At 41.7% G+C, this 62,457-nt stretch overlaps 4 protein-coding genes across 11 annotated transcripts in view; 2 read left to right on the forward strand and 2 right to left on the reverse strand.

Moving 5' to 3' along the window:
- The window catches only part of cant1b (calcium activated nucleotidase 1b), a 9,173-nt gene extending 318 nt beyond the window's left edge, over positions 1-8,855 (forward strand). The window contains exons 2-6 of one of the 4 annotated variants that reach the window (XM_005925053.3): positions 188-225; positions 4,001-4,588; positions 4,673-4,813; positions 5,617-5,820; positions 6,907-8,855. In XM_005925053.3, coding sequence (XP_005925115.1) covers positions 188-225; positions 4,001-4,588; positions 4,673-4,813; positions 5,617-5,820; positions 6,907-7,277 — 1,342 coding nt within the window. In that variant the 3' untranslated portion in view covers positions 7,278-8,855. Of the gene's footprint in view, positions 1-187; positions 226-248; positions 2,039-4,000; positions 4,589-4,672; positions 4,814-5,616; positions 5,821-6,906 lie in introns of those variants that run through there. The other 3 variants (XM_005925052.3, XM_005925054.3, XM_005925055.3) reach the window with 3 other exon arrangements.
- Positions 8,856-9,636: 781 nt separating this feature from the next.
- ogal (O-GlcNAcase like) lies at positions 9,637-17,024 on the reverse strand. Of its 2 annotated transcripts, XM_042221590.1 has the most exons (18): positions 16,882-17,024; positions 16,553-16,748; positions 16,331-16,382; positions 15,896-15,993; positions 14,983-15,113; positions 14,540-14,711; positions 14,326-14,424; positions 14,072-14,211; positions 13,830-13,974; positions 13,194-13,292; positions 12,849-13,105; positions 12,596-12,770; positions 12,034-12,119; positions 11,398-11,490; positions 11,224-11,312; positions 10,750-10,870; positions 10,531-10,660; positions 9,637-9,779 (listed from the first exon to the last, which is right to left on the reverse strand). In XM_042221590.1, exons 2-18 carry the CDS (start codon positions 16,623-16,625, stop codon positions 9,643-9,645), a joined length of 2,097 nt encoding a protein of 698 aa, XP_042077524.1. In that variant the 5' UTR covers positions 16,626-16,748; positions 16,882-17,024; the 3' UTR covers positions 9,637-9,642. The 2 variants fall into 2 exon arrangements, with proteins under 2 accessions (XP_042077524.1, XP_005925113.1); XM_005925051.3 differs by having other exon boundaries at positions 16,553-17,024.
- Positions 17,025-18,897: 1,873 nt separating this feature from the next.
- Positions 18,898-28,384, reverse strand: si:dkey-93h22.8 (uncharacterized protein LOC449943 homolog). Its single transcript, XM_005925050.3, has 11 exons — positions 28,193-28,384; positions 26,055-26,159; positions 25,814-25,969; positions 23,820-25,503; positions 23,176-23,229; positions 22,307-23,087; positions 22,031-22,234; positions 21,767-21,833; positions 21,557-21,678; positions 21,314-21,465; positions 18,898-19,850 (listed from the first exon to the last, which is right to left on the reverse strand). The coding sequence occupies exons 1-11, from the start codon at positions 28,286-28,288 to the stop codon at positions 19,750-19,752; spliced, it is 3,522 nt and encodes a 1,173-aa protein (XP_005925112.1). The 5' UTR covers positions 28,289-28,384; the 3' UTR covers positions 18,898-19,749.
- A 4,610-nt stretch (positions 28,385-32,994) lies between these two features.
- Positions 32,995-60,608, forward strand: ldb1b (LIM-domain binding 1b). Of its 4 annotated transcripts, XM_005925048.3 has the most exons (12): positions 32,995-33,123; positions 38,778-38,943; positions 52,246-52,348; positions 53,774-53,818; positions 54,058-54,133; positions 54,222-54,324; positions 54,404-54,576; positions 55,869-55,991; positions 56,074-56,157; positions 57,276-57,399; positions 57,492-57,640; positions 58,403-60,608. In XM_005925048.3, exons 2-12 carry the CDS (start codon positions 38,916-38,918, stop codon positions 58,631-58,633), a joined length of 1,239 nt encoding a protein of 412 aa, XP_005925110.1. In that variant the 5' UTR covers positions 32,995-33,123; positions 38,778-38,915; the 3' UTR covers positions 58,634-60,608. The 4 variants fall into 4 exon arrangements, with proteins under 4 accessions (XP_005925110.1, XP_042077525.1, XP_005925109.1 ...); XM_042221591.1 differs by lacking the exon at positions 32,995-33,123 and having other exon boundaries at positions 38,684-38,943; XM_005925047.2 differs by lacking the exons at positions 32,995-33,123; positions 38,778-38,943 and adding an exon at positions 44,524-46,617.
- Positions 60,609-62,457: the final 1,849 nt, after the last annotated feature.

Raw genomic sequence — 62,457 nt, forward strand, 5'->3', positions numbered from 1 at the left:
GGCTAACAGGAGCCGGTGCGTTTCTAACTCTCATAAAGTGTTTAGCCAACTCTTATGTGGCTACTTTAAATACGTTAAATCCTTTAGGTTTTCACAGTTTGAGGCTCCAGTCTACGGCTGTGCTTGTGTGAGAAAGTCGGGGAAAGTTTACAAACTGCCAGGAGGTGATTTGTTTGGTTTTTTACAGGTCGCCTTACCTCTGCTTTCGTGGCCGTGTGGACGCAGGTAGGCACAAAGCGAAGGGGGGTGGGGGTTGGTTATTCAACAGGCAACTAGTGAGAGATGCCTCACTTTATCTGGGACTTCGGCGTTTTTATTTTGTACTTATTTACACGTTTAAACAGTGTCCCACGTATTTACTAGCTTAGAGAGATGTGCTGATCTGTCCCAGTTGTTAAGATGATGAGCAGAAAGGAGAGCAGCTAAACTAGTCTTTACAGTAGAGAAGTGAACGCAGAGGTTTACAAAACTGTAATATAAGACCATAAAACAAACAGGATATATTGTATTTATCCCAAAAGTTGTGAAACTCTCAGATTTGTTATAGATGTTAAATAATGAACACAACTTAAACAGAATAGATTGAATAGCTCTAATAAGTAGATTGCGATAAAGGTCATTACAAATAAAAAGGCTATATTATCTATATCTTATACAAATCATTTAAAGTTAAAATATATAATAATATAATATTAAATGGTTATTAAACACGTAGTTCGGTGTAACAGTTTAAGAAGTGGAAATCACAATTAAATACAATGCAATATATTATTGATGCCAAACCTTTAATCTGCCCAGTTTGTGATATATCAAACTTAGAAATTAAACAAAATATAGGTATTAATAATTGTGCAGCTCATTTTGCTTGTTAAGTGATATCACAACAGAGATGTGTGTCCTCAGACTGTTGTAACTTTATGGTCCTTCCTATGGTAAATGGAACTGCATTGTTTCTAATGAGCACCAGGAAGCAACTCAGGTGAAAACGGCCCTCTGCCCCTATGCTCTGACCTCAGCCAACCCTTTTCCTTTCAGGTCATACTGAGTAAAACTCAAAGTCTGTTTTATATAATTATGGTCATTTTGAGAAACAGAAAGGAGGATTACCCAGGATATCGTCACTGGTTAAGGATTTGTCAATCAGAAGACATTGTATAACAGGAATTCACAATATGACCACAAACCAGTGGGTGATGACACTTTGACTCCACCCATCTTTCGTACCATTCATGGTTCCAAGCTCAGCTTTGTTTATTCAGCCTTAAATAAAATAAGGAAGAAGTTGATGATTGGTAACTAGAGAAAAAATTATATTTTCCTTCATTTGCTCAGAAAGGTTTTATCTTGACCTTGAAAACAGGGTGTACTTCTTAGGTGATAGCTTTGTTAACACAGCTGAGAAATGACCAGGGTTTATTGGATGTTGAAAAGCAGTAAAAGTCAAGAAAATAAACTTTGTCATTCAGCCACTTTATAAAACATTGTTACAACGTCCTTTACAGAACACAATAAAAAACAGATCAAAGTAGAAATGGAGTTTGCCAACCTTTGTGCCTACCTTTATTTGTCTTTCTTGGTTCCCTGTTGTTCATTAGTTTTGTTAAAAATGTAACCAATATATTGTTGGAAAGCAAAGCTTGGTCCTGATTCAAAGTGCTTCAGGATGACCTAAAGGTTCATTGAGCTTACTCATCTGTAATTGCTGACCAGGGCTCCTTTGTTCTCCTCAATTCATTATTGAAACTTTCTTGGCTCTGCAGGAAGGGGGAGAAATTTGAGATAGCCGACAAGGAGAGAAAAGGAGGAGACTCTGCGAGATCAGATATTCATGTTGAACGAGGGCTGGCGGAAGGGGGGCAGGGAGTTTATTATGGGAAGCGTGCAAAGGAGAACAAACATGACAGTCGTGGCGTGTTCAGGAGTGAAGAGGCGAGGCAAGGGTGAATAATTGAACTCTTCATACAGCGTACAGTGAGGCTGTGTCTGGCTCTCCAGGGATGTGAATTACGGGCCGTATATTCAGTAGCAACAATGAAGGGTTTGTTTCATAGCCAAGTGTTTGCTAATTTGACATGTGTGTATTTGTGTATGTGGTTTGGAGAGCATGTTAATCGGGAAGTCTGAACTTGTCTAGAGAACTGTTCAAGAGGCAGTTCTCTGGAAAAACTGTGGTGGGAGATTATGTGAAGTATTGCAATAACACGAAACAGGATGTTGCCAAGTCTTTTCTGGTTTGCTTTTTTACACAAATTTTCAGATGCGAGTCTTTCGAAGCATAGGCTTGTTTCCTGTTTAATGTCGTTGCTCTTTAACAGAGAGAGACAGAGTTTTATTGATGCTGCTGTAATGATGCTGATATAATTTGACTATAATTTTGTTTTATTTAGTTCTGCTATTAGTGTTTAATTTATAGCTGTAGTAATGTTCACTGTTTAGGATTAAGTTCTGCGGGATTGCAAGTTGTTGTATAGCAAATAAAGTGAGGTAATCTTTTAAGATGTATGCTAAATATATTTTTTATAGTTATGATAATGGCACATTATAATACTTTATTAAGAGCTCAATCTGTTTTAGTGGTGCAGCTTTTTTTACTGTGCCGGTTTATCGAGGGTCACCTTGGCACCCTTTGCTTTTACAAAACAAACACACTTCTTGTGTTTCAGGCAACTTACTCACTATTTGTGAAACGCGCAAGTACCCATTTTTAACTGAGTAGACTGTGGTTTGTTAAAACAGTCACTACTATTGAACTCAACGTTTATTGAGCATGCTGTTTAACTTTTGTCTTGGTGTCAAGCTTTAATACATTCATTCACTTAATGTACTACCAGCAGAAGATGACAAACTGATACAACCACACCTCTACGCATCATAAAAACATGTTTACCAGGATAATTTTGTGTCACAGAGTAACTAAAAAATTGTGTTATCAGGAACTGAGCATCCCAGCCTTGCTTGTAACTGGATGACATTGCATTTTTCTTGTAATCTGATGAGCTTTTCTCTGAAACCACAGAGGGACATTGCTTAATTGCTTAGTGTAGTACATCCTGTACCGCCACCCAGATCCTAGCACATCTCCTGATGTGATATATGTTGCTGAATCGTATTTGCATACAAAACGTTAACTTATAGCCTGCAAGTCCCTTTATTCTGCACCCTCCTGTTCTGTCCTGTTCCTGTTCTGGTTGAGAGTAACAAAAGAAACATGAGGTTCACATTTTGGGGGGGGGGTTTAAATTGCACAAAGGCTTCCTGTATATAGTCTGATAAATCTGCCCTGTTGTTTTATGTTGCCTCTGTTTTATGTTACTATTAAACTGATTGTTTAAAGTCTTAAATGTCTAACCAGGGATGGCAGCTCCACATGGTTAAACATTGTTGTCACATAGCTCATATGCACCAATAATATTTACCAGTGCTTTCATTTTTAAATAAACTGATGAAATAAACGGAGCAAAGATCTGGTAACTGGCACCCCCTCCATTCAGAGGAAGTAGGATGGGTCAGCTACCTCCTCGTTTTTCTGCCTGAACAGCACAACAAAGACCTGCTGTGAATACAGAACAATAGGAACAAGAGCCCAGTTTTCCTTCTGGTCATCCTCTGCCCTTTGTTCATTCTTTCTATATATTTCAAGTTTTAGTCATTTTTCTACTCAAAATTCAAAGTTGAAAATTTGATTATCAGCTTTCATTTTTTTACAGTATCTCCTAATGCACATGAAATGTTTGACGTGATATGTGTCTATATCATTTGTTTATTGTTTCCATTATTAGAAAGGGAGAGCTCATCATCATCATCATCAGTTTCTGTTTTGAACATCAAAACGCAGTTACACAAATATTCAGTAAAGCTTGGTTTGAGCAGTTTCATGTAGGAACCGTTTTCTTTTCCAAGCACTTTGTTCTTTGTCAGATTTTGACTTTTTATATTTCATTTTTTAATGTATCCTCCATCATGCCCCTCTGCTGATAATCCTCTTTGTGTTCATTTCCAGGCCATAATCACCCCCAGACCACAGACAGTAAGGATGAAAAGGATACTTCAATGACCTCCTTTGGCATGGCTGCGCGAGGCCTCCCTTTGGCCTTAGCATCCATGACTCAAACTGCTACCTCCGACACGCGCTTCCACCCAAAATGGCGAGCGATTGCCGTGGCGACCCTGTTCGCTTTAGTGCTCATGTTATATTTGCACCGGACTGTAGAGGACTGGGAGCGTCCAACCAAAGGTTACTACCGGAACAGGGTTCACAGCTTTCAAATGCTCGATGAGGGTGAAGATGACTTATTCAGGGACACCAATAGACAAATTGCACGAAAACCCGGCCGCCAGCAGAGGAGGGAAAAACCGTACAATCACACATATCCTTTGAGTCCACCTGAGAAGACGCTGCACGGCACCCGTTACCGCATAGGAGTGATTGCAGACTTGGACAAAGCGTCACAGAGCTCAAAGGATCAGACGTGGTTCAGCTACATGAAAAGAGGTCACCTGACTGTTTCAGCCTCCGGCGACAGACTGGAAGTGGAATGGGATGCGGAGACGGTCACCCTGGAGAGTCATCTGGCTGAGAAAGGACGAGGTACGTGAACTCAGTGAAGGAACTCAGATATATAGTTGCATCTAAATATTGTTTTTGTGCTTACATGCGTTAACTCCTCTGCAGGTATGGAGCTATCTGAGCTGGTAGCATTCAATGGTCACCTGTATACTGTGGACGACCGTACAGGTGTGGTGTACAGGATTGAGGGCAACCAGGCAGTTCCTTGGGTTATATTACCTGATGGTGATGGCTCAGTCTCCAAAGGTGAGTCCTTTTCAAAACTCCTGAAGTCTCAACTCACAAACTCCACAGTGCTCTTCACACAGCTTCACACTGGGAGCATTTCAGAAGCAAATAGTTTATTCTCTGTTTTTTTTTTTGTTTGTTTGTTTGTTTGTTTGTTTGTTTTATCTTTCTGCCATGTTCTGCACCTGCTCTGTGAAACTTGATCTGGCTTCTCTGAAAGATAAACCTGGTGTTGAAAAAAATACACCAGGAAGTGTCCCTGTAGGGAGACTTCTGAAACGTGCCAGAATGCAGCGCTTTCAAATATAATGTATTACTGGGTTTATAGGGATCTTTGTGTCCAGAGGAGGAAAACAATCTGAACAATATGCTGGTCTTAAACAACACAATATGGTTCTTAATGAAATAAAGACAGATAACAGCAGCTGTGGATATGCTAAGGTGGACTAAAGATGGCCAATTAAGTTGGTAAATTAAAAACACAACACGGACTCCAAAACTTCAGGGATCATTTCAGGGAACAGTCACCCTGTTGAGACTATTCAAACCAGTTTATAATGCAATAGAGAGACTGCTGTAATGAGACTTGTGATGCACTCTCCATTGGATGTTAATGGTCCATTTATTTAGCAATAATTCAGCGTACCACTGCTCATGTAAATCCACTATTAGGCAATAAATTAAATATGATAAAACTAAACCACTGCATGGTAGTCCACTTGGTTAGTCAAACACCGGCGCTGTCAAAACCGTTTTTATTTGTTCATTTGAAAATAAACAACCAAAAATGTCTCACTCGTGTCTTTTGTTTGCTTGTGCAGGTTTCAAGGCAGAGTGGCTTGCAGTAAAGGATGAGCACCTGTTTGTTGGAGGCCTGGGGAAGGAATGGACGACGACTTCTGGGGACGTCATCAACAACAATCCCGAGTGGGTAAAAGTTGTTGGCGTCAGTGGGGAGGTGGAGCATCAAAACTGGGTGCCGCACTACAACGCCCTACGGAGTGCAGCGGGGATCAAACCACCAGGTACTGTTGGGTGTGTTTTTGGGGTTTTTTTTGTTTTGTTTTGTTTTTCAGTACAGTCTGAATTAGTAATCAGGCTTTATTTCTATTTATTATTAAACTTCTTGAAGACCAACTTATAACCTATAAATTTTGCTAAATGCTTGTGTTATATTTGCCTATTTAATTAAAACAAAGATCGCTGATTTACTGCTTTGAGGTTTTTTGTTTGTTTGTTTTCGTTAAATACAGATTTCATATCTTTTTTTAGGACTAGTATTTGCAGTTTTCTTCTGAAACTACAGTCAGACCAAAATCAAGCTAGCCCAGTTTTCCCTGTTAGTGTAGCGAAATGCAGACGGAGACAGGAAATGTTTTGTAATCCTCTCATGAGCCAGCATGGCTGCTATGATGACAACAGCAGTCCACAAAGTTGTACGTTACCAAAAAACCCAGCTTAATCCAACTTTTGGCTCTTTTTACCTTATGTGCATCCAAAAACATTTGGTTTATGGGCTATTTAACAGAACAATAACACACGGGTAACAGTCAGCACTTGTTAAGTAAGAGGTCAACTACTTCTCTCTCACGAACTGGCTAAACATCAGAGAAAGTTGCACTTTTGTCCTCCCAACACTTTGTTTGTCTTCTGATGTAGTCAACTAGATATGCGAGCTAAGACTTCCTGTTCTGTGGGAATGTCATTGTTAACTGGAGGGAAAAAAAATTATACAAAGCTAAGTTGTCTTCAGACAATTGTGAGTGGGTTTCATTCCCCTTTTGCATTCCACATGGCTCTCACATGTGATTTAAAATAGAAACAAAAAACTGAATCCTTGTCGTGCCAGTAATCCTGCCTCTTGCCCACAGCTACTGCTATACATTGGTTTATAGAGACTAAAGACTTTAAGCATAAATTGGGTTTGAATTCTGGTATAACTGGGCTTAATGGGAAGCTTGATAATGTATAAAAGCCAAATTCAGGCACAAAACAAAGAACTTAAAAAATTATTGAAACCAAAATATTTGGGAAAGGACAAAACATTGTGAAACGTGGAAATTACCTCCAACTCCTTGCATTAATTTCCGTTACCTTTCCTTGCTCTCTAGGCTACCTTATCCACGAATCAGCAGCTTGGAGTGAGCGTCTCCAGCGGTGGTTCTTCCTCCCTCGCCGTGCCAGTCACGAGCGTTATGAAGAGACGGCAGATGAGCGGCGTGCCACCAACCTCCTCTTGTCCTGCCCTGCAGACTTCCGCTCCGTCAGCGTGCAGCGCGTCGGACCGCTCAACCTCACACGTGGCTTTTCCTCTTTTAAATTTGTCCCAGACACAGATGATCAAATCATCCTAGCCCTAAAATCAGAGGAGGATGCAGGCAAGATTGCCACCTACATCATAGCGTTTACACTAGACGGCCAGGTGCTGCTGCCTGAGACAAAGATAGGAGATGTAAAATATGAAGGGCTAGAGTTTATTTGAAAGAGGCAGTGCTGAATATGCAGCGTTCCTGTGCAATATGATGTGACCAGATTCAGAGATTATATAACTACGATTATTGAGAGACACAAGAAAAGTTAAAAGGGAAACCCTGAAGCATAGCTGTGTGTCGCCAACCACAGACTGGCTGACTGATGCAGCCAAAAAACAAATGTTTTTTAAAGGCATTACTACTAAATTTAAGCACTGCTACATTGCCGTCTAAACTTCCTGGTTTGACACTACTGAGTCTGTTAAACACCAGATAAGATGTAGATCTCTTTTCCTGCAGCCGAACTCTGCTGGTCAGACACTCAGGGAAATGAGACGAAGGAGCATTTAAAAAAAATAAAAGTTAATGTTCTTACATTACTTGAAATATTTAAGGTCACTTGTTGCTTTGGATTTTATTTATCCTTTTGGATACACTGAAGTTTTGTCATAATAGAAACGGAACAGGCCCAAACATGTTCACTTGTTTTATTTCGGCTGTTCTGTAAATGATAAGTTATGCTACGTAAGTCTAGAGGGGTGTACTATGCAGCAAAATTAAGCAGGTAGTGAGATATGTTGAGTTTGGAGTCAAAGTTTTCAGTGCCACAAAGGTGACTTCTCTTTTACTTTCGTTTGAGATCATTATGCTGAATGTAATCTGGGTTTTACAGACCAGCATGCTTTACTCACTTGTTCTCTCATGACATGAGTGACACGTTCCCGTCTGAGGGGATACATTTTTATATAGAACCTGTTCAGGTACTACTGAACAACAGTGCAGTAAAGTTACTGTGGCACAAACTGTGTCAACTTAGTGATGCAGAAAATGCATAAATAGGTGTTTTTCTTTGGTCTTACTTTGTTACTAAGTCTAGTTTACACTGTCAGTATGACATCCTGATAGAAGACCAGAGAATTGATTAGTCTGTAATTATTAAAAAGAATATTCACTTAAGAAAATCAAATATTCACTTTAATTCGGTCCAAAGACTGAGTGACCCATATCGTCTTTATTATGAGGAATTCTCAGACTCAAATGCAGTTTGAATGTTTAAATGGATCCAGTTTAAAAGCTGTAATACGCAGCTGTCATATTAGAAATAAACCCCAGCATGAAGTTTGCACTGCATGGAAAAATGGCCTAATATTTTTTTTATGTTCTTCATATCACTTCATGACCCATTTCTGCTGATTGGCACTCCATCTGTTTATGTTGTGCAGAACAGAGTCAAAGGACATCAAATGCCCCCCTTTCATGTGAGTGAGCACAGAGCCTGAAGCAAAAGGCCTAGGGCTGCTTTCACAGTTTTCAGATCTTCCAGCAGGATGTCACTCTGATTTCTTTGCTTCATATCATTGTTACCGCTTTAGCTTTAGTAAACCTGTAGACTTATTGATTGTTTGGATTGAAATGTATAAGGCCTTTAATTATGTGGTCTAGTTACAAACAGGTGTACAGTTCTGTACACACACACTATAACCTCTTCTTTGATTTTCTGTTAGCCAATCAGAACACAACCAATGGATTCTTGGTTTCTTTTGGCTGGTTGATGGTCAGGCTCTACGTCTTTTTTTTTTTTTTTTTTTAAACTTTGACCATGGTGCCAGCAAGAGATCTTGCACTCCACATGTGCTTTGCTTACTGCTGCCCAAACCATTGAAAATAAAGGTTTTCAGATCACAGGGGTACTGTCCACATGTTCTGTGTGTAAGCTTGTCTGAGCACGCGCGCGCGCGCGCACACACACACACACACACACACACACACACACACACGTTAATTGTCACAGAAGGTTTTGTCAAACCAGTTTATGCAAAGAAAGCCTGGCTAAACCAAACTTGCTTCCTATTACACCCCTCAACTTAAATGTTGCCTCACATGTGTTGAGTAATTATGATAAGCTTCTCAAGCCAGAGAACATGAGAATCACCAGCTGTTTAATGTAACCATAATTAATCATTAATATATTCCCTGTATCTCCTGAAAAGATATTAAAATTTCTTCTTTAAATGTTCGCGTGTGAATCGTGATTTAAACAAGAAACCAAAATCTTAATGTTGCATTTGCTGTGGTATTTCGTGGCATTTATTTAAATTGATGAAATCAACAAATTCATCTAAAAAATACCTATACAGTTTCATGTCTACAAAATCAATAGTAATGCATTACACTTTTCACTATACATTAGTTAGTATTCAGGTTTAATCAGGCCTTTCAAAGACTTGGCAATGGGTGCAGGATCACACCGACTAACTGCCTAACGTGAAAACATTTTGAATCAGTTTAACGTGCTCCAAAGTTAGCGATTAGTCACATAGCAGATGTTTATCTCCTCACTTCAAACCTGAGGAAAGTACTCATGAGCAGTCTTTTTCACAGGCTTGTTGCCATTACAAGGATGTCTTGCGGTAGCCCGTCCATCTGTACGAGTTTGAAGGAGCCCAGTTTGGAATAAAAGTCGAGCATCCTCCGATTGCTCTGCCTCAACTCACAAAAGGCTCCTCTGGACCCTAAAAGGAAAACAACAATGGTAACTTTGGAGTTTTGTAATAAAAGAAGCAGTAAAGGCTTTATGTGAAGTATTTCACAGATGCAAATATTCTGAGACTAACTTTATAATTAGGTATATATGGGGGTGTTAAAAGGAGACCATTATGCTTTTCCTTACTTTCTTTCATACATATACTGTTAGAATGGTGGATACACACAATCTTAGAAAGCATTTCAAATCATAAGGTCAGCATGTGTAAAAGTAACCCCTGTGAGCTAACAGCGTGGGCTTCAACCTGCTCAAAACACTCAGTTTCCTACAGTTTCTCTTTATGTTGGTGACTGCATGCATCCCTAGTATGGTCATCAAAGCCCCACCTATCTCCTGCTTAAACTTTCTTTCTGAGTGGGGCAGCCAATCAGAAGAAAGCTGCCTTAAATTGAGGGTAGCTTTAAAGACAAGAGGAGCTAAATGTCTTATTTCATACAGGATGAACCTATACACAGCATAAGATTATTATGAACTGTGATTCATGCAAAGCCACTCTACTGGAACCCAAGAACAAACACGTGGAGTTGGAAAAGACCATAACTGGGCCCTTAAACAGCAAAGCAGCTTATATTATAAACATCTATAGATATAGAATGATATTGCTCTAAATGGAACAGCTCCCCCATGTGGTTAATTTTCTGCCTCATAAACCTCAACATGTGTAGTTAGATGAGCTTCATCCAGAATGATCAAGTTCACAGTGTGAAATCTCGACCTACCACTGCTCCTGATGGAGGACAACAGCTGACCAATCATGCGCTTGGCTGGAGAAGGATCAGTGACCCGAGGGAGCATTTCCAGAGCAATCACTGAGGGGAACTCTTCAAACACTGAACCACTTACTGCCCTCTGGAGTTTGGAAATAGAATACAGTCAAGTGACAGCATTTATGGTTATACTGCATTCTAGAAAAATTTTCACATCTTGCTTTGAATCACCTGGATCTTGGCTGCAGCTGGTTTGGCATCAGTGAGGGCCAGTGCATAACCACACAGCCCGAGGTCATCCTCCAGGATAAGACCACAGAGAGGGGAAGGAGAGATTTCACCTGCTGACAGGCTGCAATGCCCCAGGGGAAAAAAAATAAGATGAAGAAGAAGATCACATTCACAGAAGAAAAAAAAGGTTTATCATCCCAAGTAATTTAAAGTGCGTTTTAACAATATACCCGCTGTATATAAAAGATTGCTGTAGCCATCGTGACATCACTTGTTACTATCTTGGCGTTTTGAAAATAGACGTTCAAAGTGAGGGGCGGTTTTTCCTGAGAACTCCAGGAGTGATGCATGCTTCCTGCTTGTGCAACTTGTGAATCACGTGGACTTTTAATAACGAGGACCACAGTTTCCAAAAATCAACATGAGGAAAGTGGTTAGTGAGGTCACATCACTAACAGAGTAGCTAACTCTTACCCGTCACTGATAAGTGGAGACTGAGCCATCAGAGCAGAGTTGCCTTCTCCTGCTTTCTGCATCTCCCTGAAAATCCTCTCTACCTCTGGCTAGAAAGAAAAAGAAATACTTCATAACATCACTCCTAAATTTTAATCGAGAGAAAACTAAACCACTGATGATCAGCATCTTCACCTTGTCCTCAGGGCAGTAGGGTCGTATGCAGTAAACTGCTGTCATGGGAGGATGTCTGAACAGGTCTCTGTTTCCATGTCCTGGCAGCATCCTCTGTTGGTGCGGAAGAAAACAGACACCAGAAACCCAAAGTTTAAAAATCAGGTGGATCTAGCATCACAAGGTGGTGCTTATATAGTATGCACTACAGATGGATGGTAACGTTAAAGATGAAAACAATAAAATAAACGTTTGTGCACATAATCACTGTAGCCAGAAGCTCAGACATGAGATTGCTTTTGTTTTCACGGACATTTTTTATTTTTTTTTAAACTCTTGGACCTTGATGATGTCAAAGCACACAGCACTGGAGGCCCCGCCCACCTTTATGAAGGGCAGCCAATCAAATGAAAGCTGGCTTGAACGGAGAGGATATAAAGCAGCTTGTTTGAGACAGTATAAGAACCAAGGAGCTGCACCAAGGCTCAGTATAAGATAAAGATGCATTATTTTGAAAAGTGAATAATGCAAAGCTACTCTAGTAGAGTGCAAAAATAAAATATGGAGCACAAAATATCAGCTGGAGACCTTGCCTTGTTACTGACTATTATCACTGCTGTGATTTTATATAACAACTCACTGCACTGCTTAGTTTACCTGGAATTCTCCAGACAGGCCTCCTCTGAAGCCCCAAGGTTCAGGATCATCGTTCAATAACTGGGCTGAGGGTTGGCTGTGGCCTCCTGTGGAAGGCAACACACAACAAAATATTAAAAGCTACAGTAAGCAGCTTCAGTTCACACTTTCACGCCTCATTTAACCAAAGCATAATCACTTCTTTTAAAAAGATGGAAGGATTAATCATCGAGCTGATAATCTAAATGCAGTTCCCTGCTGATTTTCATGGCTGCTGCAGTTTTTGTTTGGAAAAAAAAAATGCTTACAAGCTCATCTCTTATTACAGGTAACAGTGGGAGCAGAAAATCACACAAACTGAATGAGATGCTCCAGCATTTCTTAGTTTCAGAATTCTTCAAAGTATTCAAGAAATATTTGTTTATATAGATGTAAATTTGAGTTTATTGTTGTTTATCAAGTGTTATTTTGTCCGTATTGTGATATGGATATTTTGCTACTAAGGGGTCCGCAACGTCTTCATCTATAGAGCAGTCTTTCAGTGTTGGTTTGCAATATGAGTGGAATATATTCGTTTTCTCACCTAGTGTTTTCACGTAGGCTCGAGCCAGGCCGACCCCACTCTTGATGTCACAGATGTAGTTGTACAGATCGTACAGGATGCTGCGGTTCGGGGCATTTGACAGGCGGTTGAACATCTGCACCACTGCCTCACACATGTTATCGAACTGCTGGGCTCTTGAGCACCACTCTGCTGTCTGAAAAAACATAAAACTGCTGTAGGAGGACAACATGTAGAAAAATGATCTGCGTTTGTATATAAATATAAATACTACCTTGTCTGTCTCTGCAGCTGCTGCCTGACTTTGGTTTTTGAGCCAGTCCAGCTCCTGCAGCATGGTCCTGGCTGTGGTACCGTGTTCGTAGGGCAGGTAGAAGAGGTCTGACAGCAGCTTCAGGTCATCCAGGGTCAGAGGCTCAGCTGTGTACAATGGGTTCTCCCCGGGACCAGGAATGTAGGGGCTCTCACCCATGTCAGTCTGCATGGGCTCCTCTTCTGATGACTCTTTCTTCAGGCGAGGATGACAAGGGCCTGGAAGCACAGACATACCGTGTATTAAAGTGACAACCACCCATTCATGTCTTTTAATATCATTAAACCATATTTAATAAGACTCTACCTCCTAGTTGATCTGTGCTCATGAACTCCTCCAGCCAGTCAGTGAGGGCCAGATTCAGGGCTTTCTGTGGGCTGTAGCAAGGATCCTGCTCTTCATCACCTGGAGGTGAAGGTCAGACAAAGTGAGACAATGTTTAAGCTCCGTGACCTCACAGACAGCATGGAGTGGATTTCAGCAAACACAACGACAACACTGACAGCATTTCCTGTCAAAACTGGAAAAATAAATCTGCACCATAAATAGATGTTGATGTTGCTTCCACAGACAACAGTGATTCAGGCATTGTGGGCCTTATGAAGCAAAAAATACTATTCAAAATATTCCAAAAAGTGCATGTTTTTATTTTTAAATATGACATCTGACTGTCATGGCGTGGTTGTTGGTGTCAGGCAGGCTGAAGTACTCTTTGTGGAAAAAAGGAAAAGAAAAAACCTTGTTGATGCCAGAGGAGAAAGGCCAGACTGTTGGCTTTGAGCACTCCTGAAAGCATCAGGAGCAGGTTGGGTTCACTATATTATGATTGCAAATTACTTTCTACACAGTCGCCGAATGCACTTGAGGGTAGTCCTGTAATGTTTTACCTTTTACAAAAGAAAAAAAAATGCATTTGTTAAATCATGACTAACAGAAACTCACCCATCTCCACATCCCTCGGTGCTCCTTCGGCAGGTGCTTTACACCATGTCGCCAGAGTGTGAACGGCCACGAAGTTTGGGTAAAACTCACAATTGGGATTTGTGAGCACTCCTTTCAGTTTTGGGATCAGATCAGTGGGTCTATCCTTTTTGAAAAAAAAACAATAATATATAGACACCGAAGTCATACTGGTACATACACACAATCTAACACTGTTAAAATAAAGAAGAGAAAAAAATAACCTTATAGGGTCCAAGGAAAAGCCTTTGGGGATCATAATCATTGGCATGAATGTTGTCCCAGATGACTGGTGCCCTCTTCAGGACTGAGGATACCTCCTCTATGGATTCAACTGAGATTTTGTGGGATACTACTTTCGGACCTAAATAAATGAAAAGAGAAAAAAAAAAAAAAAGTAAAAACAAATGAATAATTAACCTTGGGGAAATTCAAGATCATGGAAACAGGTTCAGGCTCCGGCTGAGTGTAATCTTACCAGTCCACAGTACGTCAATGCCAGGCAGGAGCTTCTCTCCCACAGTGTTCAGGTACGAGGACTGGGTTACACTGGGCGTACAGAAGACAGCACAGTAATCTGAAGATAAAGAGTGAATCATTAAGAAACTGTTAGAATAATGTGTATTATTTTCTACCACAACGCTCCCTGTTTAACTGGACTGTAACTGGACTGGACTGTTTTGCTGTCTGACCTGTAGGACAGAAGAGGAAGACTTCGGGCTCTCCTAAGTGCATGTACACCTCGTTAGTGATGGCCACTTGAGCGTGGGCGAAGGAGCTGAAAGCCTGCTTGTCAGCTGGACACATCTCAGTCTCGATGTCGTCAAAGAGTAAAGAGAAAGACCTGCATCCAAACTCCTTGACCTAAGGAACAAATGCAATTTCTGTCAGTGAACAGGGTCAAGTGAAAGTTAGCATCGCTTTGCTTACAGCCAAAGACATAAAAAAGGCTATTCCACCTAGAATTACACCAGCCTCTGTATAATTTTACTACCCCACTTTAAATGCATCCATTTTACTGCTAAGCGATGCGCTGTCCAAACCCTCGGAGAGCCACAAAGTGAGATACAACCAATTGTAAATTATATTATATTTTTTCCTGCTGCACCCATCACCTCTGCTTCCAAAGTCCTACCTGATCTAGTTTCCTCTTCAGGGCAGCTACTTCTTTAGGGTTGGAGAAAGTAATGTCCAGACCGGGTGAGATTGCATAGACAAACTCGACGTCGTGCTGTTTCGCTGCTGATATCAGGCTCGTTAGTTGTTCTATGAAAAGAAAAGGGACAAAGAAGAAATGCTATTTGATGATGCAGTTCACAAATTCTGTTAATGATCCCTTTACTTCCCATCAATGAACAGATTTAAAACAAAGAGTTAAAGTGACATGGTTTAACCTTAGATTTAGCTGCTTTTGTGTCTGCGGGTAAACTTTACGAGCATATTCAGGTGGGTCTGAAGTCCACTGACTTGATGAGGGGTCATCAAAGACATGATAGTTTGAAAAAGGTTAAACATCAAATCGTCTTCACTGCACTTCAGATTGTAATGTTTTTGATAACATCCAGACAGTCGACCCAAAGACACTTTAAACACGTCTGAGGAGATAACAATGAGTCGTAAGGGGATGAGTTCGGAAGAGCTGACAACTGCAAAATGACCAAACTTTTATTATTTTATGTGTTTTAATTTACTTTTATTGTTTGGGGCTCAATTTATAACCAGTTTTGCACGACTATTGAATGAGGACACAAATATGCAAACGTAAATTTAAACACATAGTTTCAGTTCCATTGCAGTTAACTGGACGTTGCAAATTAGTAAGTTGTTTAACATACTGAGGAGGAAATATAGTACAGATTTTTTATTTAAATGAGCATTTGTTAAGGTAGCGGACTATGCATGGAGGCACAACTGCTCTGCTAATAGATCAGGGAATTAGTCAGTGTTACTTTTAAAATTAAAGACAGGTGCAACTGAATTTCATCTGCTTCCAAGACCAGAAAGATTTTTGTGGTTTTGAATTATGAATGTGATACGGTGAGACTCACCCGCCTCCTCAGCAGCGTACAAGTCTCTCCAGTACATCCTGTGTTTGTAATCATCCTTGGGGGCGTACAGGTATGTGTTCAAACCCCACTTCTGTTCCCTGCAAAACCAAAACATTATGCCAGAGGTTAGAAATTCTCAGTGCAACATTTCTAAATGTTGGTGCGCATCCTGATCACAATAAAAGCTTCTAGTAATAACAGAAAATAACAACCGAAATTGCCAGTGTAAGAGAAACTGTGACAAAAGCAATGCAAATCACCTGCATGTCATTTCATTCATGCAAATGATTCAGCGCAACTAGTTTTGGATATTTAAAAAATAAATAAATACATGAATATGAATACAGCTATATTACATATGTCAAAATCAGCAGCTGCTGTTATTACTTTCAGGAAGTGTGTTCATCATTTCCAGTTCTTCGCTTGACCACATACCTCTTAAACAGCTCTGTTCTTTGCTCCATAGTCCACGGCCGCCCATAAAAGCCTGTAACAAGCAAAGGCCGACTTACACTTCAAAACGCGTCATCTTGCCAAAAGTGATCAATGCATGATTGATTAATCAGATGCATTTTAAAGCGGGCAGCTGGAAGCATTCAAGAACCTGTAATCTAGCGGAGCCGCGGTGTTTGGGCCCCTGATTCCGGGTCTGCTCACCTTCTACTACGCCGCTGATGAAGCGCCCAGTCCCGGTGACGGGCTGTCGCTTGGTACTGTCCGGTTTCGACATGTTTTCCTGTAATATTCAGTCTCTTCCTGCTTTTTGACTTTAACAGTGCTCAGTCTGCAGCCCCAGCTGTGACACGGCGATACTGACAGTCATGCTTCTGCACGCCAACCTTTGAATTGATTCGCATTTATTGCACCTTATTCTCACGCCTGCGCAGTAACAGTCGGGTTAAACACCTGCACCTGCTAACGCCAATAAATGTCCAAACCTGTAAATGGTCGAAACAGAATCGCAGCTATTGTTTGGTGCGGATAACTGAAGTTCAGCTCATATTCAGACGCATGTGTCTGACTACCGGGTGGACGTCTTAAAGGGACAGTGTGCCCACAACTTAAAGGGACAACACACCAAAAAAACACGCAGGATGCCACAGGAGTTCAGTATCTTCTACTAACTTTTACAGTTTTAATTTCAACATACCCGGTAGTTTGTTAAGTTAGTTTCGAGAGGGTTTTTTTTTTTTTGCTTCGTTTTAGTTTTTATTCTTTAAAATTTTTTATTTTATAGCTTAGGATTTATTAGATTTAGTCTTCTTAATTATAGAAATATGTAACAAGCAACCTTATTAAGTACACCTGTCCAGCAGCTGCTTGTAAAGGTGGGTGAATCGATCCAAGCATCTATACCAAAGCTGGTCTTGGTGTCTAACGTGACAGGATCGATATTTTGTTTTTATCTTTGAAGTTCAGCATGTAGCCCACTAAAGAGTTTTAAATAAACGGTTTTTTGTTGTTTTTTCTTCTTCTTCTTCTTCTTCTTCTTCTTGTTTTTTTTAAATGAAAAACATCTAACTCAAGATCTGAACGTCTGAAACTTTCTGTGTTGATTGTCACATCTATTTTATTTACAGCCTATAAGACATTTACAGATTGACCCAAAGTGATTTAGAGAAAGGCACATTTATATTCCAGGTAAAGCGGAAAGAGTGAAAGGTGTGGTTTTTGTATTAATCAATAATTATTGTGGATAGTAAAAATCACCTACCCTTAATATGTGTTCAGAATTTGCACATTAGTGATCCCATAAATCATGACACAATGCTGGCACATTGATAAGCTGCGTTTATAGATTAAAAGTATCTGTATCGGTACCGCTATTGGTAGTACTGGTCCTGTATTTACTTGGTATCAGATTGATACCAAAATTTGTAGTATTCCACAGCAGTTTATGTAAATAGCCAATCACACTGCAGAAAATCAATGCATTTAGGCCTCTAGACACAATCAAGACAACCCTCTGAAGTTCAGACTGAGCAACAGTTCAAACATGGCTGGTTGTGCCAGAAGTGCTGGTAATTTTCCCACACAAACGCCTGGAGGGTTTAGAGGGATGCTCTCTTGGTGAAAATGCCTTGTTGATGGAAAAGTCAGCGGAGGATGGCCAAAAATAACCATTTGTTACAATCAAGGTATGCAGAAGAGCATCTGTGAACAGACAACCTGTTGAACTTAGGTGGGCTACAGCAGCAGAAGACCACAGCAGTGCCACTCCTGTCAACTCAAAGAACAGGAAACCGAAGCTACAGTTTGTAGGGAAACACAAAAATGGGAAAATGGAAGACTGAGAAAATGTTACCTGATCTGATGAGTCTCACTTTCTGCTGTAACATTCAGATGGTAGCGTCAGAATTTGGCATGAAAGCAGCAAGTCTCGTATCAATGGCAGGATGGATCCAATGGCCTTATATCACACTCCCTTATCTTTTCTGAGGCACAAATTGCAGTTCTTCTTGGTGGTTAATTACTGAAATAAACTGTCTAGATCTTTGCATATAAATCAGCAAACTCTTAGGAGATCGCCCAAAGAACTCCCACTCCCTCTCCTGAGTGTGTGGTTTTGCGAATGCATCATCAGGCTAATTTTACTTTTGTCCACAAAATTGCTGGCCCTAGTTTTTTGAAGCCAGGAGAGGATTTTGTGAAGGTGGAAACTAAGTCTAATCCTAAGTACTGTGATGATGTTAAGATATGTGAACAGTCTATAACAGTAAAAACACCTTCGGGAGCTCAAAATCTCAATATATCAAGTCTCCACAGATAATCGGTGCTTTCTAGTGATTCTAGATGTAGATTTGTTTTTTAATATGCCAGCAATTTAACTAGAGGTGCAGTCACTATCAGTAGCTGCAGTCCAGAATCACAGGTTTGAATCAGAGGTTTTTTTTAAGGACTTTTTAAAAATGGGGTCACTGCATAGACCAAAAGAATCACTTGTGTGGGCCCACGGGAAATTATTTTTATCAGAAATAAATTTCACACTTGATGACAATCACTTGAAAATTCAACAGGTTATGATTTTAATTGTCAACCAACAATTAAGGAGACCCCCCTGAAAAACATAGCAGCCAGATTAATGCACAAGATGAAACTGAGGTAATGCAGTGTGGTTACAGCCATAAACATTGTTTATTCTATGTAAAGAGCAATATATCACACCCTTTATTTCAAGCTCACCAATGGAAAGTAAAGCAGTGGAGCAAACCACTGTCTGCCACAATTATCTGAATCTGGTTCAACATCAATATGATGTCACCAAATTTTTCTTGTTTAAGTTTGGTATATGTTTGTGAAGATATAAACCTAAATGTCTAATAAACTACTAGAACAGATCCAAATGTGGACCTACTGGAAAAGCGAACCCCTTCTACATTAGTCCAAGCCCTCAAAAACGTTCATTTAAATCAGTCCGGAACAGCAAAGAAACACACAAATCAACACAATAACAAAAGCTCCTTGTCAGAGGTAAATATCTACATGAAAATATCTAATCACTCAAATTAACCCAATTAAACAGAAAAACAATAAATTGCCTTTTTTTTCCTATACAAACTTTTCTCAGTGCTCTGGAATGCCATAAAAACCTTGTCTCACATCAAGTGCTACATGTCAACTTTGCACACGAGTAACTGCATGCATACAAGTGCTACATATTTGTACATATAAACTGTACACATAAAAACCTTCATGCATTTACAATATAGTTTAGCAAAACATGAAAACTTATAACAAATTTTTCCCATGCCAGTATGAGCACAATGCTCTGAGGTTTGTGGAAACCCCCCCCCAAAGCAAACGCTTCCATCTTTTCTTGCAGGCTTGTGCTGCCGTTCGTCCTCTCGGCTCTGCTACGTCTTTAATCCTCTCTGAGCCTGCTTCAGCAACGAATCAAAGTCGAGGTCCTCAAAATTGGTCCTGGAAGGAGACGCTTCTGCGTCTCTGTTTGCATCTGAGAAAGAGAGGGATGTGCACATGTTCACTGCTGTGTTCAACAAGGTGAGGAGGGTGTCCGCGATGTGTATTACAATATAGTGTGAGAGCACTGTAGCAAATACAGCTTTTGTGAAGCTTCAAAATTTCAGTTTATGATAACACTGTTGCACTGTAACTCTTGACCAGCAGTGACACTGGCCCTTAATCCAAGTGCTTCATCTGTCTGCGGAGGCTGCGTGATAACCCACTCTGCCCTCCTTCCCTCTCAGCCTGTCTGTGTGGCCATTCTTTTCTATGAGCACTGGAGAGGATGTGTGCCTTATTTTCAATCAGCAACACCTGGGCCCAGAGCGCCGGTGCTCTACAAAAGTCAATAGGGATTAGTTGCTGGGTGGCTCTTCTCCCTGAAGTTTGGAATGTTGAGAGCTGCTTAAAAAGAGCAACAAGCCCGTTTACTGGACCTGTGTGGATTCAGATACAGATGCACCTTCACCTTTACGAGGTGCCTCGGGCACAAAAAGTTAGAAAATCACTCACCTAATCAATTTATAACTTACACTAGTTACACCATCATCATCATTCATCTTTCTGATTAAGGTTTTCAGCTGTACACAGCGGTGCTGTTGGAGTGCTCTATTCTCACAGAAGTGAGGGGACTGTCATGATAGACTCGAATCGAACATGCTAGTCCTGCTGGGAAGTCATGAGGTGTTTTAGCAGTTGGTTTCTGTTTGTAATGAAACAGATTAAATGTGCACAATTATCATATATGACACCAATTTTAATTCCCAACCCAAAGAGATGACCCACACTGTACAGGTTGGGACACCTCTGTGGTGGCATCTTTGGCTCTGCAATTAAAGAGCATAAACAACAGTTGACTGTGTTGGGTATAAACCCCCTTTTTCCTGTGCTGAACATCTCAGCCTCATGTCTGAACGAGTACTGTGGTTTCTTTCTTTTTTTTTAAATGCCTGAGAGCAACTTTCAATTTTAATCTGTTGGATTTAGTCACAATGTCACATCTCTACAACTTCAATTATTTTTTTTGGTTGTCTGGCTACATTTAATATGATTTCATTCAACTTCTTTTTTTTCCTTTATTCTGGTAGAATAAACCAAGCGTGTTTCAGCCTGTCCATTCTCACACAGCTATTATAAGGCCAGGCTTTTATTCCTTTGTGGACGCCACAGATGAGTAGTTGTTCTTATTATATTTGTAGACCTTAGCTTTAAGCCTGCATGTGCTGCTGGTGCTCTTATACTGCGCAGAATACACAGTATACTGTGTGTACAGTCATAACAAATTGAAGGATACAGCATGTGTAGGTTCCCCTGCCGTTTCATAACACAGTAGTTTTTAGGGCAATTTTTTTTAGTCTTTTCCAGATAAATTTTTTGTTTTTTATCGGTTTGTCCGGTAACTCTCTCCTTTCACTATAGTGTAGTGTTTGTCTTGGCTGTTGGTGTTAGACCTACCGAGATCCGTGTAGTTTGTATTACAAAACTGCCGTCTTCCACCAAAGCAGATGTCAAAGGGCAGCTCATCAGGTTGCCGTAGTTTCCCACCATTATCGATGGCTGCGAAAGCATCTTCCATGTTGTAGAAAGTAACGAAGGCATAGTGGTCACTGTGGGAACCAAAGATGTTGAGTTTAATGGTGACCCATTTCACTGTAAAGCCAATAAAAAACGTGTTAAACTGTAATGGTGCATGCTTACCCCCTATCTCTGAAGTGAAGTGACACACACTCCACCTCTCCAAACTGAGAGAAGCGTTCTCTCAGTTCATCGTGAGTCATGGACCTGCGGATGCGGCCGACGTACACCACCCGGCGCTCGTCCTGTGTGAAAGAATTAAATGCGATATAGTTACCGCCCACTGGAAAAGTAAAAAAAGATATATCAGTACGTCAGATGAGTTTTACTCACTATGGCTTTCAGTTTCTGAATCCTTATCTCGTGCTCTCTCCTGAGCTTCCTGGACTCTCTGCTGCTGCTGCACGGACGAAGAAAATGGAGAGTGAGATTTTGCTCCCACTGAATGTGTCAGTTATCGCATAAAATCAGGGGCAACGACAAGTCAGTGCAATTGTTCCTTATGTCAAAAGTTCGCACTAGTTCTCTTTGGAAGTTAGCAACAACTGCACTGTATCTGAACTGGATGGTTACAGCTCATCAATAATATTCACTGACCTGCAAAAGTCTCTCCACCGCTTACAGCATATTTGTGGAGATGGCGACCGAGACCGGGATGTGGACCGGGACCAAGATCTGGACCGTGATCTGCTGTATCTTGGTGTGCAGCACCCTGACCTGTACCGCCGAGGAGGGGATCGGGACACGGAGCAAGAGGGGGATGATGAACACGAGCTGCTCTCTGAACGCTTGCGATGGAGCCTGCAAGATCGACATATTGTAGCCACAAAAGGCAAAAGCTCAGGCTGAACGTGAATGATAGAAGATGAGTACCTTAATCTTTTTGGAGAGCGAGATGAAGAGCTGGATGAGGAAGAAGAAGAGGAGGACCGGGAGCTGGAGCTTGAATCGGACCGTGGTGATCTTCTCCTGTATCTCCTCTTCTCTCTGCCTCTGACAGGAGGACTGGGTGGAGGTGTCGGGAAGGTGCATGGAGCGGTCTTGTCTTCACTCCTCCCACGATCTTCTTTGGCAGCACAGTCTGCAAACTGCAGAGCTCTGTCTGTGGTCTCTGATCTGGCCCTGGGCTGATTGAACTGATGCTGCAGCACTGACTGTGTTTTAACAGTTGTAATCTGGTTCTTCTCTTCACCTGCAGCTTGCGAGCCCTGGGTCATCACATGGTGCTCATTTGTGGTTTGAGAAGCATCCTTGAGTAAAGGGGGCTTAGCTCTGCTACGCTGAGAAGCATTTACAGGAGAATGATCTACAGAGCCGCAGTAATCGTGATCGGCAGATACGTGCACAAACATGTGGGAAGAAGCAAGAGCTGCAGCTGACTCTGACTGAGTTGTGTGAGTCTTCCTGGACGGCAGAGGACGGGGGTCAATTATCTGAATAGCCTTGGATGGAGGATTTTTCCGTCTTGCAGGCTGCTTAGTGCTCAGAATGATTTCAGTGCTGAGGGGCTCAGGGATATCCACAGCCTCCAACACTTGGAGTTTCTGACTTTCTGCAGTGCTTAAAGATTCAAGTGGTCCCACAGAGGACATCGCCGTTAATGAAGCAGCACGAACAAGCGCGGGCTCGCTCTCACAAACTCTCTCTTCTTTAGCTGGAGGAGGAAAAATAAAAAGAGGTTATGTATCACAGGACGTGAGCCTCCATTAGTACACCGCTGCTAGTAATCTGACAAAATTCACCTTGTGTTTCCTCAAACTGCTCCAACAAGCTGGTCAGATCAGTCGCTTCAATTCCTGATGAAAGAAAGAACAAACGTGAAAAGACCGCTTTGGAAGATGCTCGCCTTTAGTTCTCTCACACTCCTATCATCATCACATTTAACTCAAAATAATAACAACACCATGTAAGCTCAAACTCCTTGGGCTTTCTTATTAATATGTTCTATGAGAAAACAGTAAAAATGAAGACTGAATCTTCTAGTATGCAGAGTTTTTTGGACAGCCTTTAACTTTGCATGCGTCTCCTGTCTGCACACCTGTCTCCACGTCATCGTCCCACACAAGTTTTACCAGTTTTTCCTGGTAGTTCGGACCATGTTCCTTTCCTGCTTTTGTTGTGGAAAGCAAACAGCTAATAAGTGCTCTACTGCCGCACTGTGGTGATCGCAACATAGTATATACTAGCAAAAAAAACAGAAAGTATGCTTCCTGGCACAAAACATAAAAAATAGCTGTTGTTTTAAATCAGGCATATTTTGCCTTTGAAAATGTTTTCCCCAGATTCCAGTCTTTAAGTCGAGCTAACTGGCTGCTTCTACATTTATTTCACAGTCAATCAACTTCTGTATATTTCCTAAAATGTGAAACTACTCCTTTGTGTTTACCTGAGTCAGCTGTTGCTCCCTGCACTCTGCACCTGGATTGAGGAGGTGGTGGTTCCTCGGGAGGACTCGTACTGTGGGTTAGGACCTCGGTTACTGCTCCAGAATCTATGTGAGTGAGGGGCTGACTGAAATGTGGGCTGACAGAGGAACATTTTACTGGTCTCTGTGCGTCAGGACTCGGTGCCTGTGGAGTTTCTGGTAAGCGCTGGGGTCCTTTGGGTGGGCTCAGACTGCATTTTTGAATGTGTGATTTTATGCCCTGTGAGTTTTCTTGTTCCTGAGAGATATAGGAATCATTTGCTATTTCACTAAATGCTGTCTTCGTATCCTGAAGCGGTGCAATGCTCTCTTGGCTATAATCTTTGATTAGAGGTGACACCTGAGGATTTAGCTCTGAGGAACATGTCTGTCTCTGAAGAGGTGCAGCTGAGGATTCAGTGTGGAGTTCTTGAGGCTGTCTGTTGCTCTGCAGGCTTGAATCCCTGGACAGAAACTCCACTTTAGGTGCTGATGAAGAGTTGGAAGTGGATGGTGATGCTGCCTGAAGAACTGGCAGGGAAAGGAGGACAGGATTTGGGGGGTCACTACTAAGTATTGTTGGCTTCTTCACTGGACTTTTCTGGCTTTCATGAAGAATGTCCGGCAGTGGACTGGCAGGCGAGAGGACTTTGGATTCAGTCCTTTGGTGATTTAGTCTGCTGTGATTTACATAAGTGGAAGATTTGGCTTCTGAGGAGTGAAGCTTGCGTGGTGAAGAGGCAAGATGGGATGACTTGAAATCAGGTTTACGGGGGTCTGGGTAGTGATGCGGCATCTTAGGTTTGCAGCCGTTTTGTTTCTGCAAACAGAGGATGGGGGTCAGCTCCTTAGGGGGCTCAGGAACAGAGGGCCACTTGGTAGTGTAGTTCCCCTGTTTCTCTACCAGGGGTTGTCTCTTCTGGCGCAGCTGTCTGTACTGTTGGAGGCTGAGTGATCTGGCCTTTGTCTGAGCTTTAGGCTGCTGGTCCTCAGTTTTGCTATAATTCACCTCCGAGGACGTTGCTGAGGCTTCAATTGCTGGATTTTCAAGTGTGTTTGTGCTGTTCAGTGGAAGTGACTCACTTTCACTAGTATGGCAATTTGTGGGATTGCTCTCATTTAATCCATTTTCCGATTCATCCAATGAAGCCACTCGAACGGGGCCAAAGCTCACTCTTTTCTTCCCTTTGGATGGGGGTGATCTGGAGTTTCCATTCAACAGCACGCTCTTCAGGACTTGCCCGCTATCTCTTCTTTCATCTACCTCATCTCGTATCTTGGTCTCTCTTACAGGCGCCTCGTCATCAGATACTACATTTATCTCTTCATCACTGTCTCCAGTTGGTCTTTCGTACTTCCACACCTCTTCCTGGGAGAATATGGTGGGATGTGTCCTCGGCTGATCCCCTTCCTCCACACGAAGCTTCAGACAGTAGGGATGCATGAGCTTCACCAGGCTGACGAGAGAAGTCGAGGTAAAAACCTCGACTTCGGCATCTGCCTTTTTATTTTTGGGATGAAACATCTGGCCTTGTAGCTTAAACATCTGTGACAGACCGCTTTTCTCTAGTTTGCCCCCCTCGCCTTTCTCCCCATCACTCTGAGTTGTGGATGCTGTAGTTGGTGTTTTAGATCTTGGTCTAAGTCTCTGAGCAAACGATGATCCCTATTAAAAATGAGAGAGAGGGGTCTCAAGATCTCATACTGCATCTGCTGCGAGTAACATGTCACTTCCTTCCTACCTAAACACAAGTTACCATGGTGATCTAAAAGAGCTGAAGTTGTGACATAGAAAAATCTTTATTTTATTTACAGACACCTCACTAACACACTAATCCTGCCTTGTAAATTTCCACATTAGCTGATCATCATTAGCTTCACGATGAAACAGTCGAAACGCTTCTCCTACTTCTTCTCTGATTACTAGAACAGACTGTGGACAATACAAGTAATTCTTCATTCTAGTTTCTACTCACCACGGTGTTGTCCCTGTACTCTGCCTGGCGGAGGAACTTGGTGTCTGGCAGGGTGTCGAAAGGAGACAGAGTCCTGCCGTCATCCTCCACACAATCCAGCATCTCAGTCAGGGCGGACAGCAGGCGCTCGCTTTCTTCCTCAGCTCTGCTCTTGCACTGAAGCGAGAACGCCAAATCAAAATACATACACAGCCAGTGTGACTGAGTGAAATCATTTAGATGAATCTGCTTTGACTCTGACCTCCGATGCAACAGTGGAGTCTTCCAAGATGGCCAGGATGGAGTGATCCACACAGGACTGTGTGTCCATGTCCACGCCTTCCACACCTGCCCTGCTCAGGACTGGCTGTAAACACAGGCATGACACTTCAATGTCCATGTTATACTGATTTGCATGCACACACATTAGTATATTTACACCTCCTGCTTAATAAAAAACAAAAACCCCAAAACACTCATTTCCCTGGGTGTGACCAAAAGATCAGGAAGCATGACTCTAACTCCAGAGCAAAAACAGGAAGTCCCAGTTCTGACAAAAGTTCAAAAAACTGTGATCGGATCTGATACTTGACTCATGTTTAAAAAGCGAGTACTTGTCTATCACACATAAACCCACACTGACTTATGTATCGTCCTAAATGAAATGCTGTTATTACAGAACATGATAGTTTGATTGCTTACTGCACTCAGCACTATCTGAAGCATTAGAGCAGCTGAATGGTGGTGCAGCTAAGTTGTTTATTAGTTTGTGGAATACAGCGGTTGTGACTAAAATATTAAGACTGTCCATAATGTTGTCCATTTCAGGGTTTAACATAACCAACATCTCAATGACTGTGGGCCAGTGAAAAAAAAGTGCATCACATGGACAATAGTAATGGACCACATCTCTTAATCTTCAGGTGTGTTCAGTCCGTCTGCCAAAGGTGCAGAAAATCAAGTATCTAGTGAAACATTTACAAACATTCGCGAAGAACAGTTTGTTGTAAAGAGCTTGATGAATTTGAGTGAGCTGCTGTAATAGGATGCAAACCTTTAACAACTCAGTTTGTGACATTTCTTCTCTCCTAGATTTTCCACAATCAACTGTAAATGGTATTACTGCAGAGTAGAAGCATTTAGAAACGTAGTGTCAGACCACGTAAAGTTACAGAGCGGGTCGCTGAGGTGCACAGGGCACAAAAGTCTCACTGCTCTGCTGACTCAGTAACTCCACAGCACCAAACCTCCTCTGGCATTAACATCAGCACCAAAACGGTTCACCAGCAGCTTTTTCTTACATCATTATTCACAAAATACTTTTTTCTAAACTGCATCTTTGGATAGTTTTACACATAAATGAAGCCATCCTTAACCACTCCCACCCACCACCTCATTACTATACAACGAATAACTCAATCAAGAAGCTGGTGAAAGGAAAGGTGCCTGTGTTACGTTGGATACTGGGTCTAATAATTTGACCTAAGAAACCCTATAAAATACTATTTATTTTTTAAAGATTTAAATCTGTGACAGCACACTTATAACTCACTGGGAAGCAGGAGTGCGCATCTTTGTTTTAATAGTATTTCATGTTATTAACAAACTTTGCCTATTTTTTGTGGCCGCTGTTTAAAAGACCCCTGCAACTTTTTTAGGCTCTAAATGTGATTATGTGGCTCATGCTATTAAATCAAGAACTGTGTGGGGTATTTAATCCATATACTATAACTAAACACAAAGAGGAGCAGACACTCAGTCAGACAGCAAAGGATTTCTCTTAAAGGAAAGAACAGGAAAGTGAAACCTCAGTTTTTAAGATCAAGTTGTGATGAATGAGTAGGAAGCCGGCTAAGGCCCTAGAGGCGGGTGTAACATCTGTACAGCACCTCTGGGAAGTGAAGCAGCTCTCATTTCCTGCACTCCTCTAACCAAGCATTTGCTTGACAGGGCAGCGGTTCATTTCAGTGCCTGGAAATATGTTAAAATTAGGCTTCCGGCAGTCAAGCAAGGACAGCAGCTGGGGGGTAGTTGAGGGAAATAAAGCAGCGTGGGTCGTACGGAGGGCGATGCCTTATCTGAACATCTTGTACCTTCGCGGGAACTCACCGGCTTCCCTCCGTTTAAACGTCCAAACTAATAAACATCAAACTAGACACGAACAGCCTCATTAACTAGCTTGTCATTTAGCATTTCCCGCATCCAAACCGTCCAAATGACAGGCGGATCGATCCGCTCCCTGATCACTACCTGAGTAGTACTACGAGCTCGTTTCAGCCACGTGTCGTTATTCGCGCATGTGGCCTCGAGAGCAGGGGATACACGCCCGACTAATGCACCGAAACCCGCCACTATGCGGTCTATTTTATGACCGATGAGCTAAAGTGAGGAAACCGGTACCTCGTTGGGGGTGTTGCTGGCCATAAAGTCGCTGTTGCCGGCATTTACTTCCCCGTCTTTCCCCCTCCACCGCGCCGCCATCTTGCCTCTCCACATGGTCCGCTGGCAGGCCGGAGGGAGACACGTGGTCACCGGTTGGAAGCGCGCGAAAAGCACTGATCTGAGATCGGATTTAACTACGTTAATCAGAGCGAGGACGCGAGTAGAAATCAGATCCCAGGTCAGCTGTCTGCTCGTCACGTTTCTCATTGATTATTAATTAGTTTTAGCTTAAAAAATAGTTTTAGTGACCCACAAAGCGAGACGAATTAGGGACAAATAAAGGAAGCGGGTTTTGACAATGAAAGGTAAAATAAAAGGCAGCTTATTAAAGGAATCGTTTTTCTTTTCTTTTTACAGGATCGTATTCAGAAGCACTTAAATGTTTCTGGACTGCTTTCATTTCACCCAAATTATAATCAATTCAAACAAATAAGTAAAAAATTAACTTATTAAAAGTTGATTCTTGTTACAGGTTTAAGTTTTTCCATTCATTAGTTATTGCTCAAAGAGACACCTTGTGGCGGAAGAGTCTTGTTACAGATGTTATGTACAAATATAGATATAAGCGATAGAAAATGTGAACTTTCTATAAAAAAACAAGTTATAAAACCAATACACTCAAAGTGAAATGTTAAATTAAAATTAATTATTCTAATATGAATATAAGTGAAAATGGTCCAGGTAGGAGTGATTTCCTGTTCCAATAATAAAATATACCTGATCCACATCAGTATCTATCTAGTGAAGTATCTAGCAAAGTGAAAGCACTATTCAGGATTTCTGGCTCTTTAACTGATACCTTTCTTCTTCTTAATTTGTTCCCTAGGTTTTGCATTAAGATTTCATGAGGTACCCTACCACTGCTGTAAGAAGACCCACCCTCACAGCCTCCATAGTCTGGCCTCGCTGCTCTTCTTGCTCCCTGCTGGCTCTGGAGAAAAGATCTCACTTTGTGCAGAGAAGGACACATGCCACACAAATATGTATAATTTATAAAGTAGCATTTTAGCAAAATAAAGGCAGAAGCAGTCAGATACAGCTCAGGCTGCCTGACATTTGTTTGAATCTGTTTTATGGCATGAAGCTTTGATGGAGAGAGCACTAATGGTGTAAGTGGGAGTTATCTTCTAGTGCTTTATTATCGCTGGTGTTATAATTGCTGAGAGTGTGGTAAAAATATCAGTGCAAATGTTCGGCATCAGCGGCTTCATAAAATGTTAGATACCATAATAAGCTACATTAAAACTCAGTCCTTGAAATGGTGACTGTAACTTCCTGGTTTCTGCCCCATCTACAAAACAGGCTAACTGATTGTGCGCATGTTCAGACATCACAATGTTTGCTTTGCCAGTACTTTTCCGTTAGAGATTAACAACGGTTTTACTAACTTGTTTAACTTGAAATGGGACCTTTGTGAGGTCCAGTTTTTCCAGTTTAGTCTTCACGTGGACTCGAGGCCACAGAAAGCTTTAAATGAGTTTGATTGATTGTATTTATTGCTTGTTACTCATACAGTTCGGTGTGATTGGTGCTTTGTTTCGTTTCTTTCCTCTTCGTCTTGTGCAGCTCCACATCATGTTAAGTCATATATGAGAAATTGTTATTATACGTCTGAGTAATAAATACAACTGCTCAAATCAGTATTTTCAGCTGTGGTTGATTACATTTGCATATTCAGTACATCAACTATGTGCTTTCCTCTTGTTTCCTTTTCTGTTTACTGTTACACTTTGTTTCTATTTGATTATGAAGTTGAGCCAATCATTGCTTAATCATTTCTGCAGGAGCTGAAGAGTTTGCTTGGTTTTGTCTGTTTGTTGCCTCTGTCTGCACCATAACCAGATGAGGGTGGCCGTCAGTAGTTATAATGTCTCCCCATTTTGTGTGAGTCTTCACCTGCATGTGATGGCAAATACACGAAGCTTCAGACTCTGATCAGGTGTGGCTATATTATATTATATTATATTTTTAGTTTATTAAGGAACTCCCTGATCTGTCTGACTCTGCCAGCCATTTGCCTCATTGCATGTGAATAAGCTGGGAAGAGGAAATGAAATAAAGAGACCTGGACTCTTATTACCTAATAAATAATAAGCTTTAAAAATAGAGATCTTTATTCACTTTTTTATTCACTTTATTCACCTGGTTAGCACTAAGTGCAGGATTTAACACAAAGGTCTTTTGTAAATGTAAATGTTAGATCTCCACCAGGTGAGAAGAAGCTAACCGCCCACCCACCCAAGTGCTGAACTAACTCATAAAACCTATGCGACGAAGCACACTATGAGCTTTTCATAACTGACTGGATATTTTACGTAAAGGAGACCAGTGGTTTTAAGATAAACTGCCTAATTATTCATTTCTGTACAAGCCAGAGGAGAGATATGCAGCTGAAGGTCAAAGTTGTTGTGCACACATCAGATCCTTTTTTAAAAATTGTGCACAAGTTGTCATGCTGTATTTCCTTGAGAGTGTGGTGCTAATTCTTCTAACATATTATCCCAATAGAGCACCTCTCTCCCAGACTGCAGGCTTGCTTGTGTTTTCCAAAATTTCCAAAAATAGAGTGGGAGGCAGGTTTCAGCTATCAGACTCCTGTTCGTGGAACCGGCTCCCAGTTTGGCTGCAGGAAACAGACACCCTCACTACTTTCAAAATGGGGCTTCAGCTGTCTTTTTCTTTTAATAAAGCTTATATTTAGGGCTCAATCTGGTGACTGTAAACCATTTTTAACTATGCTGCTATAGACTCAGACTGCTGGAGGATTTCCCATAATGTACTTTTCACTCCCCAATGTGTTTATTGTTTGTGGTCTCTCTGTGCTCTTGTTTTTTCTCACCTCTTATTCTTGTCAATCAACAACAACAACCACAAGTTGCATGTAGATGCTCCTCCCTGAGCTTGGTTCTGCTGGAGGTCTGTTCCTGCTTGCTCATAGGGGATCGCCTGATTGCCCCTCTGATATAAGAGAAGCTTTACTTGCAATAAAAAGCACCTTGAGATTACTTTAGTTGGTGATTTGATGCTAAATCAATAAAACAGAATTAAACTGAAATCAACTGAATTGAATACTCAGCATAATGAAAGTCAGACAGATTAATTTCATAGCATTAATTTTACACTTTTATATGACTGACATAATTTAGGTCCTGGCTATTTAAATATATTTCAGGGAGAAATATCTCATGTTCCTATTTTTGGGTCATGGAGGTGGAAATATTCCACTGCTGCAATGTATTTTCCCCACTAGATGGTGATATTGTACACCTGCTATTACGTTCCACTCATTCTTTTGTTTTCTATTGGATATCAGAAGTTGTGAATCAGTTCATTCTCAACTCCATACCAGCCACCTACAGTTAAAGCTATTTAAATTGCCATAGGCATTTGCATAATAAATGTCAAGGTTGTTCACCTTTCTGTTTGTGCTATCTCGTATTATCTTGTCTTTTTTTTCCTGTGGAGGACTGTGGATGTGTCTGTCCTGTTATCTTGTGCATACCAGGAAGGAGCTGACCTTTCTGCTGAATGTCATGGTGGAGTCAATGGCTGCACAAGATTAGCAGGGAGGAAAAATGTACTCTCTGATATACACTTTTAACAGGGTACCACACATACCCTGCTCATTTACAAGTCTGCCTGATATGTACCTATACTGTACGTCATGTCTACCTTGCAGTCTGCTCAGCTTGTCGCCTGTTTCCCACTCTTTTTGTTGCTTTATATAGTTTAATCCCCTGTCTTCTTCTGTTCTGTTGCTTCAGGTCTCTTCAGCTGCCACACACCGACGACCTCCCACCTCATCTTCCACAACTCTTGAAACACATTACTGCCTGAAATGGGGCCAAAGCATCCTCCAGTCTCCAGTGTGAGTGTGTTCAGCAGTGTGCAGAGGCAAGTGTTTGTGTGTGTGTGTGTCAGGAGAGGCAGTTCTGTGTAAGTGGGTCACCTTACTGCTGCATCCAGCGCACAGCCACCCTGCCAGTATATGTCCCCACAATCACGAACACCCACATTTAACCCACTCTCCACACACCACATGCCCCCACTTTTATCCTTTTTCTTCTTCATTTTTTATCCTTTTTTAAATTTATTCCTTAAAAATAAGGAAAATATAAAATTCACTCACTAAGTTCTTTTAAGTGCCAGCCTTCACTTTCATTCTTGGTGGGAAGAAAAGCTCTCCTGCTTTTCTTTCATGCCTCATCTGTCCTGTACTTCTCATCTTTTCCTCACTCTTGACCTGCAGGAAGACTCCCACGGTGCTCTTTTGGCATGTTTGAATTTTTAAAGAACCTGTGAGGTCTAAGGAGTCGGGTATAAGCTTTCCTTTATCACTCTAACTCACACTTGCTGCATTTCTCTGTGTGTGTGTGTTTGTCTATATGACTTCCAGTCGTCTTGGCTGCTCGGTCATGCAATGTTTTACGTGTCTCTTATGTGACCTTTCAAATATTGTGTAACACTGGGAGCAGTGTGTTATAAAAAGGCAAAAGCACTCTGATCTTTAACTTGACACCTTCTCTATGGGGGAAAAGCAGGACACACAGGCATTACTTTGGAGACTGCTGAGTTGGGGAGCTCTGTTGCTTTCGTCCTCGTTTGATTTTTTTTTTCTTTGCTTCAAGTAAGTCTTCTTTTTTCTTTGCTTTCAAAGCAGAGTGGAGGAATGCCCTCCCACATGGTTCAGAGAACATCTGTTAGTGAGAAATGAAGGCCTGAGAGAGAAAGAGAAGGAGGGGGAGGTGGTGCAAGGGGACTTACATTAATACAGAAGACGAAAGGAGGTGAAGAAAGAACAGGAGAGCATGCGGAGAGGTGGAAAGGGGAGGAGGGAGAGTGACAAGACCTCAGCTGGGGGAGACCACCCTTTCTGCAGATCAGCAGAGGTGAGACTATCCAGAGGTATCCGAGAGATAGTGACTTACAGGTGCACATGTTTCCGTGCACGTATGCATACAAACACACTCGGCATGGTAACAGAAACCTACATCAATAATGTAGCTGAGAGAAACAGGATGCAGTTTCTGCCTTACATAAGAGTTTACAGACGGCTGGCTCGCTCAGAACAGCCTCTTTCATTCTCTGCTTTGCCCTCAGGCTGGATGCACACAAGATTTCTTGAGCTAATTAACCACCACATTTGCCTTCCAAACAACTTTAACAGATAACTATGCAGCAACAAAGGCATGAGAGTGGCACTAAAGCCATTTTTAACTTCAGTCTACTGACTTTAGGTGATTTGTTTTACTCTCTAGAGCAAAATTTTTCAGCAGTGCTTCTGTAGCTGCTAATTTGCTGGTTCCTACATTATTAAAGTATTGCAACAGGCTTGTTTCTAACAGGCATGACTAATGACCTGGGAAATGAACTTTTGTCTTTGCTGCTGCGCACATACTGATTATAGTCAAACCTGGCAGCACCTAAGCGTGTGGCGTGTTTAATCCAGGTCACAGAGGGTCACAGAGACATGACAGAGGTTCAGTAGGACTTGGTATATTAATGTTTGATGGGCTATATCCTGTGAGGTAAAGCAGAACAAGTCAAAATCTACTAGAGCATTTTCTAAGATGGCAAACATTGCATCAGCTTTACACGAGTATGTTAGCAGCATACTGACTTCAGCTACTGTTAAACTTATTCCAATAACATTTTTAATACTTTTTAAGTAATGCGACACTGTCGACACAAATAAGAAACTGTTGCTGTAACACACTCTTTAATCTATATTTGAAAAAGAATGGGCAATTTTAGTTTTTTGTTTAGGGGTGGCTGTAGCTGAGGAGGTAGTCCAGGTTATCTTCTAATAGGAACTAAGCTCGATTCCTGGCTGCTCCAGTCTGCGTGCCGAAATATCCTTGGGCAAGACACTGCTTTCATCAGAGTGTGAATATGTGTGAATGCTAGATAAAAAGCACTTCTATAGAAAAAAAGCACTTGCACAAATGGGTGAATGAGACTTGCTGTATGAAGGCCTTTGAGTGCACAAGTACAAGTGGGCCTGTTAAGTAGGTCAGTTAATAAGCTGACTTATTGAGGAAGAACTCAACATATATACAAGCAGAGCAGTACAAGTCTAAACCAATTGTGCATAGAATTATTTAGAACTTCACTAAACAAACCTAAAGTTTTTATGTAAATCCAGAGAGTGAAACAGAAATAAACCTAAGTATAGTGCTGATGTGGGAGAGTATGAAACCATAAATCTGTATGTTGGATTTATGAGGGGATGAAGATTAACAACCTGTTATTTCAGTCGTGGGGCTGTGAAAATCACCATCACAGGAGCATTTCTAGCAACTTCATCAGTTTTGTTCCTGTTCTGGTGTCAGCTTGGGAATTCCTGATATACCTGCTGTATGCTACCTGCTGTGCACCACACACAGAGTCAGCAAAATGTTGACCGCCTAGAGAAACTTCCCTCAAGAGCTGTCGGGCATCACGGAGGAGCAAAAAATGAGTAAATATTAAGCTAGCATTCATCAGGTGGACAAAAAAAACAAACAAACACACAAACAAAAAAACATTTCAAATGAGCATTAGTGCTGCTTTGCATCTTCTGGGTGCATAAATTGGCAACTGCTGGCTGATGCATTAGCTATAACAAGTTATTGAAGTGATAATTTGTCAATATTGTATTTGTCTTTCCCCAAGTGGAGCCAAAATAATCAGTTAATGCTGGGTTTACTGAAGTGTTTTATAGATTAGTGAGAAAAAAGGGGGTAAGAAGAAAAAAAACAAGTTAAAGGAAATGCGCATCATAATCCAATAAAGTCTATTGTAAGGCAACACAGCAGGCAACGGTGATACTTGATTAGGTATTTAAAAAACTGCTTTCTTGTTCTCCTTTATTATTTTCTTCTCCGGTGCCTTTTCTTCACCTTCTTGTTTTGTGTTGACTGCCTGTCTTTTATGCTGTAATCTCCCTCCACGGCTCCCTTTGTCTCGGTTATTTCTCTGTTATGCAGGCTTTGACTATCTGCAAACTGGCAAATTGTTAATGCGTGTGCATGCCTGTGTATAAATGATTGTTGTAGAGTTTAAGACGGCGTGCTTTCTGCCCACACCCATTTGAAAGTATGAACTTGTCAAATATGTCTCCATGAAACTGTTAATGTGGGCAGATACATGTGTGAATCACAGTTTTCATTTATAAAATTGCGTGTGTAGAAGCTCATCATGCTTGTGCTATCCTTTTTCTGCCACATTGCCATGGCGACAGTGCCCTCCCGGGGTAATGGGGGACGAGTGCGCCAGAGCTATTTATTCTTTCACCCTCCCTCTTTCCCGCTCTCCCTCCATCCATCTCCCTCTCTTTTCCTTCGTGTCTCTCTCTCTCATTCTCTCTCACCACCTCTCTCACTCACTCCATCTCTGCCCTCTTCCTTCTGCAACCTCGCCGTCTTTCCCTCTCTCCTTCTCCCTCCTTCCTCTGCTCTTTCTTCCCCTCTCTGATTGGCTTAACGCTCTCCTCCTCAAAATGAGATGCTGCCTAATGAGACAGAGGGTGAGGAAGAGAGGGAGGGGGGACAAAGAGCAAGTGTCTTAAAAAAGGCAAGTAGGAATATGTGGGGGAGGCAATCTACGCAGACTTGTGTTGCATGTAAAGAGAGAACCAGATTTAACAAAAACTCTGTGATGTCATTCTGGAGGGAAACGGCACGCTCTTGTTTATAATTAGACATCTCAGGAATGTGCGTATGTGCAGAATGTGTTGTATTCAGTCTTAGGATGTCAGTGGGGGTCATGACCTTTCTAATGGCTAAAATCCCTGAATAAGCACAATTTATACACTGCTCAGCCACAACCATTAAAAGCACTGACAGGTGAAGTGAACAACATTGATTGTCTTGTTACGATGCAGTGTTCTACTCAGAGACCTTGCCCTCACAATAAAGGACACAATAAAGAGCCCCTATGTTTTGATCCTACCGTCAAACCGGCCCAGATCCCGATCCAAATGAGCATCTTTGGGATGCACCAGAACAAGACCAACCCAGCACCCAAAGTTGCTGCCAGGTGTCAGACATCACAGGAAAACTCCACATATTCTGATGGGCAGAGCTGCTTTTGCAGCACCATATTATAATTGGTTTAGCAGTGTAGCTGATTGGTGAGTAGGTGTTTATTTTATTTCTAAGGTGAACAAGAAAGATTTTACCAGTATTTTACGAGAAAATAACTGCAAAAAATTATGAATATGGAAATAAAGATAAATTTGGGTAACTAAATTCTACAGTAGCAACCAGAGCTGGGTGACTTAGTGTGGAAGCAAATGGTTAATTTGCATATAAGCTTCTAAGCTCCTAAGCTTCCAACTTGCAAGTCTTAAGTTATGAACTAATAAGCTGCATAAAAACAGCTAACTGCTAATTAGTGGTAAGTAACTTATAAATACAGTGACAGAACTTCACATGTCAAACCCGAGCACAGATTTCTTGGACATCCTGTTAGTACAATTAGTTTGTCTTATAATTGCATTTGCCTTAAAGTGCTCCAAAAGGCGGCAACACCCACACTTGAGAAGTCCATTTCAGTGACTTAGATTAGCTGAGGTGAAGTGTAGCAGACCTCCATTAACTGTAGCGGCCTATGTTTGCATCTACATCAAAGCAGACCTGCCACTAATAATATTTTATGTGCCAGGCTGCAAACTTATTTGTGCCGAAAGGCTGAACATGCAAGTCTGTGGGATCAGACCTGATTCAGAAGCCAGCCTCAAGTGGTCATACAAGGAACTGGAGTTTTTGGCACCTTTTCAGCATTGAAATAGCACCCTGGTTAGGGACCACAAGTTTACAAGATATCAAATGCCAGGAAAAGACCACAACCATCCATGTCGGTGGCACTCAGCCACAAAGCCAATTTGTTCCAAGTTAAATCATTTAAGTATAATATCTATCTAAACTTACAAAAAAGAGGTAATGTGATTTTCCTCAAATTACTGGGTTCTGGGGCTTTGATCAAAAGCAGACATGCATTTGTTGGGAACTATTGTCAGCTGTGGATTAATGCGCATTTAGTTACAAACTGAGTACTTTGGAGTAGCAGGGAAGTGCACTCAGGATAAACTGCAGAGCTCATGTATAACTACATGGCTCAGTGATGTAGCTTAATAGTTCTTTGGCAGAGAGGAAAAAATACTTGTTAATCACAACAACTCACTGTCAGAGTCCTGTCTTTTATTTATTTATTTTGGCAATTAGAGTAGGATAGTACCTGATGTGTCCTTAAGCAGTCAGGTGTCATGTCGCTTTTAATGTGGGCCTAACTACTCTCTCCTCCTGACACAAACTTGAGCATCTGACCGAGAAAGAGAAATGACATAGTGATGGAGGGAAGATTAGGGCGAGATGGAGGCAGTGGGAGGGAAAGGTAGAATGGAAGAAAGAGTAATAAGGACTGAGAGAGAGAGACAGCGTGGGGGGAGGGAAGGGCAGGAGAGATAAATGGCCGAGTAGACAGGAAGATGAGTGAAGCGAGAGAGCAACACTGTGTGACATACTGCAGACAGGAAGACTAACGGAGCGAGAGAGCGGATGGGTGAGAAAGGGAGGCGAGAGAGAGGGTGAGAGAGAGGAGGCATGTTAGTTGCATCCTCCTCCCTTTTTCCTCACCCGTTTCCCTCCCCCTGCCCGTAGCAGACCTTCTCCGGATGGTAACAAGCCACTCAGACAGCTGCAGCGTGCGCACACACACACACACACACACACACACACACACACACACACACACACACACACACCAACACACACACACACACACACACACACACACATATAAACACACAGCCAGATTTCCTGAGGATCATTTAAAGCTTCACTTCTCTACGTGTGTGTGCTCACGTGTGTCTGTTTGTGTGTGTGTGTGTGTGTGTGTGTCTGTGTGTGTGTCATTGTAGCAGCAGCAGTAAAAAAAAGGGAAAAAAACAGTCTCTACATATTTAAAGGAGGGAAAAAAGGGACCCACATCACATGGTTGTTATTCTCTCAAATCTGCCTCTCAGGTCACTTTGACAGTCCACTCTCTCTCGCCCTAGCTTACTCGCTTGCTCGCTCGCACACACATTCGCACACACATTCGCACACACACACTCTCTCTCTCGCTCTCTCTCTCTCTAGCACTCAGCCGCTCATTCCCTCCCTCTCTCTTTCTCCCTTACTCCCTCTCTCCTCCCACCTGAGCTGTAATTTGCAGGGCTGATGAGGGTGAGGGCAGAGCAGAGGCAGGAGCAGTATTCTCCTCACTCGATAACACGCACTCACTTACACACTTGGACACACACTCGCAGTGTGATTCACAGTGTACAGCTACAACTGAGAGAATCTGATCCTTTGTGTGTGTGTGTGTGTGTGTTTGTGTGTGCTCTTTTTTTTAACCTTTTCTTCCCCTCTTTCTCTCTTTTCTCTTTTCCTCCCTCGCCGTCACTCACTCACTCCCTCCCTCCCTCACTCACTCACTCCCTCTTCTCTCTCTCTCTGCTCCCTGGCGGTGTGTATATGTGTGTGTATGTGTCTGTGTGTGTGAACCGTGGGGATAACAGACGCTCATGTGAGCAGCCTCAGTGGCGGCAGCAGTGACTGGTGAGAACGAGGAGAGAGAAAAGGAGAGGAAGAGAGCAGGGATAACAGAGCCACCACCACCATCATTCTGATCGGATTCACACCAGACATGTGAGAAGATGTCCGTGGGCGGCTGCGCGTGTCCCGGTAAGTAGCTGCCGTGGTGATGGTTGTCTTTAACGACAGCCCTGCCGCTGCTGCCTCTGCTGCTGTTGCCAGCCGCTGACTTTTTCTGGTTGTTGTTGTTGTATTTTGGTTGGTGAGTGCAGCGGCTGCTGTGGCGTGACCAACTGGGGCAGAGAGATGGGGAAAGAGGTGCCCCGAGGCCCTAGGGCTCTGTTTGCAAAGGCTCATGGGAGGTCACCCTCTGCGATGGCTGATGAAGTGCAAAGAAAATACTAGGATATATGCAGCAAACATGCATTCTTCTTATCATCGTACTCTTTTAGTTTCAAGATGAAACGCTGAAGATATTTGCTTGCGGCGCGCACATCTGTGCATGAAGTTGTTGCAGTGGCGCCACTAATGCAACTTCTTCCTCTTCCTCCACCAGTTGTTGTTCTTGCTGTTTCTGCTGTTGCTAATGATGCTGATGCTTTCTGACTAATGGCCCAGGTTAACAGCAGAGTCCTTTATAAGTTACTCTCTCATCCAAAGTGGAAATCTGACAGCGGAGGTAGCGGAAAAGAAGAGAGGAGGGAAAAAAGGATCAAAGTGTGACATTTAAAGGGCAAAGATCAGTGGCATGAATCAAAGGCTTGCATGATTGATTTTGCTCCTCTTCTCACAGAAGAGTTACTAATGAATGCTTGATGTTTCGTAGCTCACACAGGAGTATGCTGTTTAGGATATGTGAAGAGGGAGATGAGGGGATGCTCCTCTTGCAGGTACAGAAGCAGTTTTTATCACTGATATCAAAGTGGGGAAGAAAGTGCCCTGCTACATCTGTGGGACGTGATTTTTAAAGATTCAAGTCTTGTACTTTAACCAAAGCATGGATGTATAATAGCCTTGTTAGGGAGCTTTTTACCTAGAAGTTCTCTTTAAGTTCACAAAACGAGGTCAGCAAGTGCACGGTCGAGTGGGAGAAGGGCAGACGCTGATCTTACTCTAACACAATTACTTGCACCTCTCTCTGTTCGCTGCTGTTTTCTGTGACATCTGAGGCTTCTTCATTCATGTTAAATATCTGTCTTTGGGGTTGAAGAAGTGTCAGTCATATCGCCACAGTCGTAGCTTCATAGGCCGTTTTCATTTTGCGCCATGATAACAAAACAGCCCCGCAGTCCGACTGTTGTATGTCACCATTTTATTAAAATTGGTTGAAGTTGAGTATCGGCTACAGGGCTTCTGGGAACAGAGCCACGGAGAGCGACCTGGAGGGAGTAATATCCGTCATATTAGGCCACCATATTGAGAGGCGTGCGACTTCTGAGGAACTCCCTGCAGTCCCCAAACAGTTGTGTTTAGGTGTGGGACGCCTGACAGCAAACAGATAATTCTTCTGGTTTTATTGACTTTAATCAGGCAGAGGTGGAAAGAACAAGAGAAATAAAGGTCTAGAAATAAACCCTGCACTGCTCAGCCTCGGGCAATATATTATTAAGTGTTACAGCGATTTATGTAGCACTCCTGATAGGATGTGTAGGACATGAAATATAATCCTATAGCTGCGAATGTATTCATAATCATGATAGATGCTCTCAGAATCTGCTGCTGTATAATTCTCAGCAGCAGGAGAGGAGGAAGGAAGTGTGATAAAGTTGTGAGCTGCTGTGTGTATTTATGTGCGTGTAGGGTGCTGCATAACCCTGACGTGGCCTCCTCTCTTCTCCTGCCTACCAGGCCACAGCGGCCACAGTGGTCAACCCTCAAACAGCCGGGATGTGGATAAAGAAATTTAGCCAACCACTCATCAAGTATCGTATTTCCCTGGTGCCAGTCTCGACTTTAGTCATTAGAGAGATGGAGCACTAACTGGTCCCATGTTTTGCGGTCTGGAAACTCTTTAGCATTGCAGATTATTTTAAAGGCGGAAAGTTTCGGAGAAGCAAACTGAGAGTACAATGTCAGCTCGTCTTGGCTTGTAGACAGATGAATAGGAAGAGACACGACCGAGGATGACGGATCAGAAAGCTGGATAGTATAGAAACATGTTGGCAGACAGATTTGGTATCAGCAAGGGCAAACTCTCTAGATGCACCAGATAACAATTTGTCTGGAGCGCACAATGGTACAGGGAATATGGTGCATCAGAGTTTTCGCCTGTGTGTGTGTGTGTGTGTTCAATCATGTGTTTTCAATCTCTGCGCAGCGCTCTGTGTTACAAAGGCAAACGCTGCCACCTCAGCCGTTAAACAAGCCTGCACAGCAGAGGCGAGAGCATTTGTTTAGAACCGGGCCTTAGCTATCTTGTGGTCAGATTGCATACTTAATCAACGTGGTCATGGAAATTTCCAAAAAGACGTATGACTGCACTCTTCTGCGCTCCACTTTTGCTCTCATATTGTTCTCTCTGGTGTTCCCCTTTTTGCTTTTGGCTTTTTTTTCTGTTTTCTTTTGTATTCTCTTTTTCATTTTCTCCTCATTTTTCTTTTTTTTTCTCACTTAAAAAAAATATTATTGACAAAGTAGCTTCTTGTCTGGTGACATCTTTCACTTTTCAGCTCCTGGCTTCATAGATGTCGACACATATTTAGCAAAACCCAAACTTTAAAAAGACAATACAACTGTGCAATCTTACTTTCTCATGCACATCTGGTGACCTTAAAGAATACGTGTGATTAATACAGCTTCAGTCACTCACACAGATACACATGTATACACAACATGAGGTAACTGAAAACCAATGTAAACACTGCCTCCTAAAACGGAACAATCACTTCCATTCATTCAAGTCAACTTCAAATGAACCCAAAGCTTGACCCTAAAGTGACGCTAGTTAATTTACACGCTTAAGTTGCCACCCTCTTTATATAATTAAAACACGATCAGAGACTCTGAGAAAGCTGACTAAATACAACAGCATGTAAAATGTGAAACTATATAATTTCTGCCTTTCGGTTGCTTTCGTCTTGTTCTCTGTTGTTTACATTCCTGAGCCGTGTTCAACGCACAAGGATCCTCCCCCTTCTTGTGTGGGCTCACAGTTTGTACGTGAGTGTGTGTGTGTGCGTCTGGATGCACACACACAGCATGTGTCCTGACATGTGGATGACATAAACAGTGGGCCAAAGTGTGTGAGGGAATAACTTTACTCAATGGTTATTGTGTTTTCTGCTTGGAGATCAATTAGATGACTTCATACTATTCTACACTGACCTTACAGTAAAATCCACACTACTCTGTGCCCCCCTCACCTCTGTGACATCTCCCCCCCATACCTCCCCTGTCTCCCCTCTCCCACACAGTTTCAGTCTGCACTGTGTATATACCTTCATCCTTCTTTCCCCTCTCACCCTCCCCTCACTCCCTCTTTTTCTTTGACTCCTCTGATTGCTAGCGTATGTTGGCTGGCTGGCTGGCTAGAGTGGGGGAAGTGGTGGGGAGGAGTAAGGAGGGAGACGGGGAAAGGGAAAGAGAAGGAGAGAGAGCGACAGAGAGAGAGAGAGAGAGAGAGAGAGAGAGAGAGAAGGGGGAAGGGACTGTGCCCTCTCATGCAGAGAGTCACATGGTGTCCCTGATTGGAGGAAAATGAGTAAAGACTGCAGCTCTGGCTGAAATGGCAACAGACAAAAACGCACAAAGGCTGAGCTGTTTAAAAACGGGTTGCACAACAAGAGAGCCTGGAGAGGAGGAGGAGGGTGTGACAGAGGGGAAGAGAGAGGGAGTGAGCAGACACCGAGGAAAGATGTGGATTAAGGGGGGAAGAGGAGGAGGAGGAGGAAGCAGGAGAAAGGAGGGAGAAGAGGTGATGGAGGGGGGGGGGCAGAGTGCAGAAGAGCCAAGAAAAGAGAAGCAAGTAGGAGATGAACACTGTAGGAGAGGGAGGGAGATGGAGTGGGTGAGACAGAGTGAGAGAGAGAGATCAGACTGTGTTTCTATGTTTTCTGCAAGGCTGAGCGGTGACGTGATTGGCTGAGGGTGTGTGGGGTGGGGGGGCAGACCTGACTCTGAGATCAGAGACAGACAAAATGGCTCCCAGAGAACAGAGAACGCAGCATCAGGGCACTGTCATCTCCACTCACACAGCTGCCAGCTGACACCAGCCGCCGCCACACACACTCTCGCGCACATCTGTCACACACACACTTAAATCTAAGCTACCTGCAAAATGCCAGGGAGAAAAGGGGGTGGCGGTGTTGGGGGGGGGGAGTGCAACAGTGAAGATGATGGATAATAATATAGATCATTAAGTTACTACAGCACATGCATGATTCTTTTGACACTTAAAGTAACACACTCATATAATATATTTCAATGCCAAACTGGCTCACGGCTGAGCCTTTTCCTGATTTAATCCCTTCACCTCTTGGCCTGTTATAACATGTGACGCACTTGCCGCTGAACTTCCCAGGTTGCAGTGTGTCTGTGTTTGCCTGCCAGAAAGATCCTGAGTAGGGAATTCACCCAGTGAGTGAGAAAAAAAAACAAAACTGTAGGGCAGCATGAAAACAAAGACACTGGCTCATTGTGGCCACGAGAGGGCGCTGCTATCAAAGGACAAGCTGCAGATTGTAGGTCAGTCCGAATTTTCCACAGTGATTTCTCCTGACTGTAAAGCAGATGAATGAGTGATGGATCTCTGCTGAGCAACAGCAGATCCATTTATATTCAGTGTCGCTTGTTTTGATTGTCGCACTTTTGTTTTCTCTTGCAAATGAGACGCATCAATAACAATTTCCCGTCTGACAGTTGAGCTGTAGGGTGCAAGAGATTCAGATCGTTTAAGTAAAAGCAGTCAAGTCCTTTCAAAGTAAAGGTCCTCACTAAAAAAAAAATTACTTATAGTATTTAAAAACTATTTATTTTCCCGAACAAAATATCAATAGTCCCTGTGTTAAGCTTCATTATTTTGGACAGGGGACATTAACATTATCTATGATTTAATAGAGTGAGAAATTAATAATGTATTAATATTAATCCCATTACACATTTTTTTTAATTAAATAATTTTCTGAATGGATAAAATAAGCTTACTCAAGCTTTGAGCTTTACAATATCTTTTTTATTATCTAAATCTGAACACAGAGGGAGAAAAATAAGACCCAGTTGGGACTTAAGCACCACTGAAATTAGTTTAATATCACTGTTTTGCACAGACTAGCTGACAAACTCAGCAGTATTAGTATTACATGAGGTTGGAGGGATAAAATTCTTATAAATAAGACCATTTGATACTGGTTCTTAAATGTAAGGGGTTTCAACTTCTATCCCTGATTGTTATTACCTATATTGCTTTTCTGTACACGCACGTACACACACACACCGTTTTTGGGGTCTCCTGTGATTTAAATACATAAGTCAAAATTACTTATCTTTAGACAGTTATTTCTAACTTTTGATTCCAGTGGTTGTTCATGTAAAGAAAGATTACAAAAACACCCAACAAGATATAGTAAAGCTGTTTTGTGATTAAAATTCTAGAGTGAGGCTACCTGTGCACATCTTTGACCAGGTGATATAGAAGCAGAACCTGATGTTTGTATTATCTTGAACTGATGTTAAAAAAATCCTCCAAACATTAAACATATTCAGTGAGCAGCAGTTCTTTGCCCTGATAAATATTAGGAGAATGGACAGAAGGGTTCAAGCTGATATGAATGCAACAGTAACTCAAATAGTTGCTTATTACAACCAAAGAATGACAAAGAGTATCACTGAATGCACAACACGCCAAACTTTGAAGCAGGTGAGCTACAGCAGCAGAAAACCTATTCCTGTCAGATGAGGATAGGAAATCTGAGGCTTTGATTTGGACAAATTGACCAAAATGGGACAATACAAGATTGGAAAAACATTGCCTCCGTTTCTGCTGCAACAACAAGCAACATGAAAGCATGGATCCACCCTGCCTTTTACCAACAATTCAGACTGCTACTGGTGGTGTAATATGTGGGACATATTTTCTTGGCACACTTTGTCCCCCTTACTAGCAGCTGAGCATTGTTTAAATGCCACAGCCTACCATCTCCATCCCTTTATGACCACAGTCTACCCATCTTCTGATCGCTGCTCCCAGTAGGATATCATCCCATGTCACAAAGTCAAATCATCTTATAGTGGTTTCTTGATCATAACAATGAGTTCACTGTACTCTAATGTGCTCCACAGTCATAGAATCGAAATCCAACAGAGCACTTTTGGGATGTGGTGCAACAGGAGATTCACATTATGGACGTGCAGCAAATGTGTTATCATATCAATATGGACCAAAATCTCAGAAGAATGTTTCCAGCACCTTGTTGAATCTGTGCCATAAAGAATTGAAGCAGTTCTGAAGGGAAAAGGGGGTCCAACCTAGTACTAGCAAGGTGTGCCCAACAAACTGTCTGAGCAGTGTATATTGCACAAGATACTTGTATCCCACTAAAGCAACGGCACACTATAACAGTGTGGCAAAAACTCTCTGACAGTAGACTGCTATTAATCTCACATTATTGTCATATTGTCCAACTTTGCCCTCATGTTATAACTAAGTACAACTCTTGAGATTAGGAATCTCTTTTGTGAGTGTGTCCTGGGCCCAGATGGGATGCTGTTCAGTGGCAGAAGTAACTAGAGAAAACCTTCCCAGGCTGAGGGAGATCATTTGAACTCCACAAAGAAATCCTCTTGCTGTGAGCCACCATGCTGCTAATTAATGTGAATGCTACTTTCTTCTGTTGTACGTTTCTCTGTTGAGATAAGACATTTTGCTTTAACCCTAAACCTTGAGTCCATTAAAATAACTACAGCTGAAGTTCTGCGTCAGTTAAGTGTCTGCAGCTCTTCTGGCTCACAGTCTCTTTGATCTAAAGCTGGCCACTGTTAGAGCTCATTCCTCCAAAAAGTGGCAGCTTGTCTTTTGGATCTTTTATCAGAGCTGAATCAGACAGAGAGATCTCTGTCCCCCCCCCATCTGATCCAATAAAGGAGTAAAGAGGCCTGAGCTGCCAAATGTATCAAATCTGGCAGGCAGACACCAGTGAAACGAGCCCCAGAGACATGTAGCTAGCTTCCGTGTGGACAGTGTGTGCCACTGATGTGTCTAAAGTACTTATTTAATATTGTGAAGTGGGAAAAGTCGAGAAACAGTAGGCATGCTTTTAGCTTTGGGAAAGAAATGCAGTGAATGCTATCTATGAAAAGAGGAGTGGTTCTGTTTTCATTCCTGTTTGGGGAAAAAACGGAAAAAACAGCACTTAACTGATGTCACTCATTCTCCAGTTGGAACTCATCTTTGAGCTGGGATCAGCTCGGTCAGGGCTTTTTCTGCAGTCAAACTGACACAAAACTGTCCTGAGATCAGTGCTTAGGATTGTGCTGAAGGGAGGCTGGCGGGAATGGTTCTTATCAGAACTCTGGCAGATGCATGTGCAGTTGAGTTTCCTGTGGACTAGTAAGTGGAAGTGGCACATTGCACACATTTGCACATGTGCACGATAGCATGCACGCACACACATGCACATGCGAGGCAGACACACACACACACAGACTGTAGGCATCCTCCTTCCCCCTCCTCGTGCCCCTGAGCCTGACAGTCTGGACATGGAAGATATCAGAGAGTGGGAGAGGCATGAAAACACAGACTCAGGCTCTGAGTTAGATCAGTGTGTAGCCGTGAAAGTGCATTTGTAGGTGACAAAATGGCGATGTCAGAACAGCTAGAGTCTGAAGGAGGTAAGTCTGTCTTGCTGACCTTTTCCTTTTTGCCTTTCTCACAGCTGACGAGGTAACAAAAACCTCTGAGGTCAAATAAAACGGTCGAAAAGAAGAATTTCTGATTTGTCTTTTATTTAAAAGCAAGAACTAGTACAGCATATTTATACCAAAATGCTGTACAAGTTCAGTCTCTTACTCTCTTTTTATTGACTTTAACAAAGGTCAATTTAAACAGGTTGCACTTGTGGGTTTAAAGTGTAGGCTTAGTGAAAACACCATGTGTGTCCGCTTTGAGCACTTATTATACATGGCTTTATGGCTTTAGGTGTGAATGTTTAACTGCAGGAAAATGAGGCAAGCTGACGAAGCGAGGGTTGGGCAGATCTGTGTGAGTGTACCCGTGTGCCTCACTGGTTGGGGTGCTGGTTGAAGATAAGGCTGTCCCTATGCCTGAGAGCAAAGGAGATGGTGTGTGTAAGCCCTTCAAGCCTTATCCTGACACACCTCCCACCCCCACCTCCTCTCCAACACCCCACCACACACACATGCACTGGGGATTAACCCCGTCATGTACCATTTCAATGGGTGAGCTTGGGGAGACACACACACACACACACACACACACACACACACACAGGATTAACCCTTGTGTGTCCATTTCCATGGATGTTTCTTAGCCTCTCTCTCTGGTTGTGTCAGCAATGATTGCTCATGTTGCCATAGTGACAGGGGCCAGCCAATGTAAGATAGGCAAATCCACATAAGTCACCCACAACAGACACTCTTAGCTACAACAGACTACACCTCCCCCTGGTACTAGACACACAAAGATGCTGCCAAAGGACTGACAGCAGCCTCGTGAGCTGTGAAGAGCTCATGTCACAGGCTTACCATGGTCAAACCAATATACATAAAGTCAGCCCGGGCATCTTTGTTGCTGGTCGGGTGAGAGACAGGCCTTATAGAGGCTTATCCTCTCTACATGCCTGGCTCTGGGAGACAGTGCACTTCACCATACTCTGGATTTCATACATCAGAGTCTACAAAGAGGTTCATATTTGAGTTGCTGTCTTCATTTTGGGCATATAAGAGCAGCAGATCCCGGTGGGATAGATGTCCAACAAACAGATCCATCACTTGAAAAACATATACAAGTATTTTAAATGTATAAATGGAAAAAAGCATAAAAATAAAAATACAATAAAATGTATTACACCTAGATTCAGTGTATCAAAATGCCTGCATGAATTAAAAAAATATAACATAGTAATAATAGTAAAAAAAAATCTGGATGAAAATGTGAGAATAATGTTTTAAAAAATGTGCAAAAATTGCATCTTTACTTATATCTACTGCACACATTTAAATGACTTATAAGTAACTGAGAATTAGATTATTGCATTAAAACTATCATGTATTTATATCATGTGTACAATGTAATAAAGAATCATGGAGCAACATGTATACGGGCACACAAACTGCATACCACTGCAAATACACCCCAGTGCAAGTCTGGTTCAGGATAAAATATTACACCATCAGAACAACAAATGGGATTTTAAATATCAGACAAAGGCAGCAAGTCATAACCCACTGAAATAACTTGTTTAACTGATGCTTGAAGTTTAAATTGTTCTGCATACCAAAATGTGTAAAAATAAACTTTAAAAAAAAATCACATTTCTACTCATGTCCGCTTTGGTGTATATATTTCCAGTCATTTATATGTGTTATCTATAGTGCAGTTAAAAGGTGAAGATGAATGTAATATTAATAATGATGATGATAATAATAATAATAACGACGCTGATGATAAATGTTATTATAATGTTGCAATAATGTCATATTACTGATCAGCACCAGTGTTTAGTCTCACTCCCTCTGTGAAGACCTGTTTACTGAGCAGCTCGCAACAGCGGCTTAATTTATGAATAAATCATTTATGAAACATTGTTTTCACTCCCAGTGTGCATGGGTGGTGTATTAATGAGAACCGTGTTCGTGCTGGTGGCTGTAACAACCTAAAGAGTGCAGCAGGAAGGGAAAGTTCTTTAGTGGGTGAAAGGAAACTACTTTACATCCTCGATATGGGATAATCTGTCTTTTCTGTCCTTTGGGGTTAGATGCTGTAGATCAAATAGTTTGCGTGTTAGATATGACGCTTGCATAAATATGGAAAAATTGCTGTCCTAATACTGCTTGTTCTTTTTATATCACAACTTTGGACATATGGGTGAGATCTCTGCTGGCTGTGATCTGAATATCTGATTATTATTTGAGGCGATTTAAGCAGATTTAGAAGCCTGTGGGATTCTCCTTTTGGCTTAGTGCTTTGTGTGTGTGCGTGGATCTGTGTGTGTGTGCGCGCAGACTCAGAGAGGAAAAGAGGGTATAGAGATTCCTGATGTTAGGGGATTTACTCGTCCACCTTGGGCAGTTAAGCATACAAACTGAAAGGCAGAATTAACTGACAAACTTATTCTGCTGTCTTTAAGTGTAAATTTATAAGATCTTGGTGTACTTTTGACCAATGGGACTGCTCCACTGCAAATGTATGTGCATCACGTTTGCATCCTGCTTGGGCCCAGGGACTTGGTTGTCACTGCCTCAGCTCAAGCTGATTGCAGCAAGCCTATGTTCACTAATTAGGTAAACATGACAGCCACTTTGCAGTCAGCATGATCTTTGTCTCCACGCTCATCTCCACTGAGTTGCATTAGGACAATTCTCATCTGTGTCAGTTACAAGGAAGGGATATGGGATGCAGGGAGGAGGAAGGGAAAAATGCTTACCAGACAACCTTTATGTGCAGTTGTGCATTAGTGGGGGAGGAGGAGCAGAAGTGGGAGAGGGCGGCTGGCGGTGCTGGGCAGAGGAGAGAGGAGCAAATGCATTGCAGAGGGAGAGGAGGAGGAGGGCCTACAGCTATTGTTCATGTCCTCCCGTGAACAAAGGGCTCATCGGGGTCCATATGTAAACCCACAGCAGGCTTCAGCCCACTGACAAGGCCTCATGCGGGACAAAACATAACCGACCGACTCCCGCAATTTAGGCCTTATTCCGTTTGGAGGAGATTTTTTTATTGATCCAATTCAAAGGGACGTATTGTGTGGGTACGTTGCGTCCAGCCAACCGCCGTCCAGCGGGCCTATCCGTTTTTACGCACGGAGCGTACACACGGTCTATCAGCACGGATCTGTAAACATCAATTTTCTGATTGGACTTCTTTGCAGGTAAAGGGTCGCCTTTCCCCCAAACACACTACTCGACTCTAACGTTTAGCTTTTTTAGCGTTTACAGTTGGTGTAGGAACTGCCGCCGGTGTAATTGCTCCTCTTTTTGAGTGCTTTTTCGTTGCGAAGGGATTTAACGCTAAGGCGTTAGCAGGAAGGCTAAAACCAGCTAACTGGTTACAAACAGTTTTCTGGCTAGCTGACGTTAGCCTACCCTGCAGGCCTACGAGGCAGTGTTGTACACAGTCACCGTCGCTGTGGTTGAGGGGATCGGGATTATGTATTGTGTCTTGTTTGTTCACATAAATGTATTGCTTTTCGGATTATTATTGTTTGGCGTTTTGTTGTTAAGCTCGCTCGAGTCCCGAAATAAATTTAGCCTAGCTAGCAACTATATGCTAGCTTGGTGCCATTCTAATTGCCTTTGTAGCAACTCTACATCCAATCTTCTTTAGCAGTTAAATTTATGAAGCATAGATGCCGAAATAACCTAAACCGGTGTCACTTTACGTTCAAAGTTTAACAATGTGGTTCAGGTTTATCCGGCTCACAAATTCCGTTTGGATACTTGTCCCTTATCTTGTCCCTTGTACCAATCATGGTGGCAGTCTTGAGTGGCAGGAGTGCACAACCACGACAGGTTATATCCCCATTTAGAGGAGACTTGATGTTGTGATGTTGGGTGGATTTTTGGCGGCTGAGCATGAAGAAAAGTCAATAGTTGAGTGTTTTTTGGCATCCGTGCCAGTTTGACAGATGATCTGCTCTAAAAGTTTCTGTCCACAAGCAGATGTGTGTATGTTTAATGTGTATGTTTCTGTCGACATTGTGTACTGTGTGCTTGTAAAAGAGAGGAACACGATTCCCAGTGGAGGAAGTGGAGTCCAGCTGATGTGATTGTGACTGCCTGTCATTAACCGCTAACGGGAGAGGAGAGGAGCTAATGGAGCTCTCAACAACTAATGGACACACAAAGAATCGATTATTTATTTATTTATCAGTCTTCTGGTGGTGCATCTAGCCCATAGCATAGTGTTGCACATAGTAAACAGCTTGTTTTTAACTCGATTTGAAGCCAGGGTTTCAAATAGATGAGTGTTTTATTGCCTTTTCTTTTTAACTTTTTAGAAAGATGGAAATGTTTTATGGCTCTATACTCTTTACGGAAAACTTTTTTATTAATTTACCTCTGGGTCTGTAAAAGCTGTGATCGCTGCTGTTATTCACAACATATTTGAATGCAATTCCTCCTTTCACTAGAATGGATTTCATAAGGATGCATAGATTAGTGATTTATAGGAACAACATCCTAATGTGTGTGACTTTAAAGGTTAGGCAGCCTCTGTCTGCCCACCTCACCACAGTGTGTCTGCAGATATGTGTTATGAAGTGTTACTAGTACTTTTTACTGCTTTAACTGTTTACTATACATCTTACGTCACTGTGTTCTTATTTCATAACAAACTTTCCTCTGAGACAAGTCCCCCTCTTTGGTTATATCTTTCCTTCAGACATACAGTGACATAAATATGTTTAATATGCAGAGACACCACAGAGAAATATGAAGGAGGTGGGGCTTCACCATGGTGACGCAGAGGTCGTGACCCAGAGGCCGCCACGCCTGGATGGCCTTTATAAGAGAGCCAGGCAATTAGAGTAGAACAGGGACTGGATCTTTATGTGTGTGTGTCAGTGTCATCAGTATGTTTTCTCTTGTGTTTGGGGTTCCTTCTGACTTACTGTTTAGTACTTCATGGTAAGGCATCAGTTTCTATGGTAGTGCTGCATGAGGCTTCTTCCATTGTGTTGTTTTATATTTTAATGCCCCAAAAATGAGCCATTCAGGGAAGACCATGGAATGAGTGCAGTTAAAACTGGACCATACTGGTTATTTCAGGCTGATTAGGCATCAGAGGTGTAACAGTTCTCCACTTTTTACTTTGGTTTTCAAAAAAAACAATTTTTAGCACAGGTCCAGTTATTCAATCATGATTGGATCATGGACCAAAAAAGAAACTATGTATTTATGTGTCGCCGCTTCAGTTTTTAGCCAGATAATCTTTAAACCTGACAACTTTACCATACTAGCATGCTTCAAGTAGGTAAGGCAAGATCTGATGCCGTATCGTGGGCCTTTGCATCTTTTCAATCTCAGTATTACAGATTCGTACAGCCCTGTTCGACATCATCATCTTTGGTTTTGTTGTTTTTTTTTCCATAACCTCAGCTTTATCAATATTGAAAAGTTTACTTTTTTTTCCAGTTAATAAATTTTTTATCTTTATCTTTTGTGTCTAAATTTGGCATGCTTACTATACACACGTCATGTTCTCCGTCAGGTCACAAGTTTTCATCTGCCATAAGTTAAATATAATAATATATATTACAAATATATACGTCACTTCTATTCCAGGCTGTTCCTCCAAGTCGTTCAAGCTGTACTCCCCCAAGGAGCCCCCCAACGGTAGCACTTTCCCCCCTTTCCACCCCGGCACCATGCTGGACAGAGACGTGGGGTGAGTTTCATTTCTGTGCTGTGTTTGTAAAGCTTGCCAAAAATTAGTCTAGCTGACTGCTTATGGGGCCAACTGTGTTGTTTTTAAAGTATGTTTTCTGTTAGCTGTCAAATGTTTTTCAAATGCTTCTGTGCATTCAAACTGTTGTCGCAAAGTTTTTGCAGTGCGTTTACAATAACCTTACAAGTTATCGACTTAAGTAGCATTATCCTCACTTTAGCTGTCTCAGCTCCGCTCTACAAACACGGCGAAGGAAATCTTGTATCTTTGCATAATTACTTTAAGCCTTTAATTTAAAATCAAACCAACAGATAGAAATCCTCCTCAGTCTGTTTTCCCACGTTTTGTGAGGGATCAGTGAAGCCACTCAATGCTTGCACATTCATTTCAAAGTGTGTAGAGAGATGAGCACATGCAGTAGGTGTGACTGTGAGCACATCAGTGTTGCAAGAGTGTGTTATATTAGAGTGAAGCGTGAATTTTCCTGGGAAATTTTAGTTCAATATTTATTTAATCCGTCCATTTTTATTAGTTACTTATGGCACTTACGGGCGAGGGGGCACAGCCTATCCCAGCGGAAATGGTCAATCACATAGCAACACAGAGACATGACACACTCACGTCCCCATCTATGGCCAATTTAGTCTCTCCAATTACTGTAACATTCGTGTCTTTGGTCTCTGGGAGGAAGCCGGAGTACTCAGAGAGAACGCACACAGGGATTGGGAGAACATGCAAACCTCAATTAATAATTGAATGCATTATGCTTTAAAAAATGCATCAAGCCTTGAGATCATCTATTGGCATAATAATGTAATAACTGAGTGATGCTACCTTCCAGTATCAGATCCTAAATATAAGCCGTTTTTCAAAGTGTTGCATACGTTGTACAATATTACCATGCACTGGTAAAACACCTTTAATATATGAAGGTTTATTCCTTGTATTTAAGTAAAGGGGGCCCCGCTGATCTTCTGTCATTGAGTGAACATTTGCATCAGTACTGCTGTAATCCAGAGTAGAAAAATGTTATTCATTCATCGTTTACACCACGAATTATAAAGGCAATTACCTGCTGAGCTACTGTGAGCAATGTTTAAACTGTTAACTGCTGTATGAGGTGAAAATTTACAGCCAAAAAATTGCATTGAATTGTGTAGCTCAGTAAAGTTGGAGAATATCGTTGTTTTTTTAAAATTTTGGTTGTTTTTCCACCCGTTGTCATTTTGCAATAAATAAATAAATGAATCGGCTGCAGTTGTTGATTGTGTCTGTGCATTTGAGAATTGATATTTACCGTCTCATCCAATTTTTGCCATGTTTGGCTCATGTCCCGGGGTTGTAAAGGCAGACTAGCTCCTTGAGGAGAGCATATTAGCACTATAGCTGAATGTAATAATGTCTCTGTCTCCTGTTTCTCTACAGCCCCACTCCAATGTACCCTCCCACATACCTGGAGCCAGGAATAGGGTAAGACTACATTGTTTCCCATTATTCCAGGCAGGTTTAAAAACCGTAGTAATACAAATACAGATACGATTGTGAGATTTTTTTCCCCCCTTCTCTTAATTGCCTAGAGATCTTGCAGTAAGACTGTAAACCTCAACTGGGTTAAACCCTGCTAAATCTAAAGAGTCTATGAGAGCTGTAACCCTACTGCATTTTGATGACTGTCAGCTTTTGTGTTCTTTTCAATTTGTTTCTTCCAGGAGGCACACACCATATGGCAACCAGACAGACTACAGAATATATGAGCTCAACAAACGACTACAGAACTGGACAGAGGTTTGTGTGCATACACAGCCACATACATGGATGCTAAACGCCCCCAAAAAGGTGTTTAATGGATAACTTTCTCCTCTCTACAACGTAGGAGTGTGACAACCTGTGGTGGGATGCATTTACTACAGAGTTCTTTGAGGACGATGCCATGCTGACCATTACTTTCTGTCTGGAAGATGGACCCAAACGTTACAGTAGGGAGCTGTTTGAATGACACAAATCAGATTCAGATTTTCAGAATCAGATTTTTCAGATTCCGATTTCTTCTTACAGCAATTGGCCGGACGTTAATCCCGAGGTACTTCCGGAGTATATTTGAGGGCGGTGCCACTGAGCTCTACTATGTACTGAAACATCCCAAGGAGTCCTTCCACAATAACTTTGTCTCCCTCGACTGTGATCAGTGCACTATGGTCACACAGAATGGAAAACCCATGTTCACACAGGTGTGTATGTGCAGGGGATGTCTGTGGAGGTATTGGGGACAAATACAGCTGGTACTTCTAAAAACTGATATTTAAAGATGAAATTTCTGTCTATGTCCATCAGAGTAATTCTATTTCGAGACAAAAGTTGAAATATGGAGATTAAAGTTGTTTCAAGAAAAAGGGAGTCGGTGGAATCTTCATAATTAACTTTAGTAAAAAGGAAGGAAACAATTTCTCTTTTAGCACGTAGACGTCAAAAAGGTGGTGCAGGAAGCTGCAGCTGCAGAAGGAAAAATAAAAACACTCGGAAGAGTGGATTTGCACAAAATGTAATGGCTGGCAGTGGACAGATGCAAGGATATCAATAGTTCCACCCTCATCCAATAAAGTGGATGTATGTTGTATCACAAGACAGCTGATCAATTTGTTTCACCAACTCATCTAAATAAGGCATTTTGGAAAGGGTATAGAAATCTGTCTTGAAACAATAACTGTAATTGCCACATTTTGACTATTTCTCATCTTTAATCTCGAAATTTCAACTTTATTCTCAAAGTGATCAACATGTTTCTTTTCTTAATTTGGCCCTAATACTCAATAAGATGTAAATTTAGCTTCTCTCACTTTAAGGCACTTTTCATCTGATTGGCTGTCCATTACAAACAGCAGATTGGAGCATCTGAGTTTAGAGCCGTGTCCCTGAAATAAACGTATCAGGAATATTTCCTCTTATTAACATACAGATACATACGTTTAGAAATAAAATAAAAAAATAATAAAACCGATTGTGCAGATCAAAAACTGGTCGTCTCCTCGAGTTACCTGCATGCTACCACAGCATTAAGGACGTGGTTAGTTGCCGTTTTAATCAGATTTTATGAGTGTTTCGTGCATTCTGTCGTGCACAGAATCTCTGTCCCAGGCTCTCCGCAAGTGATTATTAACTTGGTTGACATTGCATTGATGATAGATGTGACCTTCTCTTTCCACCTCTCTCCAGTCTTATTTTGAGTATAATTACTGTCCCAAAAATGGAAGGCAACATGCAGCTTTGTTGATCATGAAGTCGGCTCATATCATTGTCCTTTTCTGCAGACAACGTAGGGATTTGTTTTACTCGTGTAGCGAGAATCTGATATTCTGCATAACAAGAATTATTTAAAAAAGTATTTTCGAAAAATTTCTTAATGAATTCCCTGTTGCAAAAAACACTGTAATCTTTAAATGTGTAAACATGTACCCACTCCTGCATAGATTCTATTCGTCTCTCTTCGGTTGTGTACTAACTCCAGTTCTCTGATCTTCTGCAGGTGTGTGTAGAAGGCCGCTTGTACCTGGAGTTCATGTTTGACGACATGATGAGGATAAAGACGTGGCACTTCAGTATCCGACAACACCGTGAACTCATTCCTCGTAGTATACTGGCCATGCATGTGAGTGAATGCAGAGGAAGTAGGAACCCACACCGGCACACGCTGTTTGCTAGCTTTCTAATCTCCTTTCCATATGTTCCAGGCCCAAGACTCTCAGATGCTGGACCAGCTGTCCAAAAACATAACAAGATGTGGCCTGTCGAACTCCACCCTCAACTACCTCCGAGTGAGTACAGTACATGTGCAACATTTGGATTTGGAAAAATGTTCTTTCCTTGTGTCTTGATCGTGGTCCAGATGTAATTTCGTAAGAAAACATTTCCATCTCTGAAAACTTTACAGGATGTTAAACAGTTAATTAGGGACATTGAGTAACCTGCCAAACAGCAGCATATGTTATATACAGCATCACTGAGTAGAGTGAGAAGACTGTTCAGAGCAGTTCCTGCTTTTAAAGCACTTTGAATGATTACGTTCTGGTTTATAAATGAATGTATAGCTTGTAGTCAAGGTGTGTACAAACTGGAGACTTTATTTTTGGACGCTTTACAGATCCTGTGGGGTGACAACCTACATAAGCACATTGTGTTCATGTACAGTAAAGATACAAGAATGGTTGAAATGGTTTATTACTAAAAACTGACCCTGTATGTAGAGCGTTTTTGACTAGTAGTGTCTCTGGAGAGCAGTGCTTTGCTTGAATCTCTTGTTTTACAAGCGTGAAGCTGCTGCTTGTTATATTATAAGTCATCATCTTGGCAACATTTTACCAGCATCTATGTCTGCATAATTTACATTTCATTCAACAGCTATTTCCCCATTTGCTTTTAAAAAAAGGCTCTTCATCCTCTGCCCGACTGTGCAAATAATCACAGCTGTTTATTAAATTTTGTGTGTGAGACATGAGAAAAATACTGCCTCTTTAGTTATTGGTGACATCCCCTTGCAGAACAGTAATGCTTTAAATGTTCTTGTATGCTTGACAAACAGGCCCAGTTGGATACTAGCAGGCTGTTTGTTTTTCTGCATCTGGCGTGCCTCTCATTTTAAACACAGCACGCAGCACCACCTCACATCCATGTGAAAATTGATTGGAACATGAGCTTTAGATGCCTCTGTAGTGATTAAGCCACTCTAACGTTGCCGCGAAGTGATAACAAATTGTTTTGCTTGATGTTTTATCCCATCGCATTGTCTGATCTCAAACTTTCAAGTCAACCAGTGATGTTAATAATGCTGAACACCAGCTGATAATGCTGGTAATAAATCAAGCGGAGCATCTCTAATTACCTTGAAAAATGGGTAATCACTAACCTGTGGCATCTCCTCTGTTCCTTCCTCTAGCTGTGTGTGATTTTGGAGCCCATGCAGGAGCTGATGTCCAGACACAAGACCTACAGCCTCAGCCCCAGAGACTGCCTCAAGACCTGTCTGTTCCAGAAATGGCAGAGGATGGTGGCACCACCTGGTAGGTGAACCGCATGATTAGATAGGACACGCAGACACGTTGATATGTGGTAACTGGATGTGTAACTTTCTCTCTTTATTCCTTATCTGTAGCTGAGCCATCAAGACAAGCCCCTAACAAACGGCGGAAGCGTAGGATGTCAGGCGGCAGCACCATCAGTGGAGGAGGAGGAACTAACAATAACAACAACAACAAAAAGAAGAGCCCTGGTAGTGGCTTCCCACTGTCCAGCCAAGTTCCGGTGAGTGCTCTGGTGCCATCTAGTGTCTATCATTTGAGCACACATTATCATTTTGCTCTTTGATAAACTGCTCCATGGATTTGCTAAGGAGAGTTCAGATAATCGTGGCAACAAAAAAGCGGGACTCAATAAACCAAAGTCATTCTGTGTACAAAAATATGAGGACTGACTCAGATTCTGTAACCCTAACTAAAACCCTAACTAAAACACAGTTGAAACGTCTTGTTACTGACTGAGCTAGTAGAAGTACAAATGTCACTTTTAAACCCTCTCATGTTTTTGCAAACACCTCATCAGGGTTCATTCTTGTTTTGTTTAACTGTAAGATAAACTTGTGCCATTTAATGCATTTTTAATATAGCCGGGAAAAGTTACTAATAGCAACCCAGGAAAATAAAAGCACTGTGCTATGACTTTTGGTTGAGTTCCATACTTTCATTTTCATGGTAGAAAATGTATTAATTTTCTTTAAATTCAGTTGTTGTCATTAGTCTATAGCCATTACTTTTGGAATTAACATTTTAGATGTTGCTTGACTGTAATCAGGTCAGAGCAAGTGTTTTAACAGTAAATACATCTTTATTATCAACAGCTGGTTGGTCAAAGTTCCTGCCAAAACTACAGCAGGTGCAAATGAGAGGCGGCTTTACAGGGGGGGATTCAGAGGCACTAAATGTATCGCTTGTATGATATAAAATCGTATGCCATCTGTTCTAAGATATTCATGTGGTCTGATTGTTGTGCTGTTTTGTAACTCCGTAGGATGTGATGGTGGTGGGAGAGCCCACTCTGATGGGAGGGGAGTTCGGCGACGAGGATGAGCGTCTGATAACACGGCTGGAGAACACACAGTTCGACGCTGCCAATGGCATAGATGACGAGGACAGCTTCAACAACTCTCCGGCGCTGGGCTCCAACTCGCCTTGGAACAACAAGGCTCCTTCCAGCCAGGAGAGCAAGAGCGACAACCCCACCTCACAGGCATCACAGTAGAGCCCAGAGCCCCGCATCCTCAACCTAACCCCTCCCTGTCACTCCTAGGCCCCCACCCCACCTCAATAGCCATGACTGCAACAGTAACAGTCCATCATCTGCTCTCCAATCCAAACACCACTGTAGCGCTCAGATTCAAGCACAGGTAGCCTGAGGGGGCTCGGACTGTTTTGCCGAGCTGGAGGAAGTTTCACAACTTCGATTATTGCGGTGACTTCCTGATAATTAGGCACTGTGTCCCACCTCTCGCTCCCTTTTCGTCATTTCATAGACAAAAAGTCCCATCTGCTCTTGCCAATTTTCAGTTTTGGATGGCAACCGGGTAGCACGAGTGATGATTTAGTCCAGGGGAGAACTGTGCACGCTAAAGTATCCATACTGAAGTTCACATGTAGGAACAGGTGGGGTGGAGGGGAAGGTGGCAGTTGGGCTTCAAGATGGTGGCGAGTCGCTTAGGGACGACTCGTCCACTCCTACGCTAAACATGCCTCTGGATTCTGGTCTGCTCTGCTGATGTGCGGGTCGCCCATAACGTTTGTTAATAGAGTGTGTGTGTGTGTGTGGATGTGCGCTTGCATGCGTGCGAGTGTGTGTTTGTGAAAGTTTTGAGAAGAGAAAAGCAGCAGCGTGAGTTTAATGGTGGCTTTGCTGAAGCAGATGGACCAGGATTTAGAATCGATATGTAAAACCATTTGAAATGAACACACTAATAAGAGAGGTGAAATGTGGCACTAGGGAAACATCAAACACACAGACGCGTGCGCGCACACACACAACCACACATAATGATCGAAGGATTTTGAGTCCCCCTAGTGCCCAAATATCTCTGATTAGACTACAGTGAATGCAGTCTTTCAAACAGAACATTGACAACACACACACATGCACAGTCTTACACACACACACACACACACAGTTACACATTTTAAGAGTTTTTATACAGTATATATTTCCCTAGAATGTTTTTTAATTTGTATTAAACGCCTTCATTTCAATTGTTACTTTTTTATTTTCTACCAATACTGAAAAAGCTACAGACCAAGGAGCAACACAGGACTTTTATCCCTTCCCCCTCTAAAATATATTGTTTTTATCTTTTATGTTTATAAAAGAGAAATACTTTAGTGTGGATGTTTTTATTTTGTCTTTTTGTTCCTTTTTTTTTTTTTTTCCTTTTGAGATTTGAATTTTTGTGTATTTGTGCTTGTATATTTAAGGTAGTAGCAAAGTTCTGTCTGACTGTAATAAAATGTATTCTTACTTAGATTTACCTAAAGCCATCCCAATCTAATGTAAAGAAACAAAAATAGGAAAAAGGAGAAAATTCATGAACCCGTCCCCTCTACCTTCCCACCTGCTCTCTTTCCTCCTCCCTCTTTTTTAAAAATGTAAATTACAACTCCCCCTGGGGGTACAATGCCACCATAGAGAGATGGTTTTACTGTTTATTTTCTTTAATTTATTCAGAAATTCAGTCATGTATTCATCTATACAGAAAGTGATTTTTTTTTTTCACTTAACATTCACAATTTTGTGTATTACAACTTGATGTCAAGTGAATGTGCTCGCTGAACTTTAGTTATCCGGTGACTTTCATGTTTCGTCACTGGCTAAACAGATTTTTTGTTTTAAGAAGTTTTCTGTCTAAATTGTCTTTATTTGTATTCATAACCAGAATCATACACATCTTCTTAAACCAGCCTCACATTGAGTTCAGTCTGCATATTTGGTAGCAATGCTGAGTCTGTAAAGTCTAATAAATGAACAGCTGAAGCTCTGTCATTGTTTTGTACATTTCCATTTTGTTACTGTTGAATCCAGCAGCAGTTATGACTGAGTTTGAATGGTGACTTGTACCTTCTCCAGACCCTGTAGGAAAATCATTGTTTGATATATATTTTTTTGATTTGGTTAGTTTCTGCCCTTGATAATTAATGTATGGTACCAATAAAAAGATACATTTTCACTTTAAAAAGCTTCGTTGTAGTTGATTGTACTAAATTTTACACTCAAAGCTTATTTAAGCCAACACTGTTTTTTAGTTGCATGTTGTGTCCTTTTGACTTACATAATTTTAAACAACATTATGTAGTGAATATTTGGCAAACACAAAACAGCTTAAACCCTGTTGCATATCTGGTTACTGTTTATTGAAAGCTTATTTTTGGATAAAACTTACACACTTTACTTTGTGTGTTACATAGACTGATCTGCTTTCATCTCAAGACAAGTGAGACCATATAAGTTAAAAAGCATAAGAAAATGACTCATCAAACACATGATTAACTGCCTGGTTTAGGAAAAAGTGCAGTTACAGCAATATGTTTCATATTTTCCGCTTTCGATCACAACTCGAAGACTAAGCGGCATTAGATTGTTGTAAAAAAAAATGCACTGGAAAAAAACAACAATGCCCTTTTGTGCAAGATTACTATTTTAAAAAACTAGAGGCCCTAACTGGACACTTTATTGGGTAGGTTCTCTGGTATATCACGTTATGTAACTTTATGTTAAATTACCTAAATTACCTAGAACCTGGAGTATGTCCTCTCTGGAAGTCCATAAAAATGCACCTTCTTGAATTCCACATAGGAGGTGTTGATACTCTGGGTTTCCTTCATGTAAACTGCCTTTAACAGCCTCTCTACATGTTTAGTATGCTGTTTACTTTTGTGGCGCAAGAATAAAAAAATAATTTAGGAACGGTAGCAAATTTTTTTTTGTAGTTGTCAATGTTAAAAACCCTCCAAATCTTCAGAAGATTATTTTGCATTAGTGAAACATCTCAAAAACAAAACAAACAAAAGCAATGGTTTTGAGTTTTCTGCATACAACAATCATGAACCCGTCCTCTCTACCTTCATACAGTAGCCATAGATGCCCGGGGTGAAAAACAGAAAGCGTTGATGACAAATATTTTTGTTGCTCTCCAGGCTGTTTCTTCGGTAGTTTATGAATTATAGTACATCCCTCTGTTTTTTCTGAAACAGACCCTTTAGAGTGCAGCTCCTGTTCTAGAAGTCAGTGTGAATTTGTCTGTCTCACAGGCTTGAAGCTGTCCTTCTGGGTGTCCAAAGCCTGCAGGTATTCTGCCCTACCGGGTGGTTAATGGCTGTCAATCAAGTCTACATGTGCCCTGAAACACACATCTGCAATAACATTGATGGGGAGAAGAGAGAACCAGTAGGCTTCTGACACCAAGGAACCAGAAATGTTGCCCTTATTGGTGAGACAGATTTCATATCTGTTCAGAGCAGCAACCAACAGTTCTGTCATTCAGATTTTATCATCAGTCCTTTGTTTATGTAACAAAACCCCCCAAATCAACATCAATAATGTGCCTTCTTCACCCATTCAGTACCAAAAAGCTTTGTTTTTTTCCAAATTGTTTCCACTTGTATTTACAGAAGTCAAATCAAGAGGCTCACTGTGGGTTACCAACATCCTTCAGACATTTACATAAACCCCGCCTACCTACCATCATTATTTTTAAACAGGTATTTATTCCTCTTATTGTGCCACATGGTACCTTCACAGCTATAAAGGCTATCATTTGATCTTCTGCCGGGTCAAAGAGCAGACAGTTGGGACACAATAGAAGATTTGGGGAGAGTCAATTGTCTTTGTAAGTCCCAGCAGAAAAAATTATGTATGACTAATTGGGACGATGCACAGTTGGGAGACCAAAAAACAAACAAACATGTGCTGGAACCAAGGCCCTGAGCTGGCCTGGTGTTTGGCTTTGCAAAGTGTAAAATGGGCTGCTGTATTAAAAAATACTAGTTTGGTTTATTTACAGAAACTCTACATGTGAAAGTTTTGCG

Source organism: Haplochromis burtoni, unplaced genomic scaffold (genome assembly GCF_018398535.1).
Source record: "Haplochromis burtoni strain Fernald_Lab_line unplaced genomic scaffold, NCSU_Asbu1 Contig_70, whole genome shotgun sequence".
NCBI lineage: Eukaryota > Metazoa > Chordata > Actinopteri > Cichliformes > Cichlidae > Haplochromis > Haplochromis burtoni.

What these genes read in the sequence shown, in the direction of transcription:
- si:dkey-93h22.8 (XM_005925050.3), bottom strand. Translation starts at nt 28,288, where the DNA reads ATGTGGAGAGGCAAGATGGCGGCGCGGTGGAGGGGGAAAGACGGGGAA. An exon ending in ACTCCACTGTTGCATCGGAG is followed by an intron (nt 25,970 to 26,054) that starts GTCAGAGTCAAA and finishes TTCTCGCTTCAG; the next exon opens with TGCAAGAGCAGAGCTGAGGA. An exon ending in GCAGTTTGAGGAAACACAAG is followed by an intron (nt 23,088 to 23,175) that starts GTGAATTTTGTC and finishes TTCCTCCTCCAG; the next exon opens with CTAAAGAAGAGAGAGTTTGT.
- ogal (XM_042221590.1), bottom strand. Translation starts at nt 16,625, where the DNA reads ATGTCGAAACCGGACAGTACCAAGCGACAGCCCGTCACCGGGACTGGG. An exon ending in CAGCTGCAGAGACAGACAAG is followed by an intron (nt 12,771 to 12,848) that starts GTAGTATTTATA and finishes ATGTTTTTTCAG; the next exon opens with ACAGCAGAGTGGTGCTCAAG. An exon ending in AGCCTACGTGAAAACACTAG is followed by an intron (nt 12,120 to 12,595) that starts GTGAGAAAACGA and finishes TGCCTTCCACAG; the next exon opens with GAGGCCACAGCCAACCCTCA.
- ldb1b (XM_005925047.2), top strand. Translation starts at nt 46,584, where the DNA reads ATGGCGATGTCAGAACAGCTAGAGTCTGAAGGAG. An exon ending in GACTACAGAACTGGACAGAG is followed by an intron (nt 54,134 to 54,221) that starts GTTTGTGTGCAT and finishes TCTACAACGTAG; the next exon opens with GAGTGTGACAACCTGTGGTG. An exon ending in CCACCCTCAACTACCTCCGA is followed by an intron (nt 56,158 to 57,275) that starts GTGAGTACAGTA and finishes TCCTTCCTCTAG; the next exon opens with CTGTGTGTGATTTTGGAGCC.